The 69,232-nt window shown below is 52.3% G+C and overlaps 2 protein-coding genes across 3 annotated transcripts; both read right to left on the bottom strand.

Moving 5' to 3' along the window:
• Positions 1-14,775: 14,775 nt before the first annotated feature.
• BCAM (basal cell adhesion molecule (Lutheran blood group)) lies at positions 14,776-27,417 on the bottom strand. The gene is made up of 15 exons (XM_003817547.6): positions 27,261-27,417; positions 25,191-25,312; positions 23,798-24,026; positions 23,641-23,711; positions 22,828-22,924; positions 22,554-22,736; positions 21,887-22,023; positions 21,415-21,571; positions 17,549-17,664; positions 17,304-17,445; positions 16,994-17,130; positions 16,696-16,840; positions 16,460-16,604; positions 15,365-15,482; positions 14,776-15,271 (listed from the first exon to the last, which is right to left on the bottom strand). Exons 1-15 carry the CDS (start codon positions 27,340-27,342, stop codon positions 15,266-15,268), a joined length of 1,887 nt encoding a protein of 628 aa, XP_003817595.4. The 5' UTR covers positions 27,343-27,417; the 3' UTR covers positions 14,776-15,265.
• A 7,652-nt stretch (positions 27,418-35,069) lies between these two features.
• On the bottom strand, positions 35,070-62,142 carry CBLC (Cbl proto-oncogene C). 2 transcript variants are annotated; one of them, XM_034945482.3, is made up of 11 exons: positions 57,056-62,142; positions 54,218-54,364; positions 53,896-54,052; positions 53,283-53,404; positions 51,374-51,511; positions 45,774-45,861; positions 43,237-43,368; positions 42,130-42,276; positions 41,395-41,472; positions 35,244-35,313; positions 35,070-35,153 (listed from the first exon to the last, which is right to left on the bottom strand). In XM_034945482.3, the coding sequence occupies exons 1-10, from the start codon at positions 57,406-57,408 to the stop codon at positions 35,251-35,253; spliced, it is 1,425 nt and encodes a 474-aa protein (XP_034801373.3). In that variant the 5' UTR covers positions 57,409-62,142; the 3' UTR covers positions 35,070-35,153; positions 35,244-35,250. The 2 variants fall into 2 exon arrangements, with proteins under 2 accessions (XP_034801373.3, XP_034801374.3); XM_034945483.3 differs by lacking the exon at positions 51,374-51,511.
• Positions 62,143-69,232: the final 7,090 nt, after the last annotated feature.

The raw sequence follows: 69,232 nt of genomic DNA, 5'->3' as shown, positions 1-69,232 counted from the left end.
GTCTTGCTCTGTTACCCAGGCTGGAGTGTAGTGACTCGATCTCAGCTCACTGCAACCTCCGCCTCCCAGTTTCAAGTGATTCTCCTGCCTCAGCCTCCCGAGTAGCTGTGACTACAGGCATGCACCACGATGCCAGGCTAATTTTTGTATTTTTAGTAGAGATGGGGTTTCACCATGTTAGCCAGGCTGGTCTCGAACTCTTGACCTCAGGTGATCAGCCAGCCTTGGCTTCCCAAACTGTTGGGATTACAGGCGCGAGCCACCACGCCCTCTGAACTTTTCTTGAAGGTATGATTGCGTGAATGGAGGAATGAATCCTCAGGTGTGTTTTGCCAGGGGCTGGCCAGGCATGGCTTTCCCAGTAGGTGCTCTATTGCATTGGAAAGGTGGAACAGGCTTGACTTCCATGTTTGTGAATATAAACTGGCCTCTTAGGTCTTTCTTTCCTCCAGTCTTTCCTCCTCAGGCATAGATGGTAAACAAAATGGCACCAACCTCACCAGCAAAGTGCTCATTTCCCTGGGGCCAGAACATGATGTACACAGACACAAATTTAGCATATTTGATATCATGATATCATGCCCGCCTGGTGGGGTCAGCTGGGTGGGCTGCCCACCTGGGCCCCAAACCTCTCTCGCACTCTTCCTGGGAATCTATCCTTTTGCTGAGACTGCAGGCTATGCCTCTTGGAGGTGGTAAACAGAACTTCAAGGGGCAGAGACAGGTACATGAGGCACCACACAGACCCACTGACCCAGTCTGGCTCCAGGGTTAAACAGATCTTGAGACAATGAAAATAAACTTAGCAATAATCAAAGCTTTAAAGTAAAAGCTTCTATATATGTGTGTGTGTGTGTGCGCGTGTATATACACATATATATGTATATATATATTTATACATATATAAATATATATGCGTGTATATATGTACATATAAATATATAAAATTAAAGAGATGTGGGAGGCCGGGCGCGGTGGCTTACGCCTGTAATCCCAGCACTTTGGGAGGCCGAGGCGGGTGGATCACAAGGTGAGGAGATCGAGACCATCCTGGCTGACACGGTGAAACTCCGTCTCTACTAAAAATATAAAAAATTAGCCAGGCGTGGTGACGGGCGCCTGTAGTCCCAGCTACTTGGGAGGCTGAGGCAGGAGAATAGCGTGAACCCGGGAGGCAGAGCTTGCAGTGAGCCGAGATCGCCCCACTGCACTCCAGCCTGGGCAACAGAGTGAGACTCCGTCTCAAAAAAAAAAAAAAAAAAAGAGAGAGATGTGGGAGGTTGGGCGTGGTGTCTCATGCCTGTAATCCTAACACTTTGGGAGGCCAAGGCAGAAGGATGGCTTGAGCTCAGGAATTCAAGACCAGCCTGGGAAACATAGTGAGATCCCATCTCTACAAAAATAAAAAATTAGCCTGGCGTGGTGGCACATGCCTGTGGTCCCAGCTACTCGGGAGGCTGAGGCAGAAGAACTGCTTAGCCCTGGGAGGTTAAGGTTGCAGTGAGCAGTGATTGCACCACTGCACTACAGCCTGGATGACAGAGCGAGACCTTGTCTCTAAATAAATAAATAAGGCCGGGCAAGGTGGCTCATGCCTGTAATCCCAGCACTTTGGGAGGCCGAGGTGGGCAGATCACCTGGGGTCGGGAGTTTGACACCAGCCTGGCCAACATGGTGAAACCTTGTCTCTACTAAAAATACAAAAATTAGCCAAGCATGGTGGTGCACACCTGTAATCCCAGCTACTCAGGAGGCTGAGACAGGAGAATCCAGGAGGTGGAGGTTGCAGTGAGCTGAGATCGTGCCATTGCACTCCAGCCTGGGCAACAGAGCAAGACTCCAACTCAAAAAATGAATGAATGAATGAATGAATAAATAAATAAGTAAATAAATAAATAAATGAAGGTGCTGGGTGTCACTGCATTGTTTCTTTCTAGACTTTCCTCTGTCTCTCTGTTTCTGTCACTATCTTTGGGTCTCTTCGTGTTTCTAAATTTCTGTATCTCTGGGTCTTTTGTTCCTTATGCTTCAGCATCCCTCTGTGTTTCTGGTCTCTGTTTGTCACTGTTCCCTTTTCCTTCCCTTCCTTCCTTCCCTCTGTGGCTCAGGCTGGAGTGCACTGGCCAGATCACGGCTCACTGCAGTCTCCACCTTCCTGTGACTAGGTGATCCTCCCATCTCACCCTCCAGAGTAGCTGGGACTACAGGCTCATACCACCACACCTGGCTAATTCTTTTGGATTTTTTGTAGAGATGGGGTTTTGCCACATTGCCCTGGCTGGTCTTGAACTCCTGGGCTCAGGCGATCTGCCCACCTCTGTCTCCCAAAGTGCTGGGATTACAGGCATGAGCCACTGCAGCCTCCAATTATAATATGTGCTTCTCAAATACTGGTTCCTATTTATTTGATGCCGTTAGTAGGTTAGAAAGTATAATGTAGGCTGGGCGCTGTGGCTCACGCCTCTAATTCCCTTCCTTCCCTTCCTCCTTTTCTTCCTCCTCCCTTCCTCCCTTCCTCCTTTTCTTCCTCCTTCCTCCCTCCCTTCCTCCCTTCCTCCTTCCCTTCCTCCTCCCTCCCTCTCTCCTTTCCTCCTTTCCTTCCCCCCCTCCCTCCCTCCTTCCTTTTCTTCCTTTTCTTTCTTCTTTTTGAGACAGAGTCTGGCTCTATCCCCCAGGCTGGAGTGCAATGGCGTGATCTTGGCTCACTGCAACCGCCGCCTCCTGGGTTCAAGTGATTCTACTGCCTCAGCCTCTCTAGTAGCTGGGATTACAGGCGTGTGCCACTACACCTGGCTAATTTTTGTATTTTTAGTAGAGATGGGGTTTCACCATGTTGGCAAGGCTGGTCTCGAACTCCTGACCTCAGGTGATCCTCCTGCCTTAGCCTCCCAAAGTGCTTGGATTACAGGCGTGAGCCACCATGCCCGACCCAATTCTTTCTGATATATACCCAGAAGGGGAGTTGCTGCATCATATGTTAAGAAATTTTTAAATAAATAGATGTTATGAAGCAGCATATTAAAAAAATAAACAATGTAGTCAAATAGAGTTTCTCCAAGGAACTTGGCAATTTTAAATATTTAATAATTTAGGCCTGGTGTGGTGACTCATGCCTGTAATCCTAGCACTTTGGGAGGAGGCCGAGGCAGTCGCATTGCCTGAGCCCAGGAGTTCAAGACCAGCCTGGGCAACATGGTGAAACCCTATCTCTACAAAAAGTACAAAAATTAGCCAGGTGTGGTGGCATGCTCCTGTAATCCCAGCTACTCAGGAGGCTGAGATGGGAGGATCACCTGAGCCCTGGGATGTTGAGGCTACAGTGAACCGTGATTGTGCTACTTTACTCCAGCCTGGGTGACAGAGTGAAACCCTGTCTCTTTTTTTCTTTTGTTTTAAGAAACCGTGTCTCAGGTGTGGTGGCTCACGCCTATAATCTCAGCACTTTGGCAGATTGAGGCAGGAGGATAACCTGAGGTCAGGAGTTCAAGACCAGCCTGGCGAACATGGTGAAACCCTGTCTCTACTAAAAATACAAAAGTTAGCTGGGCGTGGTGGCGGGCGCCTGTAGTCCTAGCTACTTGGGAGGCTGAGGCAGGAGAATTGCTTGAACCCAAGAGGCAGAGGTTGCAGTGAGCTGAGATCGTACCACTGCACTCCAGCCTGGGCGACAGAGCGAGACTCCATCCCCCCACCCCCCCAAAAAAGAAACCTTGTTTCAAAGAAAAATTTAACATTTTCTACCCACTTAATAAAGTGACACTGTATGAAAAAATTTTAAAAATTCACATAACAGATTAAAAACCTGTTAAATATATTTATATATACACATGTAAACGCACATGTGACACACGTACTTTATTTTATTTTATTTATTTATTTATTGAGACAGAGTTTTGCTCTTGTTGCCCAGGCTGGAGTGCAATGGTGCGATCTCAGCTCACTGCAACCTCTGCCTCCTGGGTTCAAGTGATTCTCCCGCCTCAGCCTCCTGAGTAGCTGGGACTACAGGTACCCGACACCATGCCAAGCTAACTTTTGTAGATTTAGTAGAGATGGGGTTTCACCATGTTGGCCAGGCTTGTCTCGAACTCCTAACCTCAGGTGATCCACCTGCATTGGCCTCCCAAAGTGCTGGGATTACAGGCATCAGCCAACATGCCTGGCCATGGACTTTATTTTAAAATGGGATCATATTCTAGATCTGCATTACCCTGTAGAAATTTCTGTACTGGGGGCCGGGCGCGGTGGCTCACACCTCTAATCCCAGCACTTTGGGAGGCTGAGGCGGGCGGATCACGAGGTCAGGAGATCGAGACCATCCTGGCTAACATGGTGAAACCCCGTCTCTACTAAAAATACAAAAAATTAGCTGGGCGTGGTGCGGGCGCCTGTAGTCCTAGCTACTCGGGAGGCTGAGGCAGGAGAATGGCGTGAACCTGGGAGGTGAAGCTTGCAGTGAGCCGAGATCGCCCCACTGCACTCCAGCCTGGGTGACAGAGCAAGACTCCGTCTCAAAAAAAAAAAAAAAAAAAAAGAATAAAAAAGAAATTTCTATATTGATGGAAATGTTTTATATCTGTGCTGTCCAATATAGTAACCACAAGCCACAATTGTCTGTTGAGCAGTAGAACTGTGGCTATTGTCACTGAAGAATGAGATTCTACATTTTATTTAGTTTTAAGTAGTTTATGTTTCTATAGCCACATATGACTAGGGATACCGTATTAAACATCAAGGATCTAGAAAGTATTTTCTGAAACATTTCACTCACTCAACATTACATTGGTAGCTTCACTCCGATTTTATTTTATGTATTTGTCTATTTTTTTGAGACAGGTTCTTGCTGTCATCTAGGTTGGAGTACAGGGGTGCGATCACAGCTCTCTGCAGCCTTCATCTTTCTGCCACAGCCTCCCAAGTAACTGAGGTTACAGGCACCGGCCACCACGCCTGGCTAATTGTTTGTATTTTTAGTAGAGACGGGGTTTCACAGTGTTGGTCAGGCTGATCTTGAACTGCTGATCTCAGGGGATTCACTCGACTCTGCCTCCCAAAGTGCTGGGATTACAGGTGTGAGCCACCTTGCCCGGCCGAAGTTATTTGTTTTTTTTGAGACAAGTTCTTGCTGTCACCTAGATTGGAGTACAGTGGTGCGATCATAGCTCACTGCAGCCTCCCTCTTCCCGCCACAGCCTGCTGAGTAGCTGGCACTACAGGCTCGTGCCACTATACTCAGCTAGTTAAAAAACTTTTTGCTGGGCGCGGTGGCTCACTCCTGTAATCCTAGCACTTTGGGAGGCCAAGGCGGGCGGATCACGAGGTCAGGAGTTTGAGACCAGCCTGATCAACATGGTGAAACCCTGTCTCTACTAAAAAAAATACAAAAATTAGCTGGGTGTGGTGGTGTGTGCCTGTAATCCCAGCTACTCTGGAGGCTGAGGCAGGAGAATCGCTTGAACCCGGTAGATGGAGGTTGCAGTGAGCCAAGATCACACCACTGCACTCCAGCCTGGGCGACAGAGTGAGACTCCGTCTCAAATAAAAAAAAACGTATAATATAAACCATATGCCAATCACAACAGAACCAAAGTTATATGTTAGCATTAACATTATTTTTTAGAGATGAGGTCTTGCTGTGTTGCCCAGGCTGATCTCAAACTCCTGGCCTCAAGTGATCCTCCTGCCTCAGCCTCCTGAGTAGCTGGGACTAGGCATGAACTACTGTGCCCAACATTTTTTTGTTTGTTTGTTTTTGAGATGGAGTCTCACTCGGTGTCCCAGGCTGGAGTTCAGCGACACAATCTCGGCTCACTACCACTTCCACCTCCTGGGTTCAAGGGATGGGCTGGGTGCCCAGCTATTTTAGGATAAATTTTCAAAGAATGTGCATGGCTCAAATGAAGAAATCTAAAATATCTTTCTAAGGTATTTAAAAGAAAATATGAATATTAGTAAAAATGGTCTATGCATAGAACCCAGAAACTAGAAAAGAACAAAATCAAGCAAAAGTATTAATACTTAGGATGATGGAAGTAACTTGGGTGGGTTTGGGGCAAGAGCTCCTTAAAATAAGAGAGTCTGAAAGACATTTCTGCCTAGGTGCTATTTTGAGCCAAAATCTGCAGTATGAGAATGAATTAATTACGTGAGGATCTGTAGTGAAAGATTTCAGGACAAATGAAGGGTAAGTTTGAGAGTCCTGGTCAGGTGAGATGGGTCATGCCTGTAATCCCAGAGCTTTGGGAGGCTGAGGCAGGAGGATCTCTTGAAGCCAGGAGTTCAAGACCAGACTAGTCAACACAGAGAAACCCCATCTGTAAAAGTTTTTTTTTTTTTTTTAATTAGCCAGCTGTGGTGGTGCATGCCTGTAGTTGCAGCTACTGAGGAGGCCGAGGTGGGAGGACCTGCTTGAGCCCCAGGGTTTGAGGCTGCAGTGAGCTATGATCACACCACTGCACTCCAGCCTGGGTGACAGAGCGAGACCCTGTCTCAAAAAAAGAAAAAAAGAGGTAGGAAAGAAACAAAATATTCAAGGGCTGGAGAGACAGACTGTCTGATAGGATGCAGGCAAGGAAAGTGAAGCTAGGGATGGCAGAGAGAGAGGCACTATGCATGCAGCCTTTTGTAGGAGTTTGAATTTTATTCTAAGAGAAATGAGAAAACCTGAGTCACAGACAGGTTTCTAATCTGCTATTTATTTATTTATTTATTTATTTTTGAGATGGAGTTTCATTCTTGTTGCCCAAGCCAGAGTACAATGGTGCGATCTCTGCTCACTGCAACTTCTGCCCCCTGGGTTCAAGCGATTCTCCTGCCTCAGCCTCCCGAGTAGCTGGGATTATAGGTGCGCACCACCACACCTGGATAATTTTTTGTATTTTTAGTAGAAACGGGGTTTCACCATGTTAGCCAGGCTGGTCTCAAACTCGTGACCTCAGATCATCCACCTGCCTCGGCTTCCCAAAGTGCTGGGATTACAGGCATGAGCCACCGTGCCAGGCCTGGTTTATGTTTTAAAAAAGCATAAATTTCGAGAATACGCAGTACACGTATGCATTAGGAGGCTCCTGGAAAAGTATAAAATTATGTTTAAAAGCAATTATAGGCAGGGCATGGTGGCTCACGTCCATAATCCCAGCACTTTGGGAGGCTGAGGCGGGCAGATCACCTGAGGTCAGGAGTTTGAGACCAGCCTTGCTAACTTAGTGAAACCCCATCTCTACAAAAAATACAAAAATTAGCTGAGCCTGAGGGCAATGCACCTGTAGTCCCAGCTACTGGGGAATCTGAGGTGGGAGGATCACTTGAGCCCAAGGTCGAGGCTGCAGTAAGTCATGATTGCATTGTACTCTAGCCTCGGCGACAGAGCCAGGTCCTGTCTCAAAAACAAACAAACAAACATACATGAGAGCAATGGGTCAGCCTGGGCAACAGAACAAGACTACATCTTAAAAAAAAAAATTGGCCCGGCGTGGTGGCTCACGCCTGTAATCCCAGCACTTTGGGAGGCCGAGGTGGGCAGATCATGAGGTCAGGACATCAAGATCATCCTGGCTAACACGGTGAAACTCTGTCTCTACTAAAATTAACTGGGCATGGTGGCATGCGCCAGTAATCTAGCTACTCTGGAGGCTGAGGCAGGAGAATCGCTTGAACCCGGGAGGTGGAGGTTGCAGTGAGCCAAGATTGCGCCACTGCACTCCGGCCTGGGCGACAGAGCAAGACTCCATCTCAAAAAAAAAAAAAAAAAAAAAAAAATTGGCCGGGCGCAGTGGCTCACACCTGTAATCCCAGCACTTTGGGTGGCCGAGGTGGGCCAATCACCTGAGCTCGGGAGTTTGAGACAATTCCGGCCAACATGGTGGAACCCCATCTCTACTAAAAATAAAAAAATTAGCTGGGCGTGATGGCAGGTGCCTGTAGTCCCAGTAACTCAGGAGGCTGAGGCAGGAGAATCTCTTGAACCCGGGAGGTGGAGGTTGCAGTGAGCCGAGATCTCGCCACTGCACTCCAGCCTGGCGACAGAGCAAGACTCCGTCTCAAAAAAAAAAAAAAAAAAAAAAAGAGAATTGACAAGTGAAATTATTGCCTATAAGATAATTTCTTTCTTTTTTTTTTTTTTTTGTGAGATGGAGTCTCGCTCTGTCGCCCAGGCTGGAGTGCAGTGGCATGATCTCAGCTCACTGCAAGCTCCGCCTCCTGGGTTCACGCCATTCTCCTGCCTCAGCTTCCCAAGTACCTGGGACTACAGGCACCCGCCACCACGCCCGGCTAATTTTTTGTATTTTTAGTAGAGACGGAGTTTCACCGTGTTAGCCAGGATGGTCTCGATCTCCTGATCTCGTGATCCGCCCGCCTCAGCCTCCCAAAGTGCTGGGATTACAGGCGTGAGCTACCATGCCCAGCCCCGCCTATAAGATACGTTTTAAAGTTATTCTGTATTTTATAGAGCCATATGAGCTTGGTGTTTTATTTTTTTTTTAACTTTTACCATTTTAGATTTAAGAATTCCACTTTAAAAGGATGGGAAGGGTGACTGAAAGGTAACGTTTAAATTTTTAATTGATGTGAGTATTAGAGCCATCAAAGATTGCTGTTGAGCATTTGCTTTTATAAGTGCATTGATCCAGGTGAAAGAAGATGTATGTTTTGACTGATGGCTGTGAAACCATTTGTAGAAAGAGCTAGCTGCAGCTCTATGCCCTGTGGCAGGGTATAGAGTTAAAAGGTTTATTGAATATGGGAAGCCGGGGGATAAGTGGTCAGGAAAGAGAGCTATATGGGAGGGGACCCATGGGATGTGCCTTTGGGTTATGTGAGTGGGAGGTAAAGGAAATGGAGGAATCCAGGATAAATTCTAAGTTTTGGGCTCACCCAGCTGGAGGGCAGGGATACCATTTATGCGAGAGGAAAGACTGGAGGTCGATTTGGGATATAATAGGTTTGAGGTATCTATGTGGATATCTGTCTGTCTATCTATCTCTCATCTATCTGTCTATCTATCTATCTATCTATCTATCTATCTATCTATCTATCTATCATCTATCTATCATCATCTGTCTATATCTATGTAAAGACAGGGTCTCACTCTGTCACACAGACTGGAGTGCAGTGGTGCAATCAAGACTCACTGCAGCCTCGAACTCCCAGGCTCAATCAACCCTGCTGCCTCAGCCTCCTGAGTAGCTGGGATCACAGGCATGCGCCACCATGCCCGGCTAATTTTTTGTATTTTTAGTAGAGACAGGGTTTCACTATGTTGGCCAGGCTGGTCTTGAACTCCTGGGCTCAAGCGATCCGTCTGCTTTGGTCTCTCAAAGTGCTGGGATTACAGGCATGCCTGGCTACCCCCTGCATGGCTATTTTTTTGTATTTTTAGTAGAGACAGGGTTTCGCTATGTTGGCCAGGCTGGTCTTGAACTCCTGGACTCAAGTGATTCACCCACCTCGTCCTCCCAAAGTGGTAGGATTACAGGCGTGAGTCACGGCACCCAGCCTAAGATAAAAGCTTTATAAGATTAGAGGTTAATATTCCTGGTGTGTAGAGAGATCCTGCAAATTAATAAGAAAAGTTAAAAAAAAAAAAGAGAAAAGTAGGCAAGAGTATACCACAGTTCATAAACAAGAAAAGCAAATGGCCAATGAACATACGGAGAAACACCGTTTTCACACTAGAGGTCATGGAAATTCAAATGAAAACAAATTAATATGCCATTGTGGTGAATTTGTATCATTCTATATTGTCTTAGCATCCATTCTGAATATGTTTAACTTTCTCATGCCAAAATCTGGACTTAGTTATCCTTGACACAGTTTCCAGCTCTATACTTCCTCCCAGTCCTTCCTCCCTCCCTCCCTGCCTCTCTTCCTTCTCTCTATTTCTTTTTTAGAAACAGGGTCTCATTATGTTGTCCAGGCTGGTCTCAAAATCCTGGCCTCAAGCAATCCTCCTGCCTTAGCCTCTCAAAGCACTGGGTTTACAGGTGTGAGCCATCATGCCCGGCTCTCCTTCCAGTTTCTTACTGGAGTTGATCAAGGTATCAGCTTTATCTCACCTCCTCCTGTATGGGACCATCTCTGTATGGGACAGCTAGATAGATACAACCTACTTGACCCACGCTACTGATCCCCACACCTCCAATGAATGGACTGTGCAGATATGACAACCTCCATCACAGTGTGTCTCTGTGGAACTCTTGTGCCTGCTTGTTCTAAACCCATCAGTTAGAACTCTCCTGGGGAACTCCATCTCCGCCATGCCCTGGACCCCAGTAAAGGCTTTGGGGGGGTCTCTCTCCACCTGCTGGTTGAGCCTGCATGTCTCAGGCAGCTGCCCCTTCCCACTGGCCCAGGGAAGTGTGCTGCTCTTTTCTCTCTGGGATCCATAAGTAATAAACTGCTTCTGTTATATGTTTTTTTCTTCTTTTTTTATTTTTAAATAGAGACAGGGTCTCGCTATGTTGCACAGGCTGGTCTCTAACTCCTGAGTTCAACTGATCCTCCTGCCTTGGCCTCCCAGAGTGCTAGGATTACAGGTGTGAGCCACCCTGTCCAGCCTCTGCTTCTGTTATTTCTTCTTCCTTTATTTTTTTGAGACAGAATCTCCCTCTGTCGCCCAGACTGGAGTGCAGTGGCATGATCTTGGCTCACTGCAACCTCCACCTCCTGGGTTCAAGTGGTTCTCCTGCCTCAGCCTCCTGAGTAGCTGGGACTACAGGCGCACACCACCACGCCCGGCTAATTTTTTTATTTTTAGTAGAGACAGGGTTTCGCCATGTTGGCCAGGTTGGCCTCAAACTCCTGGCATCAAGTGATCCTCCTGCCTTGGCCTCCTGAAGAGCTAGGATTATATGCGTGATCCACTGCACCCTGCCTCTTTCTGATATTTCATGTGTTTTGTTGAGTTGCCTCCTTTGTGTGTCACTTGACTGACACACCTGAACCTAATCTCTTTCCTGGTTAGGAATAAACTGGACACAGGTCAGATAAGAGCCACAAAGGGTCTTGGCCAGTATAAATACATTTCCTGTGAGAGGGACACCTGTGTACAAGTCAGACACTTAGGCATTGGGCTGCCTGCCAGGATAAAGGAAAATCTGCTGAAAAGCACATTGTAAACACTTATGATCTAATCCCCTGGAGCCCAGGCAGGGCAAAGCCAGAGTCTATGGCCATGCTCATGAAAGGGACCTCAAGACCAAATTATCGGCCAGGCACGGTGTCTCACACCTGTAATCCCAGCACTTTTGGAGGCTGAGGCGAGTGGATCACCTGAGGTCGGGAGTTTTAAGACCAGACTGACCAATATGGTGAAACCCCGCCTAAAAATTAGGCCGGGCACAGTGGCTCACACCTGTAATCCCAGCACTTTGAGAGGCCGAGGTGGGTGAATCACGAAGTCAGGAGTTCAAGACCAGCCTGGCCAACATGGTGAAACCCCGTCTCAACTAAAAATACAAAAAATTAGCTGGGCGTAGTGGTGGGTGCCTGTAATCCCAGCTACTCAGGAGGCTGAGGCAGGAGAATTGCTTGAACCAAGGAGGCAGAGATTGCAGTGAGCCGAGATTGTGCCATTGCACTCCAGCCTGGGCAACAGGAGCGAAACTCCGTCTCAAAAAAAAAAAAAAAAGAGACACAAATATGAGAGCCATTTTGTTACCCATCAAGTAGGCAAAAATTTAGAGGATAATTGCAAGTGCTGGCCAAAGTATGGAGTAATGGGTACCTCACACACATTGACAAGAGTGGGAACTGCAGGTTTTTTGGAAGAAGAAAGTTGTTAATACAAAGTTTTTTAGAGGCCGGGCTCAGTGGCTCAGGCCTGTAATCCCAGCACTTTAGGACGCCAAGGCAAGCAGATCATTTTGAGCTCGAGTTCAAGACCAGCCTGGGCAACATGGTGAAACCCCGTCTCAACAAAAAATTCATAAATTAGCCAGGAGTTGGTGGCTCATGCCTGTAGACCCAGCTACTCAGGAGGCTGAGGCTGGAGAATCGCTTGAGCCTGGGAAGTGGAGGTTGCAGTGAGCCGAGATCTTGCCACTGAACTCCAGCCTGGGTGACAGAGTGAGACCCTGTCTCAAAAAAATAAAAAAATAAAATTTTTTTTTTAGGCTGGGTATGGTGGCTCATACCTGTAATCCTAAAACTTTGTGCAGGAGGATTGCTTGAGGCCAGGAGTTTGAGACCTTGTCTCTACAAAAAATAAAAATAAAAATGTAGCTGGGTGTGATGGCGTGTGCCTGTGGGTCTAGCTGCAGAGCGAGCTGAGGCAGGAGGATCACTTGAGCCTAGGAGTTTGAGGTAGTGAGCTATGATTTTGCCACTGCACTCCATCAAAAAAAAAAAAAAATGAATGACAAAGAAAAGCCCACTTTTGGGTGAATCAGTGAGAGAAAGCTGTCACAGTAGTGGTGGGTGAAATCAAGGAGTAAATTATTGCCATGGGAAAACCGTCAGGAACACTTCCTACCACCACACGGTTGAAAAACAAACAATAACCTTGTGTTTGTTTTAAATGAATTCAATAAACCATGGGATCTGAGCGCCTTAACGTGGCCCATGAGCTCTTCTGCCTGGGCAGGCTGCTTGGTTTACCTACCAGGAAGGAGGCTTCTGTGGCATCCGAACAATTTCCTATGGTGACAGATCCCACTCTGTCCACTTTGTGGCTGAGGTGACTGAGAGCAGAGAGTGGAGCTGCGTGCCTGAGATTTGAGAAGGCAATGCTAGGAGGCCCTGGGTGGTGTGTGAGTGCAGTGCCCCCATCATCCCACATGGCTCTAAGATCACACTGACACCTCACAGCAGCCCGCCGTGGCCAAAGTGCAATTGATCCCCATTCGATGCACAAGAAAGGCTCAGAGAGGTGAGGTCGCCAGCCAGTCACCCGTGCTGACCTCCCGCTACCCTCCTCCGTCCTTCTAGGCTGCTGCTTGCATTTCCTCTCTCCCTTTCCAACTGCAATGATCTCTCTGAACTCCAGTTCTTCTTTCTCTGTATTTCTCTTTAAAAAATTATGTAGAGATGTGGTCTTGCTGTGTTGCCCAGGCTGGTCTTGAACTACTGGCCTCGAGTGAACCACCTGCCTTGGTCACACAAAGTGCGGGACCACAGGTGTTTGCCACCATGCCCGGCTAATTTTTTATTTTTTTGTAGAGATGGGGTCTCACTATGTTGCCCAGGCTGGTCTTGAACTGCTGGCCTCAAGTGATCCTCTTGCCTGTGCTGAGGACTGCAGTCGTGTGCCACCATGCCCGGCTAATTTTTTATTTTTTGTAGAGATGGGGTCTCACTATGTTGCCCAGGCTGGTCTTGAACTGCTGGCCTCAAGTGATCCTCTTGCCTGTGCTGAGGACTGCAGTCGTGTGCCACCATGCCCGGCTAATTTTTTATTTTTTGTAGAGATGGGGTCTTGGTATGTTGATCAGGCTGGTCTCAAACCCCTGGCCTCAAGAGATCCTCCTGCCTCAGCCTCCCAAAGTGCTGGGATTATAGGCATGAGCCACTGGACCTGGCCCACTACTCTTTTTTGTCTGTCTCCCCAGATCTATTTTTGTCTCTTACTCCAGGGCTCTCTCGGAGCTTCCCAACCCATCCCTCTTGCCTCCCCCTAAATCTTTCCATCCCTTTCTCACGTCCCTCTTTCTTGGCCTTGTAATGTCTGTGTGTCCTCTCTGCCCCAGGCCCCCTTTTCTCTGGATTCCTCCCAGCTCCCCCCTTTCCCCAGGGACTCCTCCCCAGAGGAGGTGGCTCCATCCCTAATTCTATTGACTCTACAGCTAAGAGGGAGCTTTTCCTCGCCCAGTTTCAATTCCCTCTGGGGCTCTGGCAAGACAGACTGGGAACTTTTACTTAAGGGGACAGCACCCCATCTCCAGGCAGACGCTGGTCCTCGGGGGCCAAGCCCAGCACCCTCGGGACCTGGCATCTTTCCGTCCACCCTCGGCCAGCTAAGTCGCCCTCTGCGTGCTCACTCGCTCTCATGCTGTCATTTCTTTTTCTTTTCTTTTCACGGAGTGTCTCGCTCTGTCGCCCAGGCTGGAGTGCAGTGGTGCGATATCGGCTCACTGCAAGCTCTGCCTCCTGGGTTCAAGATTTTCTCCTCGTCAGTTTCCCACGTAGCTGGGATTACAGGCTCGTGCCACCATGCCTGGCTAATTTTTTGTATTTTTAGTAGAGATGGGGTTTCACCATGTTGGCCAGGCTGGTCTCAAACTCCTGACCTAAAGTGATCCCCCTGCCTTGGTCTCCCAAAGTGCTGGGATTACAGGTTTGAGCCACTGAGCTTGGCCTCTTTTTGTTTTCTTCTTTTTTTTTAGAGATGAAGTCTCGCTTTGTCACCCAGGCTGGAGTGCAATGGCGTGATCATAGCTCACTGTAACCTCGTATTCCTGGGCTCAAGGAATCCTCCCACCTTAGCCTCCTGAATAGCTGGGACTATAGGCACACCTGGCTAATTTCTGTATTGTTAGTATTATTATTTGTAGCGATGGGGTCTCCATATGTTGCCCAGGCTGGTCTTGAACTCCTGGCCTGAAGCCACCCTCCAGTGTCAGCCTCTTAAAGTGCTGGGATTACGGGCGTGAGCCACCACCACTGGGATTACAAGAATGAACCACGGCGCCCAGCCCTGTCTCATTTCTTTCTCCATGACATCAGGTGTCTTCTGAGGTCTTGCAAGGGGGCGGATGGGGGGGGGCAGCTGAGAGCAGGGAATCACCTGCATCGCCCTTCCCCTCCCTACTCCCAGAGGAAGCTCCGGCCACAGGATGGTGTTGATGTGACAAACAGCATTTATTCCAGACTCCAGTGTCCACAGATGATGGGGTGGGGCGGAGGTAGGGCGGGGGCAGGAGTGGGACCAGGGGCGGGGTGAGGGGGGGGAATCCAGTGTCAGACTCTGCAGCAAGACGTCAGGTGGGGGGACCAGCAAGGGAGGCGGGAGGTAAAAATAGCTCCGGCCAGCCGACCCTCGGAGCCTTGTCCCAGGCCGGGCCTTGGGCTTGGGTCCAGGAGCTATTCTGGGGCCTGGGAGAGTCACATTCCCTGGAGGAAGGCCCCCTCCCACCCACCCACCCTCCCTCTCCTTCCCTCCCGGAGGCAGGCAGCCACTGTGGGTCCCTGCCTTGCCGGCAGAGGAAGGAAGGGAGGGCTGGGCAGGGAGAGGGAAGAGGGAAGGCGGGGGCGGGCATGGCGTGAGCAGGGCTGGTTCTCTGATGCCTGCAGCTCCAGGTCCAGGGACAGCCTCTAGGAGGTTCTTGGCTCAGCACTGGGGAGCGGATGGAGAGGTCAGCCTGTGCCCATGGGCGTGCTCCACTGCCCAGCAGGTCCCTCTCACCAGGGGGCCCAGGCCCTCACCCACCTCATCTCCGAAGCCCCCGCTGCCACCCCTGGCTCCTCCGGAGGCACCTCCCATGAGAAGGCCGGTCTGCTCTGGTTGCTCCGACCCAGAGTGGCTCAGCCCTGGCTCCCCTGGCGGCCTGGGGGGAGGAGGCAGCGGGCGGAGGCGTTGTGTTGGAGGTGCACACGGCAGGGGGAGGAACTGAGGATGGGGGTGGGTGGGACTAGGATGCGGCTGGGGATGGAGGTGAGGATGGGGGTGTGCTGGGTGGGGATGGCATAGGGATGGGGTATGGGCTGGTAATGGCACTGGGGTTAGGGTTGGGCATGGGGATGCAGATGCTATTGGGGTTGGAGGTGGGAATGTAGCTGGAGTTGGCTTTGGGATTGGTCTGGGATGGTTACGGATTGGAGGTGAGGACGGCCATGTGGTTGGGGCTGGAGACAAGGTTAGATAGGAGGAGCTTGGGGAGGCTTAGGGGTTGGATTTGGAGTCAGGAATGGGGACAAGATTGGGGATGGGGACATGGGTGAAGTTGGCTTCGGGATGGTGGAGGACTAGGGTTGGGAAATGGCTAGGTGAGGGCTGGATGGTGAGAGATAGGCTTGGAGGATAAATTGGAGTTAAGGGTGAGCTCAGGGGGATGATGGGTGTTGGGGCTGGAGGTTGGGGGAGGATGGGGATGTGGCCAGGGCTGGAGAGGAGCTTAGTTGAGGATGGTTTGAAGGGGGTTATGGATTGGAGTTGAGGGGAGATTGGGGGCAGGGTTGGGATTGGAGACAGGCATGGAGTTGGGGATGAGGCTGAGCTAGGGGCAGGAGAGGTGATTAGGGAAGGGGATGGTGTTGAGTTTGGCTTGGGGATGGGTTTGGGAATGGCCCTGGGTTGGGTTTGGGGCTGTAGTTGGGTATGAGGATGAGTTGGGGATGGCTGTGGATTAGTCTGGGGCTGGGTTTGGGGCTGTAGTTGGGGATGAGGATGGGTTGGGGATGGAGGTGGATGTGGTGGGATGCGGGGTGGAGGATAAGATGTGGTTGAGGTTATGGGTTGAGCTTGGGGTTGAGGGTGGGGATGGGGTTAAGCTATGGTGGTCATTGCAGATAGCAGGCCACTCACGGAGCCCCCTTCTCCCGCCGCTGGCGGCAGCAGGGGCCCCTTTTGCGTCTCATGCAGTAGAAGACAGCAACGACGAGGAGCAGGAGGCCCACGCTGACGGCCACGGCCATGACGGCCACTCCAGCCTGGGAGGTCTGGGGGCTCACTGCAGGGACAGGATGGAGAGAGGCGTGGGTCAGGCAGTGGGCTCTGTCTGCCCCACACCCGGCTCCTCTGCCACCACCTCAGTCACTCACCGGTGCCGAAGTGGAAGACATGGCGCTTGTTCCCGTGGGGGTTGGAGGCTTCACAGGAGATGCCATCGCGGCTCAGGGCGCTGGTCACTTTCAGGGTCAGAGAGCTGCTCACCCAACCCTGCCGTCCGGGGATTGGCTCTGCGGGCTGTGGAGGCTCCGATCAGGCCCCGGCTGGTGGGGTCAAGGGGTGGGGGCAAGGGCAGAGGTGAAAGACGTCCAGTCTCCCAGGAAGTGGAAAGGAGGATGTGATACTTGGATGAGTGAGAGGGGGCTCAGGGTGGAGAGGAAGGTCCCTTACGCTGCCCCCCAATTGGCTCCAGCTGAGTTTGGGGTCTGGATGGCCGCGGGCAGAGCAGATGAGTGTGACTTCGTCTCCTTCCCTCCAGCTGCCATCTGCCTTGGGCTCTATTTCCGCTGTCTTTAGCTCTGGCGAGCCTGTGGGTGGTGGGGATGGGAAGAAAGTGAAGGGAGAGGAGAGAGAGAGAGAAGAGAGGAATCGAGCAGAAGATGGAGTCCCCAGCCAGGGACTCAGGAACTTGTCCTGTTTGTCCAGGTCCCACACCCCACACTGTCCCCATCCAAGCCCACCCCCTCCCTGCCCCCTGAACCTTGGACCAGCAGCGTGAAGTTCTGGGTGCGGCTGAGGACCGGGACTGTGGGCAGGGAGGCCTCACATACGTAGGTGCCATTGGAATCGAAGGTGATAGAACTGAGCGACAGCATGGGGCCATCGCCCAGGGGAGTGGAGTCCTGGGAAGGGCAGAGGAGGAGGAGGACGCTGTGAGAGGGCGAGGAGTGAGGGGAGAGAGGAGGGTGCGAGTGCAGGGCCCGAGGGGGCTCCTTTCCCTCTCACCTTGGTCCAGCGTAGGGCAGGGGTGGGCAGGCCGTGCACGGAGCAGTTCACGACTGCACTGCTGTTTAGAGGTAAGGAAAGCACCTTCCCCTCGCTGAGCTCCAGGGGGTCCAGATCTGCAGTGGGGGACAGTCCGTCACTCTTCCCAGACCGCCACCCACTCAATTAGGGGCTCTCCAGGGGCGATCGGGGGTGCAAACATGAATGGACAGTTGGAAGCAGAGAACAGCAAGTAATCCTCCTGGTTTACCCCATCTCCATGAAATCTCCATTCTCCCATCCAGGCTCTCCAACCAAAAATCTAGCAGTCTAACCCCAACATTGACATGCCCAAGTCAATTACTTTTCTTCAGAGCTGACATCTGAGCCCAAGGTTAATGAATAACCTTAGGTGTGGAAGGTGTCCCTTCTGTGACTTTAGCACACAAACCTTTTGCTCAAACCCCAACCTGTGGGGTAACCTCCCTGTTACCCCCAAACATCTTTTCTGCAAAGTTTTGTTTTTGAATAGAGACAAGGTGTTGCTATGTTGGCCAGGCTGGGTCTCAAACTCCTGGCCTCAAGTGATCCTCCTGTCTTGACCTCCCAAAAGTGCTAGGATCACAGGCGTGAGCCCCTGCTCCTGGCCTCAGCAAGTCTTTATCTGGTCTGCTCCCAGGACAAATCTTCTGGCTTCCTGCCATCTCTGGCCCCAGGTTTGACTGTCTCAACCACCTCTTCACTAGCCTGCTCCTCCCTCTTGTCCATCCTCCACTGAGCAGCTAGAGGGACCTCTTTAAAACATCCACTGGTCAGGCCGGGCACGGTGGCTCATGCCTATAACCCCAGCACTTTGGGAGGCCGAGGCGGGTGCATCACCTGATGTCAGGAGTTCGAGACCAGCCTGGTCACATGGTGAAACCCCATCTCTACTAAAAATCCAAAAGTTAGCTGGGCATAGTGGTGCATGCCTATAGTCCCAGCTACTTGGGAGGCTGAGGCAGGAGAATCGCTTGAACCTGGGAGGTGGAGGTTGCAGTGAGCCGAGATCGTGTCACTGCGCTCCAGCCTGGGTGACAGAGTGAGACTCTGACTCAAAAAAAAAAAAAAAAAAAACCACCCACTGGTCATCCCTCCCCTCTGCATAAAACCCTGCAGTGGCTCCCCAGTACCCTTGGCATCGAGGCCAAACTTCTTGAGGGTGCCTAAAAGATGCTGCCTGGTCTGGCCCTCACCCACCTCTTGAACCATCTCCCACTCTTCCCCATTCCTCCTGTGCTCCCAGCTACCCCGTTCTCTTGCTGTTTTTCTTGAGTAGACCAAGTTGGGGCCTGCCTCAGGGCCTTTGCACTTGCTCACTCTACTTGCAGTGCTCTTTTTGTAGCTCTCTGCATTTTTTTTTTTTTTTTTTTGAGAGAGTTTGGCTCTGTCGCCCAGGCTAGAGTGCAGTGGCGGGATCTCAGCTCACTGCAAGCTCTGCCTCCTGGGTTCATGCCATTCTCCTGCCTCAGCCTCCCGAGTACCTGGGACTACAGGCACCTGCCACCACGCCCGGCTAATTTTTTGTATTTTTAGTAGAGACGGGGTTTCACCGTGTTAGCCAGGATGGTCTCAAACTCCTGACCTCATGATCTGCCCGCCTCTGCCTCCCAAAAGTGCTGGGATTACAGGTGTGAGCCACCGCGCCCGGCCAATTTCTTTTTTCTTTGAGACAGATTCTTGCTCTGTCACCCAGGCTGGAGTTCAGTGGCACGATCTCAGCTCACTGCAACCTCCGCCTCCCAGGATCAAGCGATTCTCCTGCCTCAGTCTCCTGGGTAGCTGGGATTACAGGCGCCAGCCATCATGCCTGGCTAATTTTTATATTTTTAGTAGAGACGGGGTTTCACCATGTTGGCCAGGCTGGTCTCGAACTCCTGACCTCAGGTGATCCACCTGCCTCGGCCTCCCAAAGTGCTGGGATTACAGGTGTGAGCCACCGTGCCTGGCTGCTGTCTGCTTTTCTGAGTCTCACTTAAATGTCTCTTCTCAGAGGCTTCCCTGACCTCCCCTATTGTGGACACCCAGATCTTTCCTACAGCACGGAAGGACTTATTCCACCAGCTGCTAAGAAGGGTGACAGCTGTCAGCCTGCAGCTGTCACCCCTCTCTGGGAGCTGCCTCAGCTGCTGAGAGCCCCTTGCCTAAGGCCAGCACACCTCTGAGGACTGGTTGATGTAGAGGTTATTAAGGCCCAGCCCCCTCACCCCAACTGGGGACAACTGTGAAGGGCCATCCTGGATTCCAAGTGCCCCGTGGGGCTGACTGAGGCCCTCTTTCTTTCTTTTATTTGTTTCTGAGATGGAGTCTCACTCTGTTGCCCAGGCTGGAGTGCAATGGCACGATCTCAGTTCACTGCAATCTCCGCTTCCTGGGTTCAAGCGATTCTCTTGCCTCAGGCTCCTGAGTGGCTGGGATTACAGGTGCATGCCACCACACCCAGCTAACTTTTAGTACAGAGGGGGTTTCACTATGTTGGCCAGGCTGGTCTCTAACTCCTGACCTCAGGTGATCCACCCACCTCGGCCTCCCAAAGTGTTGGGATTACAGGCATGAGCCACGGGGCCCGGCCTACTTTTTTATTTTTATTTTTCCTGAGACGGGGTCTTTCTCTGTCGCTCAGGCTGGAGTGCAGTGGCACAATCTTGGCTCACTGCAGTTTCAACCTTCCAGACTCAAGCGATCCTCCCACCTGGGCCTCCGAGTAGCTGGGACTACAGGTGTGTGCCACTATGCCTGGCTAATTTTTAATTTTTGTGTGTGTGTGTGCAAATGGGGTCTCCCTCTGTTGCCCACGCTGGCCTCAAACTCCTGGGCTCATACAATCCTCCTGCCTCAGCCTCTCAAAGTGCTGGGATTATAGGGATAAACCACTGCACCCAGCCTGAGACCTTCCTTAGACTTCAGTCCAACTTCTCCCCTTGCCAAATCTTGCTTCCTTTACCTCCCTAGACCCAAGAGGTGTGGAACCCAGGGTACTTCCCATAAACTTCTTGCCTGAAAACATCCAAGTCAGAATCTGCTTCTCAGGAAAGCAGACTGCAACACCCGCCACCTAAAATAATCCCCTCTCCTGCTCTCTCTCACTGGTGATATCACCTGTAGATACACTACTGTTACGAAAGGGCTTAGTTAGCATTTACCATCTGTCTCCCCTACTGAAATAACAGGGGTGGTCTGTCTTGTTCACAGATGTGTCCCCAGCATCTGGCGCAGGGTCTAGCCCAGGAAGGGATATGTAAGAAGTGCCAAGGGAGAATACAGCCTTTCCCCAGGGCCTGGATGCGAATGAACTGAAAAGCATTCTTAGAAGCCTGGGATTCAAGGGATTGGTGAGAAATAGACGGTAGGAAGGATGGGCAGTGAAGGTAGGAACCAGAGGAGCCTGGGGGGTGATGAGGAGATAGCCTTGACTGGGGAGAAGGATCAGCTAGCTAATGGTGGAACTGGCCAGGTGGACCTTGAAGGCCGTGGTGAGACACCTGGGCTTCTCCCAAGGGTACTGGGGAGCCATGGCAGATTCTGAGCAGAGGAGGGTCAGGTCTGTGCTACGGAAAGAGCTCTCGACAAGATGCGGTGGCTCACTCCTGTAATCCCAGCACTTTGGGAGAGCAAGGCAGGAGGATCGCATGAGGAGTTCGAGACCAGCCTGGGCAACATAGCCAGGTCCTGTCTCTGAAAAAAAAAAAAAAAAAAAAAACAACCAGAAAAACCCCCAAGAAATGCAGAGAAAGGGTTGAAGGCAGAGTGTTTGGGATGACAGAGCAACTTCAGGGCTGTAGGGAGGAGGGCGCAGAGGCACTGATGCCAGGGCCCCTCCTGCCCGCCCGTTCCCCCAGGGCTCTCACAGGCCACGCGCAGCTCCAGCGTCTTGGAGAGCTGCACGTCATCTGCCGCGTCGTAATCCTCCACTCTGCAGCCGTAGGTCCCGCTCTGGCCCCGGGTCACTCCCTCCAGGGTCAAGTTCCCCTCGAGATTCACATTCAGCACTTCCTCCTGCTCATCCTGGGAGACGGGGGACGAGGAACCAGGTTCAGAAGCCACCCCGGTTCAGCGGGCTTATGCTAGGTCAGAAGCCACCAGGTTAGTGTCATGCTAAGCCAGAATCAGGGGTCAGGGGCCATCAAGTCAGGTGGCATGCTAAGTCCTGACTCTCTCAAATCAGGGGTCAGAGGTCCTTTTAGTTCGTGGGCCACCAGATCAGGTGGCTGCCTAAGCCATGGGGCCTCCCAGGTCCCACATTAGAAGTTATGCAGGTTAGTAGGTCACAGAGGTCAGGGGCTGGGGGGTGGATCCCAGAGGGACCCTTGGGTGGGTCACCTGAAGGCGGAAAAGCGTATACTCCGGGCTGGGGCTGCCGTCCCCCCGGCAGAGCAGCTGGACAGTGTCACCCTCGCGTACCCAGCCTGCTGGGGTGGACGGGCTGCCCACCCAGAACTGCACGTGCTCCGTGGGATCTAAGGGAAGGGCAGGGAGATGGGAATTGTGATCAGGGGAAGGGTCAAGGCTAGAGGACAGGCGAGAGGTCAGCCCTGCATCCCAGGTGAGGGCTATGGCGGGTCAAAGGTTACGGGTCATAGGTTTCAAGCCTCAGGTTCACACTTATTCTGAGTGCCAGAGTTCAGAGGTTGAAATAAACTAAGAGTATAGGTCAAGAGTCAGAGGTCCGTATGGGCGATGGGTCAGTGTAAGACTTGGAGCCAGATGTCATAGGGGGACCGGATTCAGTGTGAGAAGGTGGAAAGCACCATTTAGTCATAAACTTCATGGGGCCCAGGGTGCTAAGTGGAGGTCGGAGGTCAGAGGTCAGGATGGGGCTTGTGCGACCAATTGAGGTCAGAGGTCAGTGGCCAGCACTAGCACATTTTTTTTTAGCATGAAGTAGGGAGGCAGAGGGTCAGAGCGGAGTGTGAAGCCCCCGGGTGGAGGGTCAGGCCTCATGAGGTGTGGAGCCTGAGGTCAGAGGTCAAAGGCCAGACAGACTCACAGTGCAGGGTGAGGTGGAAGGTGGGGCTGTCCAGGCGGTCGTGGCGGCCCTCGGGCAGGCTGTAGTGGGCGGCGCAGTGGAAGCTGGCGTCTCGGTCATCCTTGCGGAGCCGCAGGTAGAGGGTGCTGGTGAGGGAGAGCAGGCCCGAGGCCTCCCGGACCGTGCGGCTGGTCATGTAGCCCTCTGGGAGAGATCGGGGGAGGTGGCAGTCAGCCAGGCCCTAGCCCCGCCACCCACCCCAGCCCACGTCCTGCCGCGCTCCTGCGCTGCTCACCTGGGTTCATCTCTACGGGCACCTCCAGGCGCCGCCCGTTGCGATACCACGTGATCTTGGGGGCCGGGTTCCCGTTCCGGCTGTTGCAGGTGGCGATCTGAGGCAGACACGGGCATGGCCCTGGGCTTGGAGCTGGGACTCTGAAGTCGGGGCTCCTCTCTCAGGAGTTCTCCCCACTCAGACTCATGAGCCGGGCTCCTAACTCCCGACTCTCCCAGGACCCAGGAGTCCGAATTCCTAGTCCCCGACTCAGACTAAAGAGTCCAGGCCTCCAGCACCATCCTCCAGGGACCAAGGATTCTGGGTCCCCCAGCTCTCTCCTTCCTAGGACACAGGAGTCTTCCCCCTCTGCCCTTCCTTTCTTTTTTCTTTTCTTTTTCTTTTCTTCTTCTTCTTTTTTTTTTTTTTTTTTGAGACGGAGTATTGCTCTGTGGCCCAGGCTGGAGTTCAGTGGTGTGATCTTAGCTCACTGTAGCCTCTGCCTTCTGGGTTCGAGTGATTCTCCTGTCTCAGCCTCCCGAGCAGCTGGGATTACAGTTGCACACCAACACACCCGGCTAATTTTTGTATCTTTAGTAGAGACGGGGTTTCATTATGTTGGCCAGGCTGGTCTGGAACTCCTGACCTCAGGTGATCCGCCTGCCTCTGCCTCCCAAAATGCTGGGATTACAGGCATGAGCCACCTCGCCTGGCCTTACCCCTCCTCCTTTATTACCCAGGGGTCCCCAGCCCCTCCTCCCTCAGACCCAGGGGTCCAGGGCCCTGTCCCCTCCTCCTCCAGGACCCTGGGGCCAAGGTCCACCCGAGAGGTACCTCCTGGGCAGAGTCCTCCATCACAGACAGTGTCCCTTTGTTGGGGGAGACCTCAGTGGCCTCTGGCTTTGCTGTGAAAAAGACGTTCACGTCAGGAGCCCCTGCCCTGCGCCCCTCCCTGCCTGCCTCCCTTCGGGGGATGCCCGAGGACACTTACCAAACACGTTGAGCCGCGCAGTGGCCTCAGCAGTGCCTGCCGCCCCTGCCCTCACCACGCACACGTAGTCTCGCTCGTCGCCCACCTGGGCCTCAGCCAGCACCAGGCGCCCCTGGGAGTCCAGCTGGTATGGGGGACTGCGGCCCCGGGTGTCATGCATTGTGACCTGGAGCTCAGAGCCCTGCATCTCAGCCGAGGCTAGGCGGGGGCGAGCTCCCGAGCGGTCGGTCTGTGGGCGCGGGGCAGGCTCTCAGCTCCGGGTGTCCCAGCGCTCCTCAGTCTCTCTCTCTCTGGGTCCTTTCTCTCTGCAGCTCCTGGCTCTGCCTCTTTTCCTCTTGTTATGGGTCTCCCTGGTCCCTCTGTCCCTCCCCACCTTCTCCTGCCCCCATTCCCTATCAGTTCTTGATTTTTCCTGTCTCCTTTTCTCCATCTCATTCCGGTCCCATCCCTTCTCCTCTCGGTCTCTCCCTCTCCCGATTGTCTCTCATTTTCTTTCCTCTTTTTTTTTGAGATAGAGTCTTGCTCTGTCGCCTGGCTGGAGAGCATTGGCTCGATCTCGGCTCACTGCAACCTCTACCTCCCAGGTTCAAGCGATTCTCCTGCCTCAGCCTCCTGAGTAGCTGGGATTACAGGCACATGCCATCACGCCCAGCTAATTTTTGTATTTTTAGTAGAGACGGGGTTTCACCATGTTGGTCAGGACAGTCTTGATCTCTTGACCTCGTGATCCACCCGCCTCGGCCTCCCAAAGTGCTGGGATTACAGGCGTGAACCACCGTGCCTGGCCTTCTCTCCTCTTTAGTCCTCCCTGACCCCTCGAGTCTCCTGCTTTCTTTTTTTCTTTCTTTTTCTTTTTGAGATGGAGTTTCGCTCTTTTTGCCCAGGGTGGAGTGCAGTGGCATGATCTCAGCTCACTGCAACCTCCGCCTCCCAGGTTCAAGTGATTCTCCTACCTCAGCCTCCTGGGTAGCTGGGATTACAGATGCCCGCCACCACGCCCGCTAATTTTTGTATTTTTGTAGACGGGGTTTCGCCATGTTTGCCAGGCTGGTCTCGAACTCCTGACCTCAGGTGATCCACCCGCCTGGGCCTCCCAAAGTGCTGGGATTACAGGCGTGAGCTACCGTGCCTGGCTTCTGCTTTCTTGATGTCTGTCTCTGTTCTCTCTCTCAAGAGCCCGCAGTCCAGAGCAGGTCAATGTCATTCTAGACTTGGCTGTGCCTAGACACGGGGCACCTTGCAGATCCCTTCCCCTCAGTGGGACTCAGTGACCCCATCTGTAACAAGGAGTGTGGCTTGGTGGATCTCTACAGGCCTTAGGCACTGATGAGAGAATGAACCTTTGCTGCCCTGCTGTGCCCTGACTCCAGGCCCCCCAGCCCCAAGCACTCACAAGGAACCATTCCAGCATATAATGGTCGTGGGTTCCCGTAGGGGTGCAGTCCAGAATGACAGAATTTCCTCGCATCACCTCCACCAGCGGGGGCACAGACAAGCGCACCTCCGCCTGGGCATCTGCAAGAGAGCAACTGAGCTATCGTCCACCACACCAACAGGAAGAGCCCTCCAGACAGGGTCCCCTCTCCCCCAGGACACAAGTGTCCAGGTCCCAGCCCCTCCTCCCTCAGACCCAGGAGTCCAGGTGCCAGCCGCTCCTCCCTCAGACCCAGGAATCTGGGCCCCTGTCCCCTCCTCCCTCAGACCCAGGAGTCTAGGCCCCAGCCCCTCCTCCCTCAGACCCAGGAGTCTAGGCCCCAGCCCCTCCTCCCTGAGATCCTTTCGCCCTCCATCCCTTCTCCCTGCATCTCTGGGTCTCAAATCCATCTCTCCCTGTACTTGCAGAGCTCAGGGCTCCTCCTCTGGGCTGCACAGGGCCCTGTGGCCTCCGCTGAACACTCCTGGGGTAATACTGCACCAGCCCTTGCCTATCCCAACAGAGCACACGCCACCCCCCAGGGCAGGGCCAGGCCTGGCTCAGCCATTTCCCTCCAGCACCCTGGGCAGGGCCACCTCTGTGATGATGGATAAATGTCTCTCTCCATCCTGGTCTCCACCTTTGCGTGTGTCTCTCCTCTTGGGTCTCCATCTCTGTCCCTGTCTCTGCCTCTCTCTGCACCTGCACCACTCAGTCCCTGGGTCTCTTCCGCTCTCCCATGAGTGAGGGGCTGGGGTGTGGGCTGCGGCTGGGCCCGGAGCTTAGGCGGGATGGGTGTGTGGGGGCAGTGAGGGGGGACAGGGCTGGGCAGGTTTCAGGAATGTGGGAGGGACAGGCTGGCTGAGACCTGCCCGGCCTGGAGCCAGAGCCCCCAGCCGCCTCTTGGCCCCCCTCTCAGTTTGATACAACAGCAAACGGGATAAGTCGAGTCATCTTGCAAAAGGATAAGGTTGAGGCCCAGGATCTTGGGAAGCTGGGCACCTGGACTCCTGGGATCAGAGGGAAGAGGAGGCTGGGGCCTGGTGGAGTAGTTCTTGTAGAAAAACCACCACCCTCCCTCACCCTCTGGGCTGGCATCCTGGCATCAGCTCTCAGTGCTTCTTAGAAACTCCCTTCCCTTCTCTGCTCAATCTGGCCCAGCCCTACCCCTGGGGACCCACTGTTGACCATGAGTGTGCCAGGGGCCTGGATTCCCAAGCGCTCACCTCTGGCCCCAGCCTGTCCCCAGGGAGGGGTGACGGGGTCCAGGCTGGTGCCTAAGGCTGGGTCTGATCTGCAGACAAGTGGAGGCAGAGATTTCCTCTCTCTTCCCCAATCTCTCTCATCTCTCTGTCCCTCTGTCCCCAGCACCCCCACCCCCACCCCCCAGCCCCAGGCCTCCTCTCCTTCTATCCCCATGCAGGTGTGTAAATGTAGCTGAGGCCCCAGGAAGGGGGCCTGTCACTTGGAAACACTTTGTTCCACTGTCACTGCCCGAGGCTGGTGCTCCAGCCCTTTCCTGAGGGAGGCGGGTTCTTTATACTAGACTCTGGAAACTCCTAAATACATGTGGATCGCTGGTGTGGGGACACATGGTCCTCGCTTCTCTAAGGGGTCCCTGGACCTCTCAAAACTTGAGGACCTTTGAGGGAGAAAGCCCTGGGGTTTTGATCCTCTGTGCCCTGGGGGAAGCTATTCTAGCCACTGGAGGCCTGGACTCCTGGGTCTGAGGAAAGAGGGGCTGGGGGCCCAGATTCCAGGGTCTGAGGGAGGAGGCAGGTGGGACCCAGATTCCAGGGTGCTGAGTGGGAAGGGGGCTGACTTCTCTGGTTGTCTCTGATCCACCGCCTGGGTATCCCCAGCTCTCCTGCCTGGCTGTCCCCAGATCTCTCTCACTGGAAGGCGTACCTTCCAACACTCCCATATCCCTCCTCCTTGGGGTCCCCACATTTTGCTTCCTGGGGTCAGGGTAAAGCCCTTTCTCCTCGCTTTCCCGGGGTCCCCAGGGGCCTCTCCCCAGTCCCACCTTGCCCTCAGCCCGAGCCATACCTGGGTGCGCCGCCAGCAGGACTGCGAGCAACAGCAGCCGCGGGGCCCCGCGCGCCTGGGCCGGTGCGTCCGGGGGCTCCATGTTCACGGCGGCGGCGGAGACTGAGCCCCGGCTGCAGCTCGGCCGCTGCGGGGCTGGGAGCCAGAGGCCCCGCCCCCGGCAGCCCCGCCCCGCCCCGCCCTCCAGGCCCCCCTCGTCCCCCCATGCCCGGGCGCGGGGCCAGGACCTCCCACTGCCCGGAGCGGACCTCCCAGTGCACGGGGCCAGGCTCGGGGCTCGTCCGCCCCCAAGCCTAGAGCTGTCCGGGCTTACTGACCAGCGCCTGCAGCGGGGGGCCTGATCGACCAGTGTAGCCAGTGACCCGAGCTGGGATCTCACCAGGCAATCGCGGACCCTCTCCTCGTTATTCTGACCAGGGGCCTTGGGGACTCGTCCCCACTGTGACCAGCAGCCTGGGCTGGCATCGTCGATTTTAACCAGAGGACCCCACTGCAACCTGTGGCCTGCGATGGCCTCTCCCAGTGTAACTAATGGCCCCAAGCGTGCCGTCCGAGTGGCCTGCACTGGCCTCTCCCAATCCAACCAGTGACCCCTGCAGCCTGACCAGTGGCCCCCAGCAGCTGCTCCCAGTATGCCCGGAGATGTTTTCCCCTGTGGTCAGTGCTCTGGGCTGCTTTCCTCGTCTGACCAGTAGCCTGGAATCAACCGGTTTAATCTCTTATCTTCAATGGTCTTCAAATCCAGGTCCTCCTAGGCCGCTTCGATGATGGGGCTGGGGGTGGGGTACGGGGTGCCCTCTCTGCTCGCTCACCCATGGAAGGCCCTCCCACTCTTCCCCCTATCCAGGGAATCCCAGGAATGCCACCCTCCCTTCCTCCTTCCCGCTCTCTCCTTCATTCCCTCCCAACCTTGTGGGGAGGGGAGGAGTCAGGCTGGCCGGAGCAGGTGAGGAGGGCAGGGGAAGAGGCCAGGGCACCTGCGGGAAGGGGGAGGAGTCCAGCCACTGCTAGGAAGCGTGGATCACAGGTCCGACTGCCCAAGGCCCCTACAGGCCAGGTCAGACTGGGACAAAATCCCCCACTAGATGTCACTAGTTGCCCAGGACAGTGGTCAGAACGTGGGAGGGTGGGGGGTCGCTGGCCACACTGGGAGAGGTTACCCAGGCTTCTGATCAGCCTGGGGGTTGAGGTAGCCCTGGAGCTGGGCTTTGCCTGCTCAGACATACAGAGAAGGCTTGGATTACAGGTCAGCCTGGGAGTTATTAGACTGGTCAAGGTTACTTTATCCATTGGTCATACAGGAGAGCAACGTTTTTTTTGTTTGTTTGTTTTGTTTTTGACAGGGTCTCGCTCTGTTGCCCAGCCGGGAGTGCAGTGGGCGCAATCATAGCTCATTGAAACCTCAACCGCCGGGGCTCAAGCAATCCTTCCACTTCAGCCTCCCAAGGAGCTGGGACTATAGGCTTGTGTTACCATGTCCAGCTAATTTTTGTATTTTTTTGGTAATAGAAACAGGGTATTACTATGTTGCCCAGGCTGGTCTCCAACTCTTGGGCTCAAGTGATCCTCCTGCCTTCCAAAGTGCTGGGATTACAGGCATGAGCCACTGCATCCATCCTACAGAGCAACTGTTACATTGGGAAAGACCTTTTAGGATCAACTGTACCAGCCCCCCCTCCAGCAAGTCCCCTCTGCCTTCCCTGGCTGGGTCAGGTTCCCCCTCTGGGCTCCCCCACCTGAGCCCGGCACACTCTGGGGGTCCCTGGCTGGGGATAGGTCTGTCTCCCTCAGTGGACTGTGAGCCTGTGAGGGCAGGGCCAGGGATGTCTCGATCACTGTGGTGAGCTAAGGGCTCCTCCCCTGGGCACCCCGCCCAGCACAAGACCAGACACAGTGCAGGTGCTCAGGGTAGGTTTGTTTGCAAGGCACACAAGCTCACGTGCAGATTCCATCCAGACTGGAGCATCCCAGGATACACAATACAAACTCATTCACGGGGAATGCGGCGGCACTCCAAGACAGTCCCAGGTGCTGTTAAGCTCACACACTGTGAGCACCGACACCCATACCCTAGCTCTTCTGTCCCCAGCCTGTGCACCTTCTGTTTGGGCTGGACCCTGGTACATGCCCTCTCAGCAGCCATCCCCCACTTCCACCTCCCTCAAGAACCCAGCCAGCTGAGGCTGGGCGCTGTGGCTCATGCCTGTAATCCCAGCACTTTGGGAGGCCGAGGTGGGTGGATCACCTGAGGTCAGGAGTTCGAGACCAGCCTGACCAACATGGTGAAACCGCATCTCTACTAAAAATACAAAATTAGCTGGGCGTGGTGGCACATGCCTGTAATCTCAGCTACTCAGGAAGCTAAGGCAGGAGAATCACTTGAATCTGGGAGGTGGAGGTTGCACTGAGCTGAGATCGTGCCACTGCACCATGTTGCCTGGGCAACAAGAGTGAAATTCTGTCTCAAAAAAAAAAAAAAAAAAAAGAAGAACCTAGCCATCTGAGGTTCTGGGTGAGGGAGGAGAACTCTATGGCATGTGTATGAAGGAGAAAAGTCAGAAACACCAAAACAGCAGCCGTGGCCCCTTGCAGACTTGCAGAAACTAGTCTTGTAACATCATCTGCCTTTGTCCCCTGTAATTTATTCTCACAAAACAGCCTGAAGGATTCCTTTTACATGTGAATCAACTCATGTCACTCTTCTGCCCCAGGGTCCTCCCATGACTTCTGTCTCACTTAGGGTAAAAGCGGAGGTCCAGGTCAGCCGCAGGGACTCACGTCTGTAATCCCAGCAATTTAGGAGCCTGAGGCGGGAGGACTGCTTGAGCCCGGGAGTTTGAGACCAGCCTGGGCAACATAGCGAAACCCCGTCTCTACAAAAAAATATAAAAATGGCCAGGCATGGTGGCCCATGCCTGCAATCCCAGCACTTTGGGAGGCCGAGGTGGGCGGATCACCCGAGGTCAGGAGTTCGAGACCAGCCTGGCCAACATGGTGAAACCCCCTCTCTACTTAAAATAAAAAAATTAGCCGGGGGTTGTGGCAGGTGCCTGTAATCCCAGCTACTCGGGAGGCTGAGGCAGGAGAATTGCTTGAACCTAGGAGGTAGAGGTTGCAGTGAGCTGAGATCATGCCATTGCACCCCAGCCTGGGTGACAGAGTGAGACTCAGTATCAAAAAAAAAAAAGTTCTAATTCCATCCATGCTGCCGCAGGTGTATATCCTCACATATTTTAACTAACAAGGCTTATCTTTTCTGAAACTCTGGGCTCAAGCGATCCTCCTACCTCAGCCTCCCAAAGTGCTGGGATTACAGGTGTGGGCCATCACGGTTGGCCAGACTTACCTTTTCATTGTTTTTGAGACGGAGTTTCACTCTTGTTGCCCAGGCTGGAATGCAATGGCGTGATCTTGGCTCACTGCAACCTCCGCCTCCCAGGTTCAAGCAATTCTCCTGCCTCAGCCTCCCAAGTAGCTGGGATTACAGGCATGCGCCACCATGCCCGGCTAATTTTGTGTTTTTAGTAGAGACAGGGTTTCACCATGTTGGCCAGGCTGGTTTCGAACACCTAACCTCAGGTGATCCACCAGCCTCAGCCTCCCAAAATGTTGGGATTACAGGCGGAAGCCACAGCGCCTGGCTGACCTATCTTTTCTTGACCTTTTTTCCCATTATTTTTCACACAGTGTGTGACGATTAACTTTACAACTAGCTCACAGCTTGTGGAATATGGGGAGAATGACATATTTGGAGGGGAATGGTTCTTCCCTGATTCCAGTCTCAGATCTGGAAAGTGGAACTATTGAAACTTTTTGTCTTGGGTGGCAGCGTGAATGCATTTTTTGATTGTACAATGAGAGACGGTTGTGCAGGGAAAGTTTCGATAAGAACTTCTGCAAAGGGCCTATTGATACTGAACATTCAAAGCCAGCTGTGGTGGCTCATACCTACAATCCCAGCACTTTGGGAGGCTGAGGCAGGCGGATCGCTTGAGCCCAGGAATTTGAGACCAGCCTGGGCAACATGGAAAAACCCTGTATCTACAAAAAATACATATTAACCGGGGGTGGTGGTGGTTTGTGCTTGTAGTCCCAGCTACTCAGGAGGCTGAGGTGGGAGGATCGCTTGAACTGGGGAGATCAAGGCTGCAACGAGCCAAGATCGTGCTACTGCACTCCAGCCTGGGTGAAAGAGTGAGACCTTGTCTAAAAAACAAAACACAACAAAAAAACCCAAAGGAGCGGGCTATAGTAGATATTTTGCAGGAAGGATTACCTAGCATCTGCAGCCCCTTCCCACATTTAAGGAAATTCCTACTGTCTGAAAGCCTCTGTTGCCCACTCTTGAAGCCAACAAGAATGGATGTTTGCTTTCCTGCATCTGTTGGAGCTAAGGTGACTTAAGCTTGGCAAATCCTTCCACACTTTTGAATATCAGGAATTGGCCATCTCTTCCAGCCATGCATGGCAGCTGGGACAGATTCTGTTTTCCAAAGACGGCTACAACAATCTCTTTCTTTTTTCTTTTTGAGACAGGGTCTTGCTCTGTCACCCAGGTTGGAGTGCAATGGCATGATCATGGCTCACTGCAGCCTCGTCCTCCAGGGCTCAAGTGATCCTCTCACCTCAGCCTCCTGGGTAGCTGTGAGTACAGGTGTGCACCACCACTCCTAGTTAAATTTTTTTTTTTTGTAGGAATGGGGTTTTGCCATGTTGTGACAGTGTCTTTCATCCCACATGTGTTTCCACAATGAGAGCTTGATACTCTTTCCATCAAGAGCTGGGGTCTATGGCACCCTCCTCTCAAATCTGTGCAGTTTGGTGACTTGCATACAACCAACAGAATTCAGCTGAAGTGAAGTTGCGGAACTCCCAAAATGAGCTAGAAAAGGCCATGCAGCTTCTGCCTGGGTCTTCAGCGGCCATATAAAGTTTGACTACCTTGAGGCAGCCATGCTGTGGGGAAGCCCAAGCTGGCCAGTGCAGAGACTATATGGTGGGGGAGGCCCTGAGACCACAGGGAGATGCCCACTTGTCCAGCACCCCCAGCCGCCCTGTGGCAAGCATCACTGATTGCACTGTTTGTTTGCATCCTGAGCCAAAACAAACCAGCCACGCCTTTCTTCAAATCCCAGCCCACAGCAACCATGAGACTTAATGCAATGATTGCTGTCATTTGCGGCTAAGTTGTGAAGTGATTTATTACCAGCAACAGCTAATGAGAAGAGCAGCCATATCCTATTTCTGGGGCAGCAGAGGCAGCGAGACAACTACAGTGTCTAGTGGCCATCGCCAGCATGGCCTCATCAGACCGGTTCTGTGGTGTCACTGTGGCTGGGTTACCATTGCTGGCCAGTTGCCAGGATTCTTCCTGCTCACTTTCCAATCCTGATTCCCCAGTTCACTCCTGGGATTCTGTGAGCGACCCCAAATCCTCTCAATAAATTCCCTTTCTGCCCCTGAGGTAGCGTCTGTTGCTTGGAACTAAATCTGTGATAATTCTCTTTCTTTCTTTTCTTTCTTTCTTCCTTCCTTCCTTTCTTTTCTTTCTCTCCTTCCTTCCTTCCCTCCTTCCTTTTCCTCTCTCTCCCTCCCTTCCTTCCTTTCCTTCCCTTCCTTTTTTTTTTTTTCAGACTTTCGCTCTTGTTGCCCAGGCTGGAGTGCAATGGCACAATCTCGGCTCACTGCAACCTCCATCTCCTGGGTTGAAGTGATTCTCTTGCCTCAGTCTCCCGAGTAGCTGGGATTACAGGTGCCCGCCACCATGCCTGGCTAATTTTTGTATTTTTAGTACAGATGGGGTTTCACCATGTTGGGGTGAAAGTATAGACGGGGTTTCACTCCTGACCTCAGATGATCCACCTGCCTCGGCCTCCCAAAGTGCTGGGATTACAGCTGTGAGCCACTGCGCCCGGCCCTGATACATTCTTTCAAGCCTCCTGTCCATTGGAATACTTTTTCATCATTTAAAAAATTTTCTTTTCTTTTTTGAGACAGGGTCTTGCCATGTTGCCCAGGCTGGAGTGCAGTGGTGCAATCTCGGCTCACTGAAGCCTTGACCTCCCAGGCTCAAGCCATCCTCCCACCTCAGCCTCCTGAGTAGCTAGGACTTACAGGCATGTGCCACCATGCCTGGCTAATTTTTCCAAAATTTTTTGTGGAGATGGAGTTTCATCACGTTGCTCAGGCTGGTCTCAAACTTCTGAGCTCAAGCATCCCGCCTGCCTCAGTCTCCCAAAGTGCTGGGATTACAGGCATGAGCCACCACGTCTGGCCTCATCATCTTTTAAGTATCAGCTCAGACATCGCCTCCTCCTGGAAGCACTCCCTGACCTCCCAGGCTGAGTCAGGTGCCCACTCTGGGTTCCTGTAGCCCCCTGGGATTCCCTACCCCAGCCATGCCCACTCTGGGTCATCACTATCTAGGGACAGGTCTCTTTCCTCTAGTGGAAGGTGAGCCCTAGTGGGGCAGTGATCACTGCTTCCTGGTCAGCATTGCTCAGCCCAGCGCTGGGCACAGGGCAAGGTCTCCGGGAATGGGGCAATTTAAACAAGGTGGAGGGAGGCTTGGGTCACTCCAAGATGAATCATGAGGTGGTATCTCTTCTTCCTCAGCAAGATTTAGACTGGAAGTTAGCAGTTACTCTGGGAGAAAGATGTCGGAGAGGAATGAAGGACAGAGAGAGGGATGAGCACAGACCGTGGCAAGGCAAGGTGGATAACCATCAGGGAAATGTGTGGTCCTTTTGACCAGGGACTTAACCTGGATATCTGGGTCTGGGTCCAGGGATTTTTTTTGCCATGATGAAGCAGGAGGGTTGGATGCCCGATTCTCAGAAAACTTGGGATTCTGGACTTCTAAATCCTGAGAGCAGGACTCCTGGGTATCACAGAGAAGGCTGGGGGCCCAGTTTCTTTTTTTTTCTTTTTTTAAGACAGGATCTCGGTCTGTCACCCAGGCTGGATTGCTGTGGCACAATCACAGCTCCCTGCAACCTCAGCTTCCTAGGCTCAGTCTTTCCCACTTGGCCTCCCAAAGCCTTGGAATTACAAGCGTGCGCCACCGTGCCTGGCCCCAGATTCCATTTGAAGATCTGAGGGTGGAGGGGGCTGGGGACCTGGACTCCTGGGTCTGAGGGAGGAGGGGCTGGGGTCTGGGCTCCTGGGTCTGAGGGAGGAGGGGCTGGGGTCTGGGCTCCTGGGTCTGGGGGAGGAGGGGCTGGGGTCTGAACTCTTGGGTCCGAGGGAGGAGGGTCTAGGGTCTGGATTCCTGAGTCCAAGGAAGGAGGGACTGGGGGTCTGAACTCCTGGGTCTGAGGGAGGAGGGACTAGGGTCTGGACTTCTGGGACTGGGGGAGGAGGGACTGGGGGTCTGAACTCCTGGGTCTGAGGGAGGAGGGGCTGGGGCCTGGACTCCTGGGTCTGAGGGAGAAGGGGTTGGGGGTCTGGACTCCTGGGTCTGAGGAAGGAGGGGCTGCAGTATGGACTCCTGGGTCTGAGGGAGGAGGGGCTGGAGTATGGACTCCTGGGTCTGAGGGAGGAGGGGCTGGAGTATGGACTCCTGGGTCTGAGGGAGGAGGGGCTGGAGTATGGACTCCTGGGTCTGAGGGAGGAGGGGCTGCAGTATGGACTCCTGGGTTTGAGGGAGGAGGGGCTGGAGTATGGACTCCTGAGTCTGAGGGAGGAGGGGCTGGGGCCTGGACTCCTGTTGTTCAGGTGGGGACCAGGCCTGGGGACGGCCCTTTCCCAGTGCCTGCTGCCCTCTGCTGCCCCCTGCTGGCCACTGCACTCTTCCTTTACACCCTGGAGGACAGACCAGGCTTGGCAGTTTATTTCGGTTTCACAACCCCCTTCCAGCCCTTGGGGCTCCCTTGAGCAGCACATCTCGGTGCCCTGTAGGCGGAGAGAGGGGTGGGTTAGATGAGGTCACCTCCAGGTGGAGGAGGGTGGAGTGGGCCAGGGAGGGTTAGGGAATGGACTCACCTGGCCTTCAGGCCGGGGCAGGGTCCTGGGGTCCCAGGGCAGCTGGAGGGGAGTTCCCCTTTAGGAGTCTCTGCAATGGAGATATTTTGAGAGGGCAATTGATTCCCGGCATCCAGTCTTTCCCTCTGCCCCTCTTCCCTGTCCCCTTTGTCTTAGACCTGGGAGTCCCAGACCACCTGGGGGCTGGAGGTGACTTCCTGTGCGGCTGAGGCCACAGCCTTAATTCTTGGCAAGAGAAGAGGGGCCCGAAGTCTGGGGAGGGCCGAAAGTGCCTGGGGGGAGGAGATTAGGAAATGTCTCTGCTAGGCTGCAGCCTGGGTGGACGTCCTTTCACAGGCCCTGGACAGGGGTGACACAGTGGTGGCGGCCACCATCTGACAGGACCTTTGGCCTTGTCCCTAGTCCATGCTGCCTTTTCCCTCTCACCTCTAACTCGTGTAGGATGAAGTTGCAGTTTGTCTGTCCGCCTGTCCATCCATGTGTCCACCCTTCTGCTCACTTGTGTGCCCCACAGACAGTTCCCAAGCCTCTCCAGTGGGTCAGGCCCTTTCTTTCATTTTCTTTTCCTTTTCTCTTTCTTTTTTCTTCTTTTTCTTTCTTTTCTTTTCTTTCTTTCTTCTTTCTCTCTCGCTCTCTCCTTCCTTCCTTCTTTCTTTTTTCTCTTTCCCTCCCTCCCTTTCTTTCTTTTTCTATTTCTCTCTCTTTCCTTTCTCTCTCCCTTCTTTCTCTCCCTTTCTTTCCTTTTCTTTCTTTTTTAAAAACAACAACAAGAACAACAACAACAAACCGAAAAAACAGGGGCCACGCGCGGTGGCTCACACCTGTAATCCCAGCACTTTGGGAGGCCGAGGTGGGTGGATCACCTGAGGTCAGGAGTTTGAGACCAGCCTGGCCAATATGGTGAAACCCTGTCTCTATGAAAAATACGAAATTAGCCAGGGGTGGTGGCACATTCCTGTAATTCCAGCTACTTGGGAGGCTGAGGCAGGAGAATCGTTTGAACCCAGGAGGTGGGGATTGCCATAAGCCAAGATTGCACCACTGCACTCCAGCCTGGGCAACAAGAGCGAAACTGTCTCAAAACAAAACAAAGCAAAACAGGGTCTCGCTCTGTTGCCTCGTCTGGAGTGCAGTGATGGGACCATAGCTCACTGCAGCCTTGACCTCCTGGGCTCAAACCATCCTCCTGCCTCAGCCTCCCAAAGTGCTGGGATTACAGGCATGAGCCACCGCGCCAGGCCAAGGCCCTGTTTTTCGCTCTGAGAAGACAGCTGTGAACAAGACAGAAAACTATCTTCGTCCTGGTGGAGCTGATGCTCCACTGAACCCGAGGCTCGCAGTGACTGATCAGCTCCTGAACAAGGAAATGTCCCAGAGCAAGGTCCATGTCCTTCAAAGTGCCTGGGAGAGGGAAGATGCCAGGGAGGCCTCTTGGAGATGGGAATGACCCAGCCGATGCCTGAGTGCAAGAAGGATCCAGACAGAGGCTCCGAGTGAGTGGGGGCTTGCTGGCAAGTTAGAAGAGCAGCAAGGGTCCAATGTTGCTGGAAAGGAGGTGGAGTAGGGGAGATCAGAGAGGTGGGGAAGAGTCAGATCCCCAGCCCCAGGTCTTTGGGCGGTGGAGAGGACTTTGGCTTGAGTTCTTAGAGCCCTGGGGAGCCAGTGGGGATTTCTTTCTTTCTTTCTTTCTTTTTGAGACGGAGTTTTTGCACCGACGCCCAGGCTAGAGTGCAGTGGCACAATCTCGGCTCACTGCAACTTCCGCCTCCTGGCGGAAGCGATAATCAAGCGAGAATCAAGCGATTCTCCTACCTCAGCCTCCCGAGTAGCTGGGATTACGGGTGCCCGCCACCATGCCTAGCTAATTCTTGTATTTTTTAGTAGAGACGGGGTTTCACCATGTTGGCCGGGCTGGTCTCGAACTCCTGACCTCAAGCAAAGGATTTGCCCACCTCGGCCTCCCAAAGTGCTGAGATTACAGGTGTGAGCCACCACGCTTGGCTGCCAGTGGAGATTTCTGAGAGGTGAGGGAGGGGATATGACTCAGGTTAGAGATGACTGAGCTTGCTGGCTTCATCAAAACTCATGGGGAGGCTAGACGAAGTGGCTAATGCCAGTAATCCCAGCACTTTGGGAGGCCGAGACAGGAGGATCACTTGAGCCCAGGAGTTAGAGACCAACTTCGGCAACACGGTGAGACTCTGTCTCTAATTAAATTAAAACATTAAAACAAACAAACAAACAAAAAAACCCAGCCTGTGGGGCTTGTGTCAGGCTGGTCCCCATTTTCCCTATGAAAACACTGAGGGTCAGAGAGGTCCTCAGTGGTCAGTGGGGTGATGAGATCCAGCTCAATGGCAGTGTCGTCCCCTAAAGGGAGGTTTCTCAGATGGAGAACAGCAGTGTGCAGACAGCAACCCCAGGGGCCACAGCACCATACACAGATCACAACCACGGTGACACTGACCACTGACACAGTCCCATCACATCCAGTGTCCACAGCAGCCCCAGCCTCACTGCTGCAAAAAATTTAAAAATGATCCGGGTGTGGAGACATGCACCTGTAGTCCCAGCTACTCTGGGGGCTAAGGAGGGAGGATCACTTGAGCCCAGGAGATTGAGGCTATAGTGAGCTGTGATTGTACCACTGCACTCCAGCCTGGCTGACAGAGACCCTATTTTTTTTTTTTGAGATGGAGTCTTGCTCTGTCGCCCAGGCTGGAGTGCAATGGCGCTATCTTGGCTCACTGCAACCTCTGCCTCCTGGGTTCAAGTGATTCTCCTGCCTCAGCCTCCTGAGTAGCTGGGATTACAGGTGCACGCCACCACACCCCGCTAGACAGAGACCCCATCTTAAAAAAAAAAAAAAAAAAAGCAATGCCAGGCACATAGCAAAAGTTATGACAGGCGGGGCCCACTCCTGTAGTCCCAGCACTTTAGAAGGCCGAGGCAGGCAGATGACCGGAGGTAAGGAGTTCAAGACCAGCCTGGCCAACATGATGAAACCCTGTCTCTACTAAAAATACAAAAATTAGCCAGGCATGGTGGTGAGCACCTGTGACCCCATCTACTCGGGAGGCTGAGGCAGGAGAATCGCTTGAACCTGGGAGGCGGAGGTTGCAATGGGCTGAGATCGTGCCACTGCACTCCAGCCTGGGTGACAAAGTGAGACTCCGTCTCAAACAACAACAACAACAACAAAAGTTATGACAGTGCCTTGCTGAGAAGTAACAAACCCAAGGCTGTCTCTTCTGTGGTATGTTTTGAAGAATGAAAGAGTAGGTGGGAGTGGACTGGAATTTTAATCAGGCAGGGTTTGGGGAGAGAAGGAAAGGGTGGGGGAGGCGGAGGGTACGGCCTAGGCAAAGGTGTCATCATCAGGCCCGAGGTCCCTGTCAGCCTGCTGTCCTGGCTGTGTCCCCCATCACTGTCCTCTGGGAGCCGGCTGAGTGCCTCCTAATGTTTCCATTTGCTTTTGGCGGCAGGTTGGATCTGTTTTTAGCTTCCCTGGCTGGTTTCACCGCCACCCCCCCGCTTCCTGCTGGCTCTCTTGTTTGCTGTGGTCGAATAACGTTCCCGGACTTCCTGAGCTGTTTGTTTGAAGACAGCTCAGTATTGATCGAAGCCTGTGTGTACTCAGCCGGAGATACTAAGAGATCTGCTTCTCCCCAGCAATCCAGGGTCCCAAAAATCCTGGGGTGGCAGTGTAGGGAGAAAAGAAAGCCAGGACAGGGCTTATTAAAAAATAAGTAGGCCGGGCGCGGTGGCTCACCCCTGTAATCCCAGCACTTTGGGAGGCTGAGGCAGGCGGATCACCTGAGGTTGGGAGTTCGAGACCAGCCTGACCAACATGGAGAAACCCCATCTCTACTAAAAAATACAAAATTTGCCAGGCGTGGTGGCACCTGCCTATAATCCCAGCTACTCAGGAGGCTGAGGCAGGAGAATTAGCTTGAACCCCAGAGGCGGAGGTTGCAGTGAGCTGAGATCATAATATTTCACTCCAGCCTGGGCAACAAGAGTGAAACTCCATCTCAAAAGAAAAACAAACAAACAAAGAAACAACAAAAAAATAAGTAGATGGTTTGGGGGCCTTAAAGACTCCAACGCTGGCTTCTCCTCTTTCAGGCTGTGTGGTTTTGGGCAGGTACTGTCACCTCTCTGAACTTTTTTCCTCTGGAAAATGGGGAGAGGAACATTCATTTGTTTGTTTGTTTTTTTGAGACAGGGTCTCACACTCTGTCATCCAGGCTGGAGTGCAGTGGTGCGATCTTGGCTCACTGCAACCTCCACCTCCCGGGTTCAAGCGATTCTCCTGCCACAGTCTTCCAAGTAGCTGGGATTACAGGCGTGCGCCACCACGCCCAGCTAATTTTTGCATTTTTAGTAGAGACAGGGTTTCACCATGTTGGTTAGGCTGGTCTCGAACTCCTGAACTCAGTGATCCACCTGCCACACCTTCCCAAAATGTTGGGATTACAGGCATAAGCCACTGCGCCCAGCCGGGAGAGGAACACTTTTGACTTCATAGGGCTGTTGGGGAGACTCACTTCAGTGTATTCATTTGGCATCTATTTATTGAGCACCTATGATGTGTGTGTGTGCTAGGCACTGTTCTGCACTCTGGAGATATGATGGAGAAGACAACAAAGGCCTGACCTGCAGGAAGGTTGCAACCTGACAGTGATAAAAGCCGACAAAACCAACCCTAAGCTCTGCCGGGTGGCGAAAGATCTTTGAACATACAGCAGAGCAGGGCCCCGAGGGACAGCGGTGCTATTTTCATCTTTTCTTTTTTTTTTTAGAGAACGGGGTCCCGCTATATTGCCCAGAAAGGTCTTGAAATCCTGGGCTCAAGCTTTCCTCCTGCCTCTGCCTCCCTAATAGCTGGGATTACAGACTCTTTTTTTTCTTTATTGGTTTAGAGACAGGGTCTCATTCTGTTGCCCAGGCTGGAGTGCAGTGGTGTGATCACGCCTCAGTGGAGCTACCAACTCCTGGGATCAAGGGACCCTCCCACCTCAGCCTCCTGAGCAGCTGGGACTACGGGTGTGCGCCACCACTTTGGGCTAATTTTAAAATTTTTTTGTAGTGTTGGGGTCTTGTGATGTTGCCCAGGCTGGTCTCAAATGCCTGGGCTCAAGTCGTCCTCCTGCCTTGGCCTCCCAAAGTGTTGGGATTGCAGGCCGGGCATGGTGGCTCATGCCTGTAATCCCAGCACTTTGGGAGGCCAAGGCGGTGGATCAGCTGAGGGCAGGGGTTTGAGACCAGCCTGGCCAATGTGGCAAAACCTCGTCTCTACTAAAAATCCAAAAATTAGTCGGGCATGGTGGTGGGTGCCTGTAGTCCCAGCTACTTAGGAGGCTGAGGCAGGAGCATTGCTTGAATCTGGGAGGCAGAGGTTACTGTGAGCCGAGATTATGCCACTGCACTGCAGCCTGGGCTACAGAGTGAGACTCCTCTCAAAAAAAAAAAAAAAAGTACTGGGATTGCAGGCATGAGCCACCACCCCAGCTAGGGGTGCTATCTTGAACAGAGTGGTCAGGGAAGGCCTCCCTGAAAAGGGATGGGAAAGCAAGCCTCAGGAAAGACTGTGCAGGCCAAGGGAACAGCTTATGCAAAGGCCCTGAGGTAGGACACATCTGGGATGCTGGAAGGAGAGCTAGAAAGTCCTTGAGGCCAGGCGCAGTGGCTCACTCCTGTAATCCCCGCACTTTGGGAGGCTGAGGGGGGCAGATAATGAAGTCAGGAGTTCTAGACCAGCCTGACCAACATGGTGAAATTCTGTCTGTACTAAAAATACAAAAATTAGCGGGGCGTGGTAGTGGGTGCCTGTAATCCCAGCTACTCAGGAGGCTGAGGCAGGAGAATTGCTTGAACCCGGGAGGTGGAGGTTGCAGTGAGCCAAGATTGCGCCACTGCACTCCAGCCTGAGCGACAGAACAAGATTCCGTCTCAAAAAAAAAAAAAAAAAAAAGAAAGTCCCAGAGGGGGAATGAAAACAAGGGAAGAGGTCACAGAGGGGATGTGCCTTGGAAATGGGTGCCAAGGATGAGTCCCTGCCCTGGCACCCCTGAGTGCACAGGTGAACCAGGGACCCTGGAGGTGAGTGAGACCCCAGCCCCCAACCTCAGACCAGCGCCTGACTCACCACTTTCGGCTGGGCATTTCTGGGCTTCCTGGGGGGCAGATCTGGCCGTGGGGGCAATGGAGGAGCCGAAAGGGGCACCTGCGGGGGGACAGAGGAAGGAGAAGGGGCTTGTGAGCTGCCATTTTCTTCTCGCCTGCATGTTCTCCTGCCTGGGACTCAGCATTCAGGCACTGTTCTAGACTCAAGATATAACAGAGACCAAGACAACGTATGAACACTTAGGAGGGTTACAGCCAGGGAAAGCCACAGCCCCAGCCCTTGCGGAAGCAAAAGACCAGTTCCCTAGGACCTGAGAATCTGGTTATCAGCCCCCTCCTCTCCTAGAACCCAGGAGTGTGGGCCCTCAGCTCTTCTTCCCTCAGACCCAGGAGTCCAGGCCCCCATATTCTCCTCCCTCAGACCCAGGAGTCCAGGCCCCCATATTCTCCTCCCTCAGACCCAGGAGTCCAGGTCCCCATACCCACCTCCATCAGACCCAGGAGTCCAGGCCCCTAGCCCCTCCTCCCTCAGACCCAGGAGTCCAGGACCCCCAGCCCTCCTCCCTTAGACTCAGGAGTACAGGCTCCAACCCCTCTTCCCTCAGACCCAGGAGTCCAGGCCCCCAGTCTCTCCTCCCTCAGACCCAGGAGTCCAGACCCCAGCCCTTCCTCCCTCAGACCCAGGAGTCCAGGCTCCAGTCCCTCCCCACTCAGGCCTCAGGAATTTGGATTCCAGCTCCCGGCTGGCCCTGCTCACCTGCCCCAGCTCCAACTCCCTGCCTTCCTGGTCACTGCTGTTCCCCGAGTCCTCAGCAGTAGCCTGACCGTGGAACTGGTAGATACTCACAGCCTCCCAGCCCTTGATCTCGCAGCGGCAGAAGGGGCAGGTCTGGCTGTCCGAGTGCTGGGGGAGGTCGGGAGGGAAAGGGTCAGTGCTCCCCTGCTCTCCATCCTGTCCCTTGGGCCAACGAGGAGCTCCCCGCCCAAAAGATTGATGTGGGGAAGACAGACAGAGGAAGGGAGACGGAAGGAGAGAAGAGGAGTCGTGGAGAGCAGAGGAATGTGGAGGGAAATGCTGAGAGAGGTGAGAGAGGAACGGAACCAGAGCCGAGGTCAGGAGGGGGCACACAGGCCAGGGATCCCCATGGAGCTGTGGCCACAGCTTCCGGGCCAGGCCTTTCCAGGCTCAGACCCTCACGTGGCCCTTGCTGTTGTTGTTTTTTAAAAAAACGGAGTCTCGCTCTGTCACCCAAGCTGGAGTGCAGCGGCACGATCTCTGCTCACTGCAACCTCTGCCTCCCAGGTTCAAGTGATTCTCATGCCTCAGCCTCCCGAGCAGCTGGGATTACAGGCCCCTACCACCACACCCGTCTAATTTTTGTATTTTTTTTTTTAGTAGACACGGGTTTTCACCATGTTGGCCAGGCTGGTCTCGAACTCCTGACCTCAAGTGATCCACCCACCCCGGCCTCCCAAAGTGCTGAGATTACAGGCGTGAGCCACCGTGCCCAGCCTCACTGTGGCCTTTGGGAGGTCACTATTCTCAGCCCCGTTCTCCAGGGGACGAGGCTAAGGCTCAGAGACGTGAAGCCACTGGCTGGGGATCACCTAGGCAGAGAAGGAAGGAGAGCTTTCCACTGATAACATTGCCGGAGAGGGAGAAACAGAGGCAGTGTGTGCAGAGTGGGATGGAACCACAGGCCTGGGGAAAGAGAGCCGGGCTCCTGAGTGGTTGCCATCAGCTCTTTGCCCTCTCTGGCCTTTGGTTTCCCCATATGATCAATGAGGCATGGAGATCCTTTTGGGGCTTTCCCTGTAGAGAGGGGGAGACCAGAGGGGAAGGCGCCACAGGGGTCAGACCCACCTGCCAGGCAGCCAGGCAGCGGCTGCAGAGCAGGTGCCCGCACGGCTCAATCTTCACATCCTTGTTGCTCTCAGCACAGATCTTGCAGAGCTCAAATGTGGAGTCCATGGCCCAGTAGAGCTGCAGCTGCTCCTGGCAGGTGAGAGGATAGAGAAGACAGCGAGGGGCATGCGTCAGCCATGGGGATACAACTTGGGCCACAGGAAGAAAATCCCAAACCTCGGCTGGTTGTGGTGGCTCACGCCTGTAATCCCAGCACTTTGGAGGCTGAGGCGGGGGATCATCTGAGGTCAGGAGTTCGAGACCAACCTGGTCAACATGTTGAAACCCCGTCTCTACTAAAAATACAAAAATTAGCTGGGCATGGTGGTGCATGCCTGTAGTCCCAACTACTCAGGAGGCTGAGGCAGGAGAATCGCTTGAACCCGGGAGATGGAGGTTACAGTGAGCTGAGATTGCACCATTGCACTCCAGCCTGGGTAACAAGAGCAAAACTCCGTCTCAAAAAAAAAAAAAAAAAAAGAAAGAAAGAAAATCCCACACCTCCTCTATCTTGGCGCTGTGGCTCATGCCTGTAATCCCAGCACTTCTGGCGGCCAAGGCAGGTGGAATGCTTGAGCCCAGGAGTTCTGGACCAGCGTGGGCAGCATAGTAAGACCCCGTCTCTATTTAAAAAAAAAAAAAAAAAAAACAAACCTCTGTGCCAGAACTGAACCCTCTCCTAAGTCCAAGGCTGGCATGTCCAATGGCCTCCTACATGTCTACACTCATTTTTTTTTTTTTTTTTTTTTTTGGAGACGCAGTCTTGCTCTGTTGCCCAGGCTGGAGTGCAGTGGCGCGATCTTGGCTCACTGCAACCTTTGCCTCCAGGTTCAAGCGATTCTTGTGCCTCAGCCTCCTGAGTAGCTGGGACTACAGGCATAAGCCACCATACCTGGCTAATTTTTGTATGTTTAGTAGAGATGGGGTTTCACCATGTTGGCCATGCTAGTCTCGAACTCCTGACCTCAAGTAATCTGCCCGCCTTGGCCTCCCAAAGTGCTGGAATTACAGGCGTGAGCCACCTCGCCCGGCCATGTCTTCACTCCTTGTTATGAGACTTCTCCCCAGTTGTCTACACCCAGTGGTGCCAGATTTAGCAAATAAAAGTATTGGATGCTGCTAAATTTGAATTTCATTCTTTTTCTTTTCTTTTTTTTTTTTTTTTTTTGCGGGACGGAGCCCCACTCCGTCACCCAGGTTGAAGTGCAGGGTCGCAATCTTGGCCTACTGCAACCGCCAACTCCCAGGCTCAAGTGATCCTCCCACCTCAGCCTCCCAAGTAGGTGGGCTAATTTTTTGCATTTTTTTTTATAGAGATGGGGTTTTGTCATGTTGCCCAGGTTCATCTTGAACTCCTGAGCTCAAGTGATCCACCCGCCTCAGCCTCCCAAAGTACTAGGATTACAGGCATGAACCACTGTGCCTAACCTAAATTTGAATTTCTTTCTTTCTTTTTTTTTTCTTTCTTGAGACCAAGTCTCACTCTGTTGCCCAGGCTGGAGTGCAATGGTGTGATCTCAGCTCACTGCAACCTCCGCCTCCTGAGTTCAAGTGATTCTCGTGCCTCAGCCTCCCAACTCAAGTGCCTCAGCTGGGACTACAGGTGTGAGCCACCACACCCAGCTAATTTTTGTATTTTTGGTAGAGATGGGTTTCACTATGTTGGCCAGGCTGGTCTTGAACTCCTGACCTCAGGTGATCTGCCCGCCTCGGCCTACTAAAGTGCTGGGATTATGGGTGCGGTGGCACCCGGCCTCCAAATTTGAATTTCATGTAAACCGTGAATACAATTTGAAGTATAAGGATGTCCCAAATATTGCACGGGATATATTTATACTAAAAAAAATTTAGGGCCAGATACAGTGGCTCATGGCTATAATCCCAGCACTTTGGGAGGTGGAGGCGGGAGGATTGCTGGAACCTAGGAGTTCAAAACCAGCTTGGGCAACATGGCGAAACCCCATCTCTACAGAGAAATACAAAAATTAGCTGGGTGCAGTGGCTCACACCTGTACTCCTGGCTGCTCGGGAGGCTGAGGTGGGAGGACTGCTTGAGCCCAGAGGTCGAGGCTGCAGTGAGCCATGATCGCACCACTGCACTCCAGCCTGGGCGACAGAAGAGATCCTGTCTCTAAAAATAAAAATAAATAAAAAATAAATTATTTATTTGTTATTGTTGTTTTTCTCACTCGTGGGGTGGCTGTGAAGATTAGGAGCTGGCACGGGGCTATCACTGGCAAATGCTCGAATGCATTAGCTGTCCTGATGATCTCAGCAGCATCAGTTCCTTATTTAATCCCCGTGATCACCCCTGGGAAAGAGGCAGGAGGAGCCGTATTTTCCGGAAGAATAACTGAGCCTCAGAGAGGTCAAGTGATTTACCCAAGGTCACAGAGCCACCAAGCCAACATTCCAACCCCAGGCCTCTGAGCCAAGGCAACGTGGGGGTGGCAGGGTCAGGGAACTGGGACTGCGGGTGCAGGGGCGGGTCTCACCTCTGACACGTGGATGCGCTGCTGGGGTTCTGCCTGGCCGAGCTCAGTCAGGTCTGGGTTGTGGGTCTTTCCATCTGGGTAGAGGTAGCTGGGGGAAGGGAAGAGAGGGGGACTGGGGGGCCATCCAGTATTTCCCACCCCCAGATGAACAAGTACCTTTCACCCTACAGGGCCCCATATTTCCCTGAGATGAGGATCTGTCCCAAATCCATTGCTGGCCTGGGCTTATTTTCCCTCCACCCGCCTCTAATTGGGACTGTGTCTTCTCAGATACCCCAGGGCAGGGCTATGTCCCCTCAGACTCCCAAGGTAGGGCACACAAAACCTCAGAGACTCAAGCTCCAGAAACAAGGATGAGATAGACTAAGAACCAGAAAACGATATGAAAATTTCTGGCTTAGGGCAGGTGTGGTGGCTTATGCCTGTAATCCCAGCACTTTGGGAGGCCGAGGTGGGTGGATCATCTGAGGTCAGGAGTTCAAGACCAGCTTGGCTAACATGGTGGAACCCCGTCTCTACTGAAAATATAAAAATTAGCTGGGCGTGGTGGTGCATGCTACTCAGGAGGCTGAGTCAGGAGAATTGCTTGAATCCAGGAGGCAGAGGTTGCAGTGAGCCAAGATCATGCCATTGCACTGCAGCCTGGGCAACAGAGTGAGACTCTGTCTCAAAAAAAAAATAAATAAATAAAGGAAAATCTCTGGCTTAGCTCTTCTAGAACCTCACCCTTCTCCACGCCCAAGCATAACAGATTTTAGCGTCACAGATCATGAAAGTGATCAAATCCTAGAATCTGATAATATCAGGATGGAAAGATCCTCTGAGAACACCTGTACCACTTCTTCCCTCAGAGACAGTGACCCAAGGCTCAGGGTGGGAAAGGCACTTGCCCAAGGTCACACAGCAAGGACCAGAGAGACTGAGAACCAGGGTTGTAGGCGAGATCTCAGCACTGGGCTCCAGGACACCGGAGAAGCAAGCTCTGGGCTCCCTGGGTCTCCCCCTGGATCATTTCCTCGGCCTATCTGGCATGCCTCAATGCTACTCCAGTTATCCCGACATGTATACCACATGAAATATTGGACCCTCAGACTCCCTGAGGCTAGTGGCCCTGCCTGGCCTGTCATGTGGAGCAGTGCAGGATCCCTGACCTGGGCCCCACAGTGGCTCTCTCACTAACACACTGTGTGACCTGGCTGGGGCCACTCGACCTTTCTGGCCTCAGTTTCCCCTTCTGTAACATGGACATGATCATGCCTGAGGCAAAGATTTGTGATGGATTAAATAAGACAGTGCTGGCCGGGTACGGTGGCTCACACCTGTAATCCCAGAACTTTGGGAGGCCAAGGCAGGCAGATCATTTGAGACCAGCCTGGCCAACATGGTGAAACCCCGTTTCTACTAAAAATAGCAAAATAAATAAATAAATACAATAATAATTAGCCAGGCATGGAGGTGCGTGTCTGTAATCACAGCTACTTGGGATGCTGAGGCAGGAGAATTTCATGAACCCAGGAGGCAGAGATTGTAGTGAATGGATATCGCACCACTGCACTCCAGCCTGGGCAACACAGCAAGACTCTGTCTCAAAAAAAAAAAAAAAAAGAAAATTTAAAAATAAATAAATAAGAAAGACAGTGCTTATAAAACATGCAGCCCTGGCTGGGAGCAGTGGCTCATGCCTGAATCCCAGCACTCTGAGAGGCTGAGGCGGGAGGATTGCTTGAGCCCAGGGGTTCGAGACCAGCCTGGGCAACACAGAAAGACACTATGTCTAAAAAAAAAAAAAATTAAAAAAATTAGCTGGGCATGGTGGCATGTGCCTGTGGTCTCAGCTACTCAGGAGAGGCTGAAGTGAGAGAATCACCTGAGCCTGGGAGGTCGAGGCTGCAGCAGTGAGCCGTGTTCATGTCACTGCACTCCAGCCTGGGTGACAGTGAGACCCTGTCACAGAAAAAAAAGAACCACCAAAAGAAACATGAAGCACTGGCCAGGTGCAGTGGTTTACACCTGTAACCCCAGCACTTTGGGAGGCCGAAGAGGGAGGGTCGCTTGAGCCCAGCAGTTTGGGGCCAGCCTGGACAACATAGTGATACCTTGTCGGTAACTAATTTTTTTTTCTTTTTTTCTCTTTATTGAGATGGGGGCTCACTATGTTGTCCAGGTTGGTCTCAAACTCTTGGGCTCAAGTGATCCTCCCGCAAAGTTCTAGGATTTCAGGCATGAGCCACCATGCTTGGCGAATAAATTTTTTTTTTTTTTTTTTGAGATGAAGTCTCACTCTTGTGCCCTAGGCTGGAGGGCAATGGCGTGATCTCGGCTCACTGCAACCTCTGCCTCTCGGGTTCAAGCAATTCTCTTGCCTCAGCCTCCCAAGTAGCTGGAATTACAGGCGCCTGCCACCACGCCTGGTTAATTTTTGTATTTTTAGTAGAGACGGGGTTTCACCATGTCGGCCAGGCTGGTCTTGAACTCCTGACCTCAGGTGATCTGCCCGCCTCGGCCTCCCAAAGTGCTGGGATTACACGTGTGAGCCACCGTGCCCGGTGCAAATAAATTTTTTAAATTAGAAAAATATTTTAAATGCAGCGTCCTCATACCCAATAAGAAGGGACTTCTATGATTGACTTTATTTTATTTTTATTTTTATTTTTTGAGACAGAGTCTGGTTCTGTCACCCAGGCTGAAGCACAGTGGTGCGATCTCGCCTCACTGCAAGCTCCACCTCCCGAGTTCACGCCATTCTCCTGCCTCAGCCTCCTGAGTAGCTGGGACTACAGACGCCCGCCACTGCGCCCGGCTAATTTTTTGTATTTTCAGTAGAGACAGGGTTTCACTGTGTTAGCCAAGATGGTCTCGATCTCCTGGCCTGGTGATCCACCCACCTCAGCCTCTTAAAGTGCTGGGATTACAGGCGTGAGCCACTGCGCCCGGCTTATGATTGACTTTATTTTTATGTTTTTGAGATGGAATCTCACTCTGTCACCCAAGCTGGAATGCAGAGGCGTGATCTTGGCTCACTGCAGCCTCAACCTCCCGGGTTCAAGCAATTCTCGTCTCAGCCTCCTGAGTAGCTGGGATTATAGGCATACACCACCATGCCTGGCTAGATACCAGGTTTCACCATGTTGGCCAGGCTGGTCTCGAACTCCTGACCTCAAGTGATCTGCCTGCCTCAGTCTCCCAAAGTGCTGGGATTACAGGCATGAGCCACCATGCCCGGCCTCTGATTTTTCTGTTTTAAATGGTCCCCAAGAGTAGCTGAAGTGTTGTCTCCTGTTCCTAAGTGAAAGAAGGCTGTGATGTGTCTTATGGAGAAAACGTGTGTGTTGTATAAGCTTTGCTGAGACACAAGTTATACTGCTGTTGGTTGTGAGTTCAATGTTAGTGAACCAACAACAGGTACTGAATAAAGTGTCAATTTTTTTTTCTTTTTTTCTTTTTTTTTTTTTCTGAGACGGAGTCTTGCTCTGTCGCCCAGGCTGGAGTGCAGTGGCACGATCTCGGCTCACTGCAACCTCCGCCTCCAGGGTTCACGCCATTCTCCTGCCTCAGCCTCCTGAGTAGCTGGGACTACAGGTGCCCGCCACCACGCCTGGCTAATTTTTTTTGTGTGTTTTTAGTAGAGACGGGGTTTCACAGTGTTAGGCAGGATGGTCTCGATCTCCTGACCTCGTGTTCTGCGCGACTCGGTGTTCCAAATTGCTGGGATTACAGGTGTGAGCCACTGCGCCTGGCCTTGAATAAAGTGTCTTTAAACGAAAACATACATAAAGGTTACTATGTTGTGATTGGTTGACAAAAATGTGGTGACCCAGCCGGGTGTGGTGGCGTGCACCTGTAGTCCTAGCTACTCAGGACCCAAGAATGTATTTCCCCTGGGAGCAACGGCTTGATATTCGATAATTCAGGGTGTGTGGTGATTTTATAGAAGATAATTACTACAAATTGGCCAGGCGTGTGGTTCACACCTGTAATCTGAGCACTGTGGGAGGGTGAGGCGGGCAGATTGCTTGAGTTCAGGGGTTCGAGACCAGCCTAGGCAACATGGTGAGCCACACCCCACCCCCATCTCTACCAAATATACAATAAAATTTTTTTGTTTTGTTTTTTTCAGATGGAGTCTCGCTCTGTCACCCAGGCTGGAGTGCAGTGGCGTGATATCAGCTCACCGAAACCTCCACCTGCCAGGTTCAAGCAATTCTGCCTCAGCCTCCGGAGTAGTTGGGATTACAGATGCACGCCACTGCGCCCAGCTAATTTTTTTTAATTTTTAGTAGAGATGGGGTTTCACCATGTTGACCAGGCTGGTCTTGAACTCCTGATCTCAGGTGATCCGCCTGCCTTGGCCTCCCAAAGTGCTGGGATTACAGGCGTGAACCACCGTGCCCCACCAAAAATGTTAAAAAAATTATATATTAAAAAATTAATAATAATTATTGCAAATAATCAACAGCATATCTACCTATCTATCTATCTATCTATCTACCTATCTGACTATCTAGCTAGCTACCTACCTTCCTATCTCCTCTCTTGTATGTCAGTAGTCATATAGATATGACTGATAAGAAAGTTCTGGCTAAAGGTGAAACTCTGAAAAGAAACCTGTCTTCCTGGCCGGGCACAGTGGCTCACACCTGCAATCCCAGCACTTTGGGAGTTCGAGAAGGGAAGATCACTGGAGGTCAGGAGTTTGAGACCAGCCTGGCATGGCAAAACCCCATCTCTATTAAAAATCCAAAACTTAGGACCGGGCATGGTGGCTCATGCCTGTAATCAGCATTTTGGGAGGCCGAGGTGGGTGGATCACGAGGTCAGGAGTTCGAGACCAGCCTGACCAACATGGTGAAACCCTGTCTCTACTAAAAACACACACAAAAAATTAGCCGGGTGTGGTGGTGGGCGCCTGTAATCCCAGCTACTCAGGAGGCTGAGGCAGGAGAATCGCTTGAATCTGGGAGGCAGGGGTTGCAGTGAGCCGAGATCACGCCATTGCACTCCAGTCAGGGCGACAGAGCGAGACTCCGTCTCAAAAAACAAAAAACAAAAAACACCTGTCTAGCAAGTTCTCCAGTTCGGTTTCTGCCCCATCAATCTAGATTCTAGAGCAGGATCTCATATCTAGAAACAAAAGCTGGCTGGGCACGGTGGCTCACGCCTGTCATTTCAACACTTTGGGAGGCCGAGGCGGGAAGATGGCTTGAGCCCAGGAGCTCCAGACCAGCCTGGGCAGCATGGCGAAACCCCATCTCATTTTTTAAAAATTAACTAAAGTAAAAGAGGAAGAAAATAGAAGCAAACGCTCTTGAGCTCAGTTCCAAGGAATGGAGCCCTTGCGGTTGTGCCCAATGCCCCACACACTTCTCCTCGGAGCTGTGGCTGGGCCCGATCTATGGCCACTTTGTGCGAACCTCAGGGGCGCCCCTTCCTCAAGACCTTTGACTGCCACCTGCTGGAATTTTGTAGTACTGCAGATTTGAGATGTCCCCTGTGTGAATGGTTGCACCCTCAAACGTGGTGGCCACCAGCAGTGCACAACATGCAAGATCTTTCCAACCAGATTTTGCTGACACCCTCCTCCTACCAGAATGGAGACTCACAAGCCGTCCTTCTGTCCCTCCAGGAGCACCTGGGACAGGGGTTTGTTGGCAGGGATGGTCTGCAGGATGCTGCCATCTGAGCTCACATAGCCGATGGCCCACTGCCCCAGGCGAGTACAGCTGGGCCGGAAGATGTAACTGGAGGGAGAGGTAGGTAGGATGGGGTGAGGGAGTGGTCACTGCCATCCCTTTTGTGAACTTCCAGTCCCCTGGCCTGTTGGGAATCCAGGTGTCTAGGTCCTCACCCCCAGCTTCCCATCCTCTAGGCAACGGCATGTGCTAGACCCCTGCCTGCCTCTCTAGCGGATATATGCTGTTTTTGCCTGCTTGGCTCTTTTATGATAAAAACAGCCCTGATTCCATTTGGAGATCTCTCCTCACTTCACTGGAGTTTAAACAAGGCTGGGGTGGCCAATCAGTGCATTTCAGGACCCCTGACCACAGTGATTGGAGTCCGTTCTGGGACTTTTGCTGCAAGTGTCAGAGCAAGGTGCCCCCTTTCTTACAGAGGTTGCTAAGAAGGTAGGGTACACAGCTGGGACTTCTAGAAGTCATTTGCCACCATGAGGAGAAACCATGTTTGAGAATGAAGCAAACAGAGGAAAGCAGAGAAAGGGGATGAACAGGAACTGATTCCTGACAGTAGCCATTGAGCACCTGGATCTAGCTGTGCCTGAAACCCACACCCTAGGCTTCTTTTCTTTTCTTCCTTTTTGTTTTTGAGACAGAGTCTTGCTCTGTTGCCCAGGCTGGAGTGCAGTGGCGGGATCCTGGCTCACTGCAACCTCCACCTTTCGAGTTCAAGTGATTCTTGTGCCTCAACCTCCCAAGTAGCTGGGACTACAGGCACGCATCACCATGCCAGGCTAATTTTTGTTTTTTTTTTTTTTTGAGATGGAGTTTCACTCTTGTTGCCCAGGCAGGAGTGCAATGGCGTGATCTTGGCTCACTGCAACCTCCACTTCCTGGGTTCAAGTGATTCTCCTGTCTCAGCCTCCCAAGTAGTTGGGATTACAGGCGCACGCCACCACGCTTGGCTAAATTTTTGGTATTTTTAGTAGAGATGGGGTTTCACCATGTTGGCCAGGCTGGTCTTGAACTCCTGACCTCAGGTGATCCACCCACCTCGGCCCCCCAAAATGCTGGGATTACAGGCGTGAGCCACTGCGCCAGGCCTAATTTTTGTATTTTTAGTAGAGATGAGGTTTCACCATGTTGGCCAGGCTGATCTCGAACTTCTGACCTCAAGTGATTTGCCCACCTCGGCCTCCCAAAGTACTGGGATTACAGGTGTGAGCCACTGTGCGGGGCCTGGCCTTTTCAATTATAGGAATTTATTCTTTCCTTTTTCTTTTCCCTTAAATCAGTTTGAAGTGTAACTGGAAGAATGCTAATGCACTCACCGTCCTACCCCTGCACCTCAGCCCTGCAGAGACTCACAAACCTGACCTTCTATTCTCTTGGTATCTAGACAGCTCAATTCTCAGCCCTCTAGGGGGACCCAACAGCTCAAAACTCCTGGTTGAAATAATTTAAGGACTCTCATGTCTTGTTTTTCAGTCTCCTATGCCAACAGTTGGGAAATTCATACTCAAAATACTGAACAGATGGTACAACATGACTCTGACCTACCAGAAACGGACCTTACCCTCAAGCGGGTCTTTGGGCTCCTTGCTAGAGCGGGCACTGTCCCTTAGCTGCAGGATTATGGGACAGTACAGGAGGCCTCGAGAGAAGAGGCGGGCTGGGAGGGGCACTCAGTGTCCTGCCTCTGAGTTATCAACTCTCTGGGGTCCTGGGTACCTCTGTTCCCACTCTTGGAAGGACATCTGGGCTCCACCACGCACCAGCCCAGAGCCCAGATCCCTGAGCCCTGCAGCCTTGTTCTGCTGAGCCCTGGACCCTTTACCTGCCTGGCTTGTCCCTGCAGGCCTGCAGACGCTCTTGGACCTCATCATAGGTGAGGAAGGCCATGTAGCCTGGGTGGTTGACTGCCAGGAGCTGCCAGTTCTTGAGGAGTGTTGGCCATGGCTGGGGTGGGACAGGGCTTGGGTCAGGGAGTGACCAGGGAAGCAGCTCACATCCCTAAGTAGTCCCTAGGGCTCGAGGATCCAACCACCTCCTTCACAACCATGGTGGGCCTCAGGCATATCCCTTTTACAAGACCCCAAGCTCTTCTTTCTCCAGAACTCAGGAGTTTGGGACCCTAGCTTCCTCCTCCCTCAGACCCAAGAGTCCAGGCCCCCAGCCCTCTCCTCCCTCAAACCCTGGAGTCCCGGCCCTCACCCCCTCCTCCCTCAGACCCTGGAGTCCAGGTCTCCAGCCCCCTCCTCCCTCAGACCCAGGAGTCCAGGCCCCAGCCCCTCCTCCCTCAGACCCAGGAGTCCAGGCCCCAGGCCCTCCTCCCTCAGACCCAGGAGTCCAGGTCCCGGCCCCTCCTCCCTCAGACCCAGGAATCCAGGATTCAGCCCTCTACTTCCTCCTGGACCCGAGTCTAGCTCCCAGCCTTGGCCTTCCCTTACCTGAAAGAGCCTGGTGAAGACGTCGAACTCGAAGATGGACACGTGCCCGCTGCAGGTGAGGTCAATGGTGGTGCGCAAGGCCAGGGCTGTGCAGCCTGGTTCCACAGGGTGGCAGGTGCCCAGGAGGGACTCAAACTCAGCCCAGGGCAGCACACACCTGGGTGGGAGAGGGGTGGGGGAGACACCGCTGAGGCCTCCCAGAGCCTATGATGGGAGGGTCTCCAGGAAAGAAGCAGCTGTGGGCCTGGACCCCTGGGTCCCTGGGCCAGGGCAGGATGGGGCTCCGGGAGCTGAGGGTCCCTGAGGACAAGGGCTTACTCACCGGGCTCCGCAACTTTCCCTCCAGAAGGTGTGGGCGGGGGCCTTGGTGAGCTGGTACATGTGTCCACAGTACTTTCCCCCGGGGAAGAGTGCGTGCAGCTCTGCGTGCATGTGGCTGAAGATGATGGCCAGCTTGGCCAGCTGTCGCCTGTGGGGATGGGCAAGGACTCTGGCTATCCTTGGGGCTCCCACTGACACCCTCTTCCTCCCCTCATGGGGAACACCTGCAGGGATAAGGCTCTGGACTCTATCTCAACAGTGTAAGGTAAGAGTCCATTCCTGCTGGGCGTGGTGGCTCACGCCTGTAATCCCAGCACTTTGGGAGGCTGAGGAGGGTGGATCACTTGAAGTCAGGAGTTTGGGACCAGCCTGGCCAACATGGTGAAACCCTGTCTGTACTGAAAATACAAAAATTAGCCTGGCGTGGTGGCGCCCGCCTATAATCCCAGCTACTCAGGAGGCTGAGGCAGGAGAATCGCTGGAGCCCAGGAGGCAGAGGTAGCAGTGAGCTGAGATCATGCCACTGCACTCCAGCCTGGGTGACAGAATAAGACTCCATCTCAAAAAAAAAAAAAAAAAAAAAAATTAAAATCGATATACATGGCTTTTATTAGATTTTGGCCAGAAGCAGTGGCTCATGCCTGTAATCCCAGCACTCTGGGAGGCTGAGGTGGGTGGATCACTTGAGGTCAGGAGTTTGAGAACAGCCTGGCCAACATGGTGAAACCCTGTCTCTAATAAAAACTATAAAAATTATCGCTGCGTGGTGGCGGGTGCCTGTAATCCCAGCTACTTGGGAGGCTGAGGCAGGAGAATTGCTTGAACATGGGAGGCAGAGGCTGCAGTGAGTCAAAATTGCGCCACTGCACTCCAGCCTGGGCAACAGAGTGAGACCATGTCTCAAAAAAAAAAAAAAATTATGCTGAATTTTGCAGAAATCCAGCTCTCCTATATATTAAGGGAAGACTATTTGATTCTGTATGACGGTGGTTCTACCTACAGGTACGAGTGTCTGACTAGTCAGCTCTGCCTTCCAAGAATAATTGTGCCTTGGCATTTTCATTTAAAACATAGATAATATTTATGAAAAAATTCCTTTGATCACTCTCTTATAATTTGGGCATTATAGTGATTAAAAAACTATAGGTGGGTAGGTTGTTGAACCTCTGCATGTCCTTTCAGGATGAATTAAGGAAACACTTGGCTGGACATGGTGGCTCTCGCCTATAATCTCAGCACTTTGGGAGGCTGAGGTACGAAGATCGCATGAGGCCAGGAGTTTGAGACCGGCCTAGCCAACATAGCAAGACCTCCTCTCTACCAAAAAATAAAAAGATTAGCCTGGCATGGTGGTGCACGCCTGTGGTCCCAGCTACATGGGAGGCTGAGGTGGGAGGATCACTTGAGCCCAGGAGTGAGTCATGATGGTGCCACTGCCCTCCAGTCTGGGCGACAGGGCCAGACCTTGTGTCCAAAAAAAAAAAAAAAAAAAAAAAAGAGACACTACAAAATATTTAATATAAAGAAGTGGCATGGGTCACTGAACTAGACCTTGTTCTGGGCTCTGAGCCCCAAACCTCATCTGCCCGGTCACTCTGAGATTCCTTCCTCAGTGCAGAACAGCAGAGGGGTGGCCTCCAGGCAGGTCCTGGGTCTGGAGCCAGCTGTTCCTCAGGAACTAAAGACCAAGTGGGTAGTCCAGGCAGAAACCGTGATGGGGGCCTAATGATCAGTTTCTTTGGGTGTGTCCATCTACCTCTCCTCCACCTAGGAGCCCATGGGGTCTCCACATTCTGAGGCCTGATCCTCCCAGCTGGGCCTCCTAAAGAGCTGGGATTACAGGTGTGAGCCACCGTACCCGGCCAGACCAGGCCAAGTTCTGATCATAAATGTGCACACATCTAGAAAACTTTGAATCAGAGAATAATAGTAATAGCTAACTTTTATTTTATCCTCAATGTAGGAAACCCCATGGGGTCCCTGAATTCTGAGATAGTGGGATAGTGGGAACCAGAATTGGGCTGCTGGGTGACCAAGGAAATGGCAAAATCGGGCTGAGGGCATGGGTGCCCAAGGAAGGAGAAAACTGGGTGGCCCATTTTCCAGGTTCCCTTAGGAAGGAGGGGCTGGGGCCTGGACCCCTGGGTCTGAGGGAGGAGGGGCTGGGGCCTGGACCCCTGGGTCTGAGGGAGGAAGGGCTGGGGCCTGGATCCCTGGGTCTGAGGGAGGAGGGGCTGGGGGCTGGATCCCTGGGTCTGAGGGAGGAGGGGCTGGGGGCCTGGACCCCTGAGTCTGAGGGAGGAGGGGATGGGGGCCTGAGTTTCTGGGTCTGAGGGAGGAGGGGCTGGGGCCTGGACCCCTGGGTCTGAGGGAGGAGGGGCTGGGGCCTGGACCCCTGGGTCTGAGGGAGGAGGGGCTGGGGGCCTGGACCCCTGAGTCTGAGGGAGGAGGGGATGGGGGCCTGAGTTCCTGTGTCTGAGGGAGGAGGGGGTGGGGGCCTGAGTTCTTGGGTCTGAGGGAGGAGGGGCTGGGGCCTGGACCCCTGGGTCTGAGGGAGGAGGGGCTGGGGCCTGGACCCCTGGGTCTGAGGGAGGAGGGGCTGGGGCCTGGACCCCTGGGTCTGAGGGAGGAGAGGCTGGGGGCTGGAGCCCTGAGTCTGAGGGAGGAGGGGATGGGGGCCTGAGTTCCTGGGTCTGAGGGAGGAGGTGGTGGGGGCCTGAGTTCCTGGGTCTGAGGGAGGAGGGGGTGGGGGCCTGAGTTCCTGGGTCTGGGGGAGGAGGGGCTGGGAGCAAGACCTGGGCCTCACCCCAGAGGACTTTGTTCTGGGGCGAAGGCTCACCTGAGTCTGGAGCCCGCCCGGAAGAGCTCGTCGTTGGCACTCCTTTGGCCCCGGGGAGGCAGCAGCGCGGCCACCTGCCTGCTCTTGGCCTCCAGATTGGCTAGGTAGATGAGTAGAAAGTCCCCGGAGCCACCGGGACCCCCGGGGCCGCCTCCGCCGGCCGCCCGCCGAGAATGGGCCACCTCTCGAAGCAGCTGCGCTGTGCGGGGCAGCAGGTCCCGCAGCGAAGGGGGACTCACGGACAGCCGGGGGTCGACGCATTGCTCTTCTAGGCGCTGCAGCATCCTGACTGCCCGGCCCAGGGCGCGGGCCTCTTCCCGCTGTCGCCCCCACGGGGCCACCGCCAGAGCCATGGGAGCCTCGCGTGTGCCGGGAAGGACCGGTGCGGCTGAGTTAGGCGCGGCCTCGCCCAGAGTGAAAGGAGAGGGCGGGTCCTAGAGAACCGGGGAGGGGCCTGCAGGTACCAGTGTCTCCAAAGGGGGCGGGGGCTGGAGGACCTGGCACGTGGGTCTTCAAGAGGTGGGATTTGGAGGCCGGGAGCGGTGGCTCATGCTTGTAATCCCAGCACTTTGGGTGGCCGAGGTGGAAGGATCACCTGAGCCCAGGAGTTCAAAACCAGCCTGGGCAACATAGTGAGGCCCTATCTCTAAAAAATTTTTAAAAATAAAATAAAATGTGGCTGGGCGCGATGACTCACAACTGTAATCCCAGCACTTTAGGAGGCCGAGGCAGGCGGATCACCTGAGGTCAGGAGTTCGAGACCAGCCTGGCCAACATGGTGAAACCGTGTCTCTACTAAAAATACAAAAAAGAAAACAAAATTAGCTGGTGCGATTTGAGTTTGATTCTCAAAAAGGAGCAGGGTAGGGTGGCTTTGGTGGGTAGCGGTAGGAGGGGGCTTCTCAGTGTGTGGGTGGGAAGTGCAGGTAGGATATCTGGGTCCCTTCAGAGAGGGGCAAGGGGCTAGGGGAGGCCTGGGGCTTTTCTTTTTTGAGACAGGGTCTTGCTTTTTCACCCAGGCTGGAGTGCAGTGGTGAGATCTTAGCTCACTGCAACCTCTGTCTCCCAGGCTCAAGTGATCCTCCCACCTCACCCTCCTGAGTAGCTGGGGTCACAGGCGCGCATCAGCAGTCCTGGCTATTTTATTTTATTTTTTGTATTTTTAGTAGAGACGGGGTCTCACCATGTTGCCCAGGCTGGTCTTGAACTTCTGAGCTCAAGCGATGCATCCGCCTCGGCCTCCTAAAGTGCTGGGATTACAGGCGTGAGCCATTTTGCCCTGCCACGGGACTCTTCTTGGAGAGGGGAGGGGAAGGGCTGGGAGCTACCGAGAGGTGGGACTTGGACACAGCACCTTGTCGAAGGTATGGGTCTTCGGTCGTGGCATGGGATTAAAGGTCAGATAACTGAGATTTCAAGGAGGAACCGGTCAGGGAGGCATTGCTCTCTCTCTGTCTCCGAGGAAGGAGGCACAGAGCCACCAGGCCCTTGGGTTCCCTAGAAGCAAGGGTTCGAAAGTGGGTGTATGAGGGGGCAGGAATTTGGCAACAAGATTTCTGGGTCCCCCTAATGGTGTGGCATGGGAGAAATCAGGCCAGAGTTAACATACTCCTGAGTCCCGAAGAAGCCAGGCGGGAGGATGGGGTTCAAGACTGTGGGGGCGGGGAGCAACTCATTTGTGTAGGGGTGGCCGGGCGTGGCTTTCACCCAACCTGTAGAACCTGTAACATCAGCCTGGTGGCTCAGTTGCTCGCTGGGCAGCCATCGGGGCGCTGTGGGCCTCGCCCCTAAGCAAGGCATTCTGGCCGCGCCCCGTCCTAGGCCAAGCCAAGTTCTTTTTTTTTTTTTTTTTTTCCTGTGATACAGGGTCTTGCTTGGTCTTGCTCTGTTGCTTAGGCTGGAGTGCAGTGGCCTGATCATAGCTCACTGCAGCCTGGATCTCCTGGGCTCAATCAATCCTGCCTGCTCGGCCTCCTAAAGAGGTGGGATTACAGGCGTGAGCCACCATGCCTGGTCAGACCAGGCCAAGTTCTGATCGCAAATGTGCACATATCTAGAGAACTTTGAATCAGAGAATAATAGTAATAACTAACTTTTATTTTATTTTATTTTATTTTTGAGACAGGGTCTTGCTCTGTCTCCTAGGCTGGAGTGCAGTGGTTGTTGGATCACCCCTCACTGCAGCCTTGACCTCCGGGGCTCAAGTGGTCCTCCTGTCTCAGCCTCCCTAGTAACTAGGACTACAGGCATGCACTGCCACGTTGGCTTTTTTTTTTTTTTTTTTTAGTTTTTAGTAGAGATGATGTCTCACTGTGTTACACAGGCTGGTCTTGAACTTCTGAGCTCAGGCAATCCTCCAGCCTGGGCCTCCCACAATGCTGGGATTACAGGCATGAGCCACTACACCTGGCCATAGCTAGCATTTATTGAATGCTTGTTTTCTATCAGGCCCTGTGTGTAATGCTTTGCAAACATTTGCACACTGAATTCTCAAAAGTCCTTTGAGGTCGGCGGGTAGGGGGCATAGGATGAGAGCCGAACCTCCCAATGCACCCTGAGCCCCTCCTTAGCCCCACCCCCATCTCGTAGGAATTGAAAATCTTAAAATTTTTCTTTAAATTAAAAAACGACCAAAAAGAAAATAAATAAATAAATAAATAAAATAAATAGATTGGGCCGGGTGTGGTGGCTCATGCCTGTAGCCTGTAATCCCAGCACTTTAGGAGGCCAAGGCGGGTGGATCACTTGAGTTCAGGAGTTTGAGACCAGCCTGGCCAACATGGTGAAACCCTATCTCTGCTAAAAATACAAAAATTAGGCTGGGCACAGTTGCTCATGCCTGTAATCCCAGCACTTTTGGAGGCCGAGGTGGGTGGATCACTTGAGGTTAGAAGTTCGAGACTAGCCTGGCCAACATGGCAAAACCCCCTCTCTCAAAATACAAAAATTAGCTGGGCATGGTGTTGCGTGCCTGCAGTCCCAGCTACTCAGGAGGCTGAAGCAGGAGAATCGCTTGAATCCAGGAGGCAGAGGTTGCAGTGAGCCAACACTGCAGCACTGCACTCCAGCCTGGGTGACAGAGTGAGACTCCGTCTCAAAAATAAATGAAAATAAATAAATAAATAAATAATTAAAATAATACAAAAGTTAGCTGGGCATAGTGGTGTGCCTGTAATCCCAGTTACTTGTGAGGCAGAGGTAGGAGAATCGCTTGAACCCGGCGGGGGGAAGAGGTTGCAGTGAGCTGAGATCATGCTGCTGCACTACAGCCTGGGCGACAGAGCGAGACTGTCTCAGAAAACAAAACAAAACAAAACAAAACAAAACAAAAAACAAAACAGGATGAAAACCCATTAGCCTGAAAAAGTTCAAAGTGTTGACTGGCAAGTATTGGCAAGGAGCTGCTCTGAGTGCAAATGGACAAACTACATTGCAGAGCAATTTAGCAGCATCCACGAGACCTTTGGACAAATGGACAGGTCATTTGTCCAGCTACCTCTTTCAGAGCTGTGGCTTGTAAACACTTTTGCTGGACATTAATACAGCTATAGACACTTGAAGCAAAAGTTTCACAGAAGAGCTCTCACTCCGACTATAAGCATGCACTCTAATAGCTTCTATTTAATTCCATTTCATTAAAGGAAAAATTGTTTATAACCCACTAAATTGATTTCACAACCCACTAATGGATCTCGTTTGGCCATTTGAAAAATACTGCCCTAAGAAACTCCAAGAGACATGTTCAGGGATGTTAATTGCATTCTTGTCGGAAGTGGAGGAAAGTGGCAACGAGGTGGGTGTTCACCACCAGCAGCCTGACATAAAGTGTGGTGTACTCTCACAATAAACTCTGCGCAGCAATTAAGGTGAATGAACTGGACACAAATACCAACAGTGTGTGTCATAAACACATAATAATGAGTGGCCTGGGTTGAATCATTCCCCTACCCACCAAGTTCATGTTCACTGGAATTTATGAATGTGACCCTATATGGAAATAAGGTCTTTGCAAATTTAATCAGATCAGGATAAGTTTCTATTGGATTAGGGTGGGTCCTAAATCTGACTGATATCCTTATGAAAAGGAAATTTGGATACAGTTACAGGTACACACACACACACACACACACACACACACACACACACAACATATGACGATGGCGGCAGAGAGATTGGAGTGATGCATCTATAAGCCAAACAACACCAAAGATTACCAGTGAACACCACAAGCTGGAAGAGGGGTGGTGCTCACGCCTGTAATCCTGTCACTTTGGGAGGCTGATGTGGGAGGATTGGTTGAAGCCAGGAGTTTGAGACCAACCTGGCAACACAGCAAGGCCCTGTCTCTACAAACAAAAACAAAAACAAAACAAAGCAAAACCAAAAAACCAAAAATGGTTGGGTGCAGTGGCTCACGCGTGTAATCCCAGCACTTTGGGAGGCCAAGGCAGGCGGATCACGAGCTCAGGAGTTCGAGACCAGCCTGACCAACATGGTGAAACCCCATCTCTACGAAAAATACAAAAATTAGCTGGGTGTGGTGGCACGCACCTATAATCGCAGCTACTCAGGAAGCTGAGGCAGGAGAATCGCTTGAACCCAGGAGTTAGAGGCTGCAGTGAGCCAAGATCATGCCACTGCACTCCAGCCTGGGCAACAGGGCGAGACTCTGTCTGAAAAAGACAAAAACAAACAACAACGACAACAACAAAAAAAACTGGGCGTGCTGGGATGCTGCCTGTGGTCCCAGCTACTCGGGAGGCTGAGGTGGGAGGATTGCTGGAGCCTACGAGTTTGAGGCTTCAGTGAGCTATGATTGTGTTTCTGTACTCCAGCCTGGATGACCCAATGAGATCTTGTCTAAAAAAGAAAAAAAAAATCTGCAACTATATGAACTCTTTTCCTAGATTTGACAGGTTTTTTTGTATCCACTTTGCAACTATAATAACTCTTTTTCCAGATTTGACTCAAAGTGGATACAAATGAAGTGAATGACATGAAAAGATGCTCCACAATGTGATCCATTAAGGAAATGAACATCAAAACCACAGTGAATGCTGCTTCACACCCACTACGATGACTGTCATAAACAAGACAGACAATCACAAGTGTTGGCAAGGATATGGAGAAATAATTGGAACCTTCTGCGCTGTTGGTGGGAATGTAAAATGGTGCAGCTGCTTTGGAAAACAGTTTGGCAGCTCCCAAAAATGTTAAACATAGGGCTAGAGCATTCCTAAGTGTATATATATATCCCAGAGAACTGGAAGCATATATCTACCCAAAGAATTGTGGAAACAACTTAAATGTCCATCAGTTGAAGAATGGATAATCAAAATGTGGTCTGCTCATACAACAGAAAATTCTTTGGCCATTAAAAGGAATGATTTTTTGTTTGTTTGTTTTGAGATAGGGTCTTATGCTGTCTCCCAGAGTGGAGCACAGTGGCACAATCTCAGCTCACTGCATCCTCAATCTTCCGGGCTCAAGCAATCCTCCTGCCTCAGCCTCCTGAGTAGCTGGGACCACAGGTGCATGTCACTCCCTGCTAATAGGAATGAAGTATCTCAAAAAAAACATAATGCTAAGTGAAAGAAGCCAGTCACTGGCCAGCCTGGGCAGATCACAGCTGTAATCCCAGCACTTTGGGAGGCCAGGGCAGGCAGATCACCTGAGGTCAGGAGTTCGAGACCAGCCTGGGCAACATGGTAAAACCCCCTCTCTACTAAAAAACAAAAATTAGCCAGCCGTGGTGAGATGCGCCTGTAATCCCAGCTACTCGGGAGGCTAAGGCAAGAGAATCTCTTGAACCCGGGAGGTGGAGGTTTCAGTGAGCTGAGATAGTGCCGTTGCACTCCAACTTGGGTGACAGAGCAAGATTCCATCTCAAAAAAAAAAAAAAAAAAAGGGGGCCGGGTGCAGTAGCTCACGCCTGTAATCCCAGCACTTTGGGAGGCCGAGGCGGGTGGATCACGAGGTCAGGAGAACAAGACCATCCTGGCTAACACGGTGAAACCCCGTGTTACTACGTCTTACCGTGTTACCCACGTCTCTACTAAATATACAAAAAATTAACCGGGCCTGGTGGCGGGCGCCTGTAGTCCCAGCTAGTCTGGAGGCTGAGGCAGAGAATGGCGTGAACCCGGGAGGCGGAGCTTGCATTGAGCTGAGATCGCGCCACTGCACTCCAGCCTGGGCGACAGTGCGAGACTCCATCTCAAAAAAAAAAAAAAAGCTACAAGAGAATAATTGTGATGTTCTAAACACAAAGAAAAGATAAACGAGGTGATGGATATCCCAGTTACCCTGATTTCATCATTGCGCATTGTATACATGTATCAAAACATCACATGTACCCCCACAATATGTACAACTATGTTATGTCCAAAAATACAAAAAAGGGAGAGTATGTTATGGGTTGTCTAGAGCTGGAAGGGTGTTGAGGGGAAATAGGGAGTGACTACTAATGGGTATGAGGTTTCTTTTTGGGGTGAACAACTGTTTTAAAATAGAATCTGGTGAGGCAGGCATGGTGGCTCACGCCTGTAATCCCAGCACTTTGGGATGCTGAAGCAGGTGGATTGCTTGAGCTCAGGAGTTCGAGACTAGCCTGGGCAACACAGTGAAACCCTGTCTCTACTAAAGTACAAAAAATTAGCCGGGCATGGCGGCATGCACCTGTAATCCTAGCTACTCGGGAGGCTGAGACAGGAGAATGGCATGAACCTGGGAGGCAGAGGTTGCAGTGAGCTGAGATTGAACCATTGCACTGCAGCCTGGGCGACAGAGCTAGACTCCATCTCAAAAAAAAAAAAAAAAAAGTCTGGTGATAATTGCACTATTTTGTGAATATACTAAAGTCACTGAATTGTACACTTTTTAAAATTTTATTTTTATTTTTATAGAGACGAGGTCTTACTGTGTTGCCCAGGCTGGTCTTGAACTCCTGAATTCAAGTAATTCTCCCACCTCGGCCTCCCAAAGTGGTGGGATTACAGGCATGAGCCACCGTGCCCGGCCAGAATTGTACACTTTAAAGAGGTAAATTGTATGGTATACACATTATATTTCAATAAAACAGTTAGGCTGGATCAAAAAGCCAAATACCGCTCATTCTTACTTGTAAGTGGGAGCTAAACGTTGAGTACTCAGGGACATAAAGATGGCAACAATAGAAACTGGGGACTTCTAAAGTGGGGAGGGAAGAAGGGAGGGGGCAAGGGTTGAAAAACTGTTGGGTACTATGCTCAGTACCTGGGTGACGGGATCAATCGTACCCCAAACCTCAGCATCATGCAATATTCCCAGGTAACAAGCCTGCACATGTACTCCCTGAATCTAAAATGAAAGTTGAAAAAAATAAAACGAAATAAAGCTATTGAATAAAAAGTGGAGACCTGAGGATAGCCACAAGAGGGCGCTCTGAGCACAGGGTTACCACCTCCCTTGGGAACGGAGTTTCTCGGCCACGCCTCAAACTATGGCCATACCTTCGAGGCCCTGGCCACGCCTCTGGGACTGTGGTCACACCCCCAAGGGCCTAGCCCCACCCCTACACCTTAACCACACCCTCAGGTCCTGGTCACACCCTCAAAGCAGTGTCTGAAGCAGCCCATTCACGCCCCCAGCTCCCCAGACTCTGACCACAAATGCATGCACAGACTTAGTGATCCTCGGAAACACAGAACCTTAAACCATAGACTTTTCTTTTCTTTTCTTTTCTTTTTTTTTGAGACTGAGTCTCACTCTGTCGCCCAGGCTGGAGTGCAGTAGCGCGAACTCTAGTCACTGCAACCTCCGCCTCCCGGGTTCAAGCGATTCTCGTGCCTCACGCTCCCGAGTAGCTGGTATTACAGGCGCATCTCACCACACCTGGCTAATTTTTTGTATTTTTAGTAGAGACGGAGTTTCACCATGTTGGCCAGGCTGGTCTTGAACTCCTGACTTCAAGTGATCTGCCCGCCTCGGCCTCCCAAAGTGCTGGGATTACAGGCGAGAGCCACCGCGCCCGGCCAAAATCACAGACTCTTAAACCATGACTTTTACTTTGAAATCATTTGTTTTTCTTTTGAAATTATTTTAAAGTTACAGAGAAGTTGCAAGAATAGTTTCAGACATTATGTCCCTTTGCCTCTAAATGCTTCAGTTGCATTTCCAAGTGTAAGGACGTTCTCTTACACCACCACAGTACAGAGGAGCAGTGTACATTTCTCAGTGACAGTAGTATCCAACAGTGCAGTCTGTATGCAAATTGCCAGCTGTCCCCAAACTATCTGTCATAGCAAAAAGTTTTCATCTTTTCGGTTTCCTTCAGTCTGGTACGGTTCCTTGGCCTTTCTTTGTTTTTCATGGAATTGACATTTTTGAAGATTATAGGCTAGTTCTTTTGGAGAAGGTCTCCTTGATTTGGGTTTGTGTGATGTTTCCTTGTGATTAGATTCTGGTGGCAGGAGTGTTACAGAAGTGATGCTGTGTCCTTCTCTGTACATGATATCAGGAGGCACACGATGCTGGTTGTCCCAAGAATGCTGACAGATTTGGTCGGTTGGTTATGGTGAATCATGGAATCCCAGACCTATCGATTCACCAAGTCAGTCTCTTCCATCCCTGGGCCACAGTTTCCCTTTCTATAAAGTAAAAGTCTGGCTTATGTGAAGGTCTGAAAACACACTTAAAGAACAGATGTGTTCGGCTGCACGGTGGCTCATGCCTATAATCCCAGCACTTTGGGAGGCCGAGGCGGGCGGATCATGAAGTCAGAAGATCGAGACCATCCTGGCTAACACGGTGAAACCCCATCTCTACTAAAAATATAAAAAATTATCCGGGCGTGGTGGCGGGCGCCTGTAGTCCCAGCTACTCGGGAGGCTGAGGCAGGAGAATGGCATGAACCCAGGAGGCAGAGCTTGCAGTGAGCTGAGATCGCGCCACTGCACTCCAGCCTGGGCGACAGAGCGAGACTCCGTCTCAAAAAACAAACAAACAATGAAAAAAAAAAAAGATGTGTTCTGTTTACCTCTCACACTCTTTTTTTTTTCTTTTTGTTTTTTGAGACAGTCTCCCTCTGTCGCCCAGGCTGGAGTGCAGTTCTGTTTACCTCTCACACTCTTTTTTTTTCTTTTTGTTTTTTGAGACAGTCTCCCTCTGTCGCCCAGGCTGGAGTGCAGTGGCTGAATCACAGCTCACTGCAACCTCTGCCTCTGGGTTCAAGCAATCCTTCTACCTCAGCCTCTCAAGTTGGTGGGTGCCACCATACCTGGCTAATTTTTGTAGAGATGGGATTTTGCCATGTTGCCCAGGCTGGTCTTGAACTCCTGGCCAATCCACTCACCTTGGCCTCCCAAAGTGCTGGGATTACAGGTGTAAGCCACCGTCCCCTGACTCTGTGTGTGTGTGTTTGAGGCAAAGTCTCTCGCTGTCACTCAGGCTGGAGTAAAGTGGCATGGTCACAGCTCACTGCAGCCTCAACCTCCTGGGCTCAAGCGATCCTCCCACCTCAGCCTTCTGAGTATCTGGGACTGCAGGCACGTGCCACCATGTTCGGGGTTAGAGCCGGGGTCTACCCATGTTGCCCAGGATGGTCTTGAACTCCAGGGCTCAGTCTGTCCTCCCACTTCAGCCTCCCAAAGGGTTGGGATTACAGGTGTGAGCCACTGCACCCGGCCGATGCTCTTAAAGTCACTTTTTGGAATGTCCCAGGCATTTAGAATCTGGCAGATTTCACACACGCATCTAGGAGAGATGTCCTCTGTCTTTCTGGGCTTACTCAATGTGGTGAGGACAAGCGAGTGGAGCCCCGAGAAATGCATTGAAGGTATGACTTCTGGCATTAGAGCTGTCCCCGGAATGCTAGGACTGTCACCCATGAGGAGCTTTGGAAGTTGAGGGGTGAGTGATTAAATTATTATTATTATTTTTCTGTCACCCAGGCTGGAGTGCAGCGGCACGATCTTGGCTCACTGCAACCTCCCCCTCCCAGGTTCAAGCAATCCTCCCACTTCAGTCTCCCTAGTAGCTGGGACTACAGATGTGTGCCACCATATCCAGCACATTTTTGTATTTTTAGAACAGACGGGGTTTCACCATGTTGGCCAGGCTATGAGTGCTTAATTCTGTGAAGGCTGGGAGGCTGGAGACCCCAAGCAGGACCCTTCCTCCATCTTTGGAGTCTGCCTTTCTCCAGCGGAAGGGGGAAGACTGTGGAAGGACATGTGCCTAGTCCCAAGGTCTAGGAGGCTGAGAGGGGATTTCCATGTGTACAGAGGCCGGATCCCTTGTTTTAGAGAAGTTACTTATAAAGTTCAGTGCTGGGTTCAGCTCTCAAGCCCGGGGACGGTTTCTCATACACGAAAAGCCACATCACCCACAGCCTAGACCCACAAGCACAAGAGGACTTCCAACACACTCCAGGCTGATGATGGGCCAGGTTCTGGGCTAAGTGCCTGACACTCACACTCTCATTAAATGCCCAACAACCCATCAACCCCAAGGGGTCGGGGGGATTCCCTTCTTACAGGTGAGGAAACTGAGGCTCAGTGTGGTGAAGTCACTTCACCTTGAGTCATTTAGTCATTTGGTGGCAGAGCCCTGGTTGTGACAGATACATGTGCGGCCCCTCAATAACCATTCTCTCCTCTTCCTTTTGTAGCAGAACCCCTGAGTTCTGGCTGGGTACATGCTGCCCAGATAAAACCACATTTCCCAGCCTCTGTTGTGATAGGTGTGGTCATGTGACTAAATTCTGGCCAAATAGGATGTGATGTGTATGATGTGTATGACTTCTGGGTTGTAGCTTTAAAGGTAGGGGCATGCGGTTGACTTTTGTTTCTTCTTCCCAGTGGTTGGAATGTGGATGTGATGGTGGGAGCTGGAGCAGCCATTTTGGACCACACAATGGAAGTGTGAGGTGAGGGCAGCAGAACAACCAGGTAGAAGGAGCCTCGATCTCTGACATCCTTGGCTACTATTCTAGATGCGGGTGTTCGCTGGGTCTTTACATGAGAGAAAAATAGACTTTCATCTTATTTAAGCTACTATTGGGTGGACGTGGTAGCTCATGCCTGTAATCCCAGCACTTTGGGAGGCCGAGGTGGGTGATCACCTGAGGTCGGGAGTTCAAGACCAGCCTGACCAACATGGCGAAACTCCATCACTACTAAAAATACAAAAATCAGCCAGGCGTGGTGGCAGGCACCTGTAATCCCAGCTACTCGGGAGGCTGAGGCAGGAGAATCGCTTGAACCTGGGAGGCAGAGGTTGCAGTGAACTGAGATTTTGCCACTGCACTCCAACCTGGGTGACAGAGCAAGACTCTGTCTCAAAAAAAAAAAAAAAAGCTACTATATTTCTTCTTTTATTTATTATATTTTTAAAGACAGGGTCTCACTCTGTCACCCAGGCTGGAGCATAGTGGTGCAATCGTAGGTCACTGTAGCCGTGACCTCTCGGTGTCAAGTGGTCCTCCTACCTCAGCCTCCTGAGTAGCTGGGACTACAGATGCACGCTACCATGCCTGGTTAATTTTTGCGTTTTTTTTTTTGTAGAGATAGTGTTTCGCCATGTTACCCAGGCTTTTGCCATGTTACTCAGGCTCTTTGTTTTATATATTTTTTAAAGATAGGGTCTCTCTCTGTTGTCTAGGCTGGAGTGCAGTGGTGCAATCATAGCTCATTGCAGCTTCAAACTCCTCTTGGCCTTTTTTTTTTTTTTTTTTTTTTTGAGATGGAGTCTCCTCTGTCACCCAGGGTGGAGTGCAGTGGTGCGATCTCAGCTCACCGCAAGCTCTGCCTCCCAGGTTCACCCCATTCTCCCGCCTCAGCCTCCCGAGTAGCTGGGACTACAGGTGCCTGCCACCACGCCTCGCTAATTTTGTTTTTGTATTTTTAGTAGAGACGGGGTTTCACCATGTTAGCCAGGATGATCTCGATCTCCTGACGTTGTGATCCGCCTATCTCGGCCTCCCAAACTTTTGGGATTACAGGCGTGAGCCACTGCGCCCTGCCTCAGCCTTTGAATAGCTAGGACCACAGGCACCTAATATAATTTTTTTTTTTTATTGTAGAGACAGGATCTTGCTGTGTGGCCCAGGCTGATCTCAAACTCCTGGGCTCAAGCAATTCTCCTGCCTTGGCCTCCAAAAGTGCTGGAATTACAGATGTGAGTCACTTCACTCTTTCA

This window comes from Pan paniscus, chromosome 20 (genome assembly GCF_029289425.2).
Source record: "Pan paniscus chromosome 20, NHGRI_mPanPan1-v2.0_pri, whole genome shotgun sequence".
NCBI classification, from domain to species: Eukaryota; Metazoa; Chordata; class Mammalia; order Primates; family Hominidae; genus Pan; species Pan paniscus.
This window is presented reverse-complemented; position numbering and strand designations above follow the sequence as displayed.

Excerpts from the sequence above, each read along its gene's own strand:
- CBLC (XM_034945482.3), bottom strand. The coding sequence starts at position 57,408 with ATGGCTCTGGCGGTGGCCCCGTGGGGGCGACAGCGGGAAGAGGCCCGC. Across the intron at positions 54,365-57,055 it reads CGGGCGGGCTCCAGACTCAG|GCGACAGCTGGCCAAGCTGG; the intron begins GTGAGCCTTCGC and ends CCATCCCCACAG. Across the intron at positions 45,862-51,373 it reads GAGGGACAGAAGGACGGCTT|CTACCTCTACCCAGATGGAA; the intron begins GTGAGTCTCCAT and ends CCCTTCCCCCAG.
- BCAM (XM_003817547.6), bottom strand. The coding sequence starts at position 27,342 with ATGGAGCCCCCGGACGCACCGGCCCAGGCGCGCGGGGCCCCGCGGCTG. Across the intron at positions 22,737-22,827 it reads GCCCGTAGAGATGAACCCAG|AGGGCTACATGACCAGCCGC; the intron begins GTGAGCAGCGCA and ends GATCTCTCCCAG. Across the intron at positions 17,446-17,548 it reads CTGCCCTACGCTGGACCAAG|GACTCCACTCCCCTGGGCGA; the intron begins GTGAGAGGGAAA and ends TGCCCTTCCCAG.